The sequence below is a fragment of the Geotrypetes seraphini genome, chromosome 8 (assembly GCF_902459505.1).
Source record: "Geotrypetes seraphini chromosome 8, aGeoSer1.1, whole genome shotgun sequence".
Lineage (NCBI taxonomy): Eukaryota > Metazoa > Chordata > Amphibia > Gymnophiona > Dermophiidae > Geotrypetes > Geotrypetes seraphini.
In genome coordinates this window covers 40911196-40983284 of record NC_047091.1, presented here as the reverse complement: position 1 = coordinate 40983284, position 72089 = coordinate 40911196, and the positions used below count along the sequence as shown (strand labels likewise).

Sequence of the window (72089 nt, the reverse complement as noted above, 5' to 3'; positions counted from 1 at the left end):
GTGACACACACATACGCAGAGCCAGCAGGGGAAGCCCGAACAGCTGAGAGGCAGGAGAAAGACTCTGTTCTGCTGTTTGGGGTAGGAAACCTTTTCTATTTTCTTAATGGGCACAGATGCTCTGTGGGTTACACAAGCACAATATCTGCCTCATTAAAAAAAAGCAGCACTTCCTCTCTCTCCCCCTCCCCCCCGTGGCAGTGAAAACAGGAGGAATGCCCACTTCCTCCTCCTATGCTGACCCCAACCCCCCCGAAAGAAAATTGGCAGGAGGGATTCCCACTCCCTCCTGCCAACGGAGGCCCTCCCCCCTCCCAAAAAAGGCAGGAGATACCTACTACCTCCTGCCATCAGATGCTCCCTCAAACTGCATCATCCTTACCTTTTTCCATTGGGAGAAGGAAGGATGCATGGTCCCTCCTTCAAGGCCCACCGATCCTAAATGGCGGGCCTTCCCCTCCTCAGTGCATCATGTGATGCATGGGGAGGGGCCTAAGGCCCGGATTGGCTCAGACACCAAAGGCCCTAAGGTCTGAGCCAATCTGGGCCTTGGGCTCGTCCCTCAGGATCTCATGTGATGTACAGGGAGGGGCTTTGGGCTCAGATGCTTAAGGCCCCTCCTGGCAAGTACTAGGGGTAGAAGAACCAGAGGACTCCATCCCCACCAGTACTGAGGCCAAACCAGATTTGAAGTTGCAGGAGAATTTTGAGAAAAAAAAATTTGCTAAAATCCAAGATGGCCACTGGCAGACTTTTTGACACCAAAAAAACACATCTATAAAAATAAAAAACTAAAAACCTGTGATTTCAGGATTTTAGGGGTGGAGGAATATACACAAATAAGCAGAAACATTCAAAATTGCAATTTACAGACTCCCCTCCCCCAAATTCACCTCACAGGTTGTAACAGCCTTACTGTGACCTGTACTGGCAGGGATCCAGACAATTTGTAGGAAAATCCTACCGTCTGCCTACAAATTGTCTTCCTATTAATTGCCGCCCTACCTATTACAGGTAGCGGTGGTTTCCAGAGGGGTTGCCACAAAGCTGCTGTTTCTTCTTGGGGGTTGGGGGCATGCTTCCCCATGTCACCAAGCTGCTGCTTCTTGGAGGGGGGGGAGAGGACAGGGGTCAGTTTCCTGTTTCCAACAATTGGTAGATGCAAGATAACAGTTGGTAGGGCGACAGTTGGTAGGATCTTCCTACCAATTCTATTCTATGAATTGTCTTCTTAACAATTGTTATAGACCCTCAGCAATGTGCTGCAGCCTGCCTCAACTCCCTAAAGTAGCTGGAAAAGACATCACTGCCTCCTCCGAATGAATCTCCAACGCTGAATCTTCGGGCTGCCGGACTTGACAGGTGCACAAAGCTAGAAGGGGAGAGGGGGCAAAAATGCAGCTGGCACCCTGCGAGACACTGCTAAGCCTTCTACAGATGCCTGACAGCCTGCACTCAAATCCCTGCCAAGCATTGATGAGCAACGCTAACTGGGGACAACCCCCTGCCCCAAAAATGCTTCTGCAGGCTGGGAAACCGGTACCACAAGGGATTGGCTTATTAACTAAACCACCACCTGTTTCTCCACATAGGTAGAGCGGAACCCACAAACAGGGAAGATCCAAGCACCGAAAACCCAAAGAAAAAAAATTAATCGAATAAATAAAAGCAGAACAGAAACACTCCCTCAGGCTCGTGTACAAAAGAAAAAACTGTAGGTGGCAGTAGAGCCCTCTATGAAGTAGGAAGATTACAGAAAAAATCCAGAGTGGATTCCCTCTGCAACGGCTTGTGGCCATGGGGAGATTACCCACTTGTCTAGAATGACAAACCCATTGCACTGGAAACTGATTTTGAGCAAAATCAAAGTGTTTTTGAGGCGGAGGCATTTATTAAAAAATTCGGAAATCCAAGATGGACACCACAGCAGCGATTTTGGTGCTAAAAACGGCCTGCAAGTAACATGGGGGGGGGGGGGGGTGTCAAAAATTAGCGATTTTAGGGGTAGGGGACCTTGGCTCTTGCACCAGAAAAAAAAAAGACAAAGGCACAGTGGAAGAATGCAAATGAAGAATGCAAATGAAGCTCTTTACATTACTATTGAACTGGGAAATAATATTTTAAATTTTTGTGAGGAATTGAAACAGTGCTACTCTCCATTCCCCCTCAGTTCAATCCCTGACCATAATCCCTGTCAATACCTGAGCTGCTAAAGAGATAGTAAGTTTTAAAAGGGAGATTTCCAGTTTATGGAATTCCATGCTTTCATAACCCTGTTTCATTTCTCCATCTTCTAATGAAATACCTTATATATCCCTGTGACTGCAATGTTTGAAGAATACAGTGGAACTTTGGTTTACGAGCACAAGTCATTCCAGAAGCATGCTCATAAACCAAATTACTCATATATCAGAACAAGTTTCCCCATAGGAAGTAAGGGACTCGCTTGATTCATTCCATCTCCCCTCCCCCCAGCGCTGCTCCACCACACCCCATCCCCGAGGCCACTGGTGCACTTCCACATCCCCCCCCCCCCCGTGAACCAACATCGCCTGCCCGCGCCACCCCCCACGAACCGGCATTTCCCACCTGCCCAAACTGAAGGCTTATCCCCAATCTGGCACTGGCATGCAGCATCAACCCACAGGTGCCGGTGCCCGAAGATCCTGCCTCTTCCCGGACTTGGGCTTGAGGATCTGCACATGTTCAAGGCCTTCTGGCTCCTGCCTCTCCAAGATTCTCAGAGAGAACGAGAGCCAGGCCTTGAGCATGCGCAGATGCTTTGGGCACCGGCACCTCCTGTGGGTTGGTGCTGCGTGCTGGTGCCAGATTGGGGTTAAGCCTTCAGCTTGGGTGGGGGGGGGGGGCATTTGCAAGAGGAGGGGCGATGCTGGTTCGTGGGCAGAGGGATTCACAAATCGAGTCAATGATCGATTTGCGAAACATGATTTGCGAAAATGTTTTGCTCATCTTGTAAAACACTCGCAAACCGAGGTTTGACTGTACCTCTCTTATCCATGTTGCAACTCTTCTCTGTTCTTTGATATTAGCTAATTTTGTTTAGGTATTTCTTAACCAGCCAATAAGCTGCAGAAGAGGCAGGACCAATAGTTTTGGAAATACCTGCTTTCCCCTGCAGCCTATTGATTGCTAAGGAAGTCTAATTGTTGGTTGTAATTATGGGTTTTAATTATTTTGTTCCCTTCCCCTTATTTTTGTTTTTACTTTTTTTAAGCAATATTTTTATTGTAAACTGCTTAGATTAACCTTGGTTTATATTTGCAGTATATTAAATAGATTTAACTTGACCAATGATGTCTCCTAAACTACTGGTCCTGCTTCCTTTTGCAGCTTATTGGCTAGTTAAAGAATGAGCTACAGAGGGAGGTAGAAGCAGTAGGTATAGAAGTACAGCCTTTCTTCCAGCTTTCCCCTGCAGCTCTACATCGGGAAGATTTCAGCTCTGATGTCTGAGCAATGCTGGAAAGAATATTAGGGGTGCACCAGCATCCACAGAGCTGGTGCCTATGATTAGATGATCCCTTAAGGTCTGGTCTTCACTCCCAAGACTGCCTGCAGGCCAGTTTTTCAGGATATGCTTAATGAATATGTATAACAGATCTGCATACAATTTTGACAGTGGATATACAAATCTCTTTTGTGTACAGTATATTCATCAGGGATATCCTGAAAATCTGAACCACTGCTGGTCCTCATGAGTTAGGAGCAAACAAATGCCTTCCATCCTAACCAAATAGGCTTTTGCACAGAACACTGGACGGAATTATCTCTAATCGGCCTCACCACCACTATCCTCTATTACTGTGACCACCATAAATCTGCCCTTCTAATATCCCTTGACCTTAAAGCAGCCTTTGACACAATTGATCATGTTCTTCTCCTTAACTGTCTTCAATGTAACAGAATCACTAGCTCTGTACTAGACTGGTTCTCCTACTTTTCTGATCGAAACTTCAAATTCAATTTCAACAATTCCACTTCCGTTCCCATCTCACAAACTTATGGAGTCATAAGAACATAAGATTTGCCGCTGCTGGGTAAGACCAGTGGTCCATCGTGCCCAGCAGTCCGCTCACGCGGTGGCCCTTACTTGCATATGTTCTGTTCCAGTAGGAACATATCCAACCTTGTCTTGAATCCCTGAAGGGTGCTTTCTCCTATAACAGCCTCCGGAAGAGCGTTCCAGGTTTCTACCACTTTCTGAGTAAAAAAGAACTTCCTTACGTTTGTACAGAATCTTTTCATTTCTAACTTTAGCAAGTGCCCTCTAATACTCTTCACTTTGGAGAGGGTGAACAATCTTTCTTTCTCTACTAAGTCAATTTCCTTCAATATCTTGAATGTTTCGATTATGTCCCCTCTCCGTCTTCTCTTTTCAAGGGAGAAGAGGCCCAGTTTCTCTAGCCTCTCATTGTACAGCAATTCCCACAGTCCCTTAACCATTTTTGTCGCTCTTTGGACCCTTTCAAATAGTACTTTGTCTTTTTTCATCTAAAGCGACCAGTGTTGGATGCAGTATTCCAGGTGGGGGTATACCATGGCCCGGTATAACGGCATGATAACCTTTTCAGATCAGTTTGTGATCCCCTTAATCATTCCTAGCATTCTGTTTGCCCTTTTTGCCGCCACCACACATTGCATGGACGGTTTCAGTGACTTGTCTATAAGTACTCCCAAGTCTCTTTCCTGGGGGCCCCTGTTATTCAACTTATTCTTAACTACTGTTAATTATTTCTATAACTCTACCAGACGCACGCAACGCTGCACAGAGTCACAAAGAGTAAGAAAACAGCCCCTGCTCGAAAGAGATTACAATCTAAATAGGCAAGACAGACAAACAGAATGTCATGGATACAGTTAAGGGGAATAGTTAATCAGCAGGCTGGGTTGGAGGGCAGAGTAGGGTTTAGGATTGAAAGCTATATCAAAAAGTGGGTTTTCAGTCTGCTTTTAAACAAGGGAAGGGGCTTGACAGACAAACTCGGGTAATTTATTCCAGGCATAGGGGGGCAGCTAGATGAAAAGAACGAAGTCTGGAATTGGCAGTAGAGAAGGGTAATGCTAAGAGTGACTTATCTGAGGAACTGAGTTCTCTGGGAGGTATATAAGGAGAGAGAAGCGAAGAGAGATATTGAGGGGCAGCAGAATGAACACACTTGTAGATCAGCAATAAGATCTTGAACTGTATGCGATGGCAGATAGGGAGCCAGTGAAGTAACTTAAGGAGGGGGTGACATGAGTGTAGTGAGGTTGGTAGATGAGTCGCGCAGTTTTGCACACTTTGCAAGGGAAAGAGGTGACACTGAGGGATATCAGTTAGGAGTAATTACAGTAAACTAAGCGTGATGTTACTCCCCCACTAATCCTGGCACAATCAATTGGATTCACCGTCTATGCATATGCTGACGACATCCAATTACTTCACCCCATCAACTCAACAATTGCAGATGATATCCAGGAAATAAACATAAAACTTGACAAAATTAGCTCTTGGCTGATCCACAATAAACTTTCTCTAAACGTAGCAAAATCAAGGGCTATCTTATTCTCAGCCTCTGACAAATAAAATCTGAGCAGACCTATATGCATAGATGGGCATAATCAAAAGGTACATCTAAGTCCATTTTCGGCCTAAGTTGCTAGTCGCCCAAAGTCAGCAGTGTCTAAAGTCCATTCCCCAAAAATACGTCCAAAATATTTCTTTTTTTCGAAAATCATCTAATTATACGTCCAGCCCGCTATGTCGTCTATCTTTATACCCCATTCTTGTCCAAAAATTCGTCCAAGTCAAAAATGCTTAGAACAAGACTTTTTGGACGTGGGAGGGGCCAGCAAAGTGATGGACTGGACACCCAGACATGGCAACACAGTAGTGGGGCACCTTACAGGGCACTGCTGCGAACTGCACAAAAAAGTGTGCCATATAAACATATCACCAGTACTCCCTTATAGATCATGGTGAGCCCCCCAAAACCTACTAAACCTAACTGTCTACAACCCCAATAGCCCCAGAATACTTAAGCCACCTCTGTGCTGCTCTACTAGGCTTTCCTATGCCAGGTGCTGATGTTCTGGAGGGCGGCATACATTTTTATTCCAATTTTTATGGTGTTGTGGGGGGAGGGGGGTCAGTGATAACTGGGTGAGTGTGTGGGGGTCTGTACTTTGTGTCTGCAGTGGTTATCTGGTCACTTTGGATATCTTCTGGGCACTTAGACCTGCTTTTACATCGCCTAAGTCACAACGTACAAGTTCCATCCAGGCAGCCTCATTACACTTTTGGTTATACTTTGCCGCTCGCCTTCGCAGCACGCTGAACGGCTGTGCGCCGTTGGCTCCTCCCCTTTTAAGGGGGAGTCTGGGCACTGACTCGGCTGGTGATGCGGTGCGGGTGGGCGGAGCTAACTCTCACCACTGCCCGCTCCTCACTGCTGACCTGGTTCCTTCCCTCTTTCCTCTCCTGGCTACCTCTCTGCTTTAGCTCACCTCTTCCTGCTCCAAACCGCTGCCGCTGCCTTCTCCTTCTGCCATACGGCTGCTTCCTTCCTATTTAGAAATGCTTACCAGATATGAAAAAAGGAATGTTCCATCAACCCCCATGGCCAGAGTCATAACTAAGAACTGCTGTTATGAAGTGCTATCCCCACCCTATTATCTCCACCCCCTTTTTATTTAATCTTGATGTACTTTACTCCTCCTTTCCCACGGACCCCTTTGTTACCATAAGTCTTTGTCTGATCTGTCCTTAATATTTTAACTATGAATGCTTCCCTTTTTTAAAAAAAATTTAGTATTGTAAACCGTCTAGGAAATAAACTTGGAAGTCTTTTTCTCTGAATTGTACTTTAGGCCATAGAAGCCAGTGATAGGGAACATTAACAGAATAACTTATTTGAAAGATGCTATTCGTGTGTGTAACAAGGTGTGACTCAGACTCACATCTGAGTATACAAGCTTAAGTTACAATTTCATTCCTATCACATTCAGCGTCAACATATCACGCCATCATGCTACTGCTTATCCCTAACTTTTTTAGAGCCAAAGACTTATTTAATATTTTTCCACTCAAAGTGCTGTGTGCATAGAATTATGGACATCACTAGAACCATGTTAATTTTACAGCGAGGACTTCTGTAGATTCAGTAAATGGTGCTCAAAAAATAGCATTAAAAAAGTCTGCACGAAGCACTATACTATAATTAGCACTCGAGTTGGGTACCATTTATAGAATAGCGCTTAGGGCCAATATCCATGCCAAAACTTTGGATGCAAAGGCTTATACCAACTGAAACCTGGTGTAAATCCTGGCATACCATTTAAGTACAAATCCCTGATATTCGCTAATAATGAGTGCATCTATAGTGAACGCCCCTGACCCTCCTATGGCCACACCCTCTTTTGAGTTGCATACTATAACATTTGCGTGAGGATCTTTATAGAATAGTGCTTAACATGTGCATGCAGATGCAAATTGTTGCCAATTGATGCCAATAATTAACACCCAATGATTGGTTTGCTAGACGTGTTCATCCTTAGCGAGTCTAATTTTTTTCAAAACCAAAACATCCATGTGAAAAACAAGCCATTTGGACATAGGAAGGGCAAGCATTTTTTAGTACACTGGCCACACAAGACATTGCAGCAGAGAAGTAGGGCACCCAAGTGAACTTTGCATAAAGTGTTCCAGGTACACATCCCACCATAACCCCCTTATATTGTATGGCTTGTAGCCCTCCAAAACTCACCCAAAACCAACTACCCAACTGTCTAACACACTATAGCCCTTATGCCTGAAGGTTATCACCTATGTCATTACAGTAGAGTTTTCGTGGGCATACACGTTCATCCCTAGTGGAGTGGTTAGGATAGGATATGGTTCTGGGTCTCCATCTCTTTAGTCCACTGCACTGACCACCAGGCTACTCCAAACACCTGCTTGCTGCTCTAATAGGACTGGCTATTAAGTCTGCTGCTGCATTAGATAGTTACTGTTTCATTCACATCTTTGGAGGGCCTCAGTGACCCCTGGGGGAGTGTGTGGGGAGAGGGTTTTGCCTTCATGTCAGTTTGGGTACCTTTTTGCCACTTATTAGAAATATTTTTGAAACAGGTCTAGCCCCAAGAATCTAAATGGTGCTCTGGACGTTTTGTGAAATATTTATCACTGCAAAACGTCCCAAGTCCTAAGCCTGCCCTAAACACGCCCCCTTGAGATTTAAAGGGTAAGGATAAAGGGGATGGGACTTGATATACTGCTTTTTCTGTGTGGTTACATATTTTAGACAAGTACTTATTATTTTGTACCTGTGGCAACGAAGTGTTAAGTGACTTGCCTAGAGTCACAAGAAGATGCAGTGGGAATCAAATTCACAATCTCAGGGTGCTGAGGTAGCTGCTCTAACCACCAGACCACTCCACATACTGGGTTCAAATATGGCAATTTAGATGTTTTGGCGATCCAAATGTCCAAATGCCACTTTTTGGATGTCTCTGTGTTTTGAAAATGAGCCCCATAGTGCAACAGAAATACAACGGTGCCTACAATAACATTTCAGCTATAGAAACATGATGGCAGATAAAGGCTGAATGGCACATCCAGACTGCCCATCCACAACATCTGCTATCTCCTCCTCTCCTCCTCTTTCCAATGCTATCTTGAATTCAGATACAGTCTTCATCTCCACCCCCTCCATTGGGAGACTATTCTTCGCATCTTCCACCCTTTCTATAAATAAGTATTTTCTTATATTACTCCAGAGCCTATCATCTTTTAATTTCATCTGATGCCCTTTCCTTCCGGAATTTTCCTTCATTTGAAAAGGACTCGCCTCCTGTATATTAATCTCCAGATATATTTAAACCTATCATATTCCCTTTCTCCCATCTTTCCTCTAGAGCAGTGGTCTCAAACTCAAACCCGTTGCGGGGCCACATTTTGGATTTGTAGGTACTTGGAGGGCCGCAGAAAAAATAGTTAATGCCTTATTAAAGAAAAGCAATGTTACTTACCGTAACAGTTGTTATCCAGGGACAGCAGGCAGCTATTCTCACTAGTGGGGTGATGTCATCAGACAGAGCCCCGGTACGGACGTCTCACAAGCACGTGTTGCTTGTAGAAACTTAAAGTTTCTAGATACCCGCACCGCGCATGCGCCGGTGCCTTCCTGCCCGGAGATCCGGGCGTGTCTCCTCAGTTCAGGTAGCTAGCCTGAGAAGCCAACCCAGGGGAGGTGGGTGGGACGTGAGAATAGCTGCCTGCTGTCCCTGGATAACAACTGTTACGGTAAGTAACATTGCTTTATCCCAGGACAAGCAGGCAGGTATTCTCACTAGTGGGTGACCTCCAAGCTAACCTCAGTGGGATGGAGGGGGAGTTGGCGACTTAAGAGAGTAAATTTTTCAATACTGTTTGGCCAAACTGTCCATCCCGTCTGGAGAGAGTATCCAGACAATAATGTGAGGTGAATGTGTGAACCGAGGACCAGGTGGCAGCCTTACAAATTTCCTCGATTGGTGTTGATCTGAGGAATGCTACTGAGGCTGCCATTGCTCTGACCTTATGGGCTGTGACCTTACAAGGAAGTGATAATCCAGCCTGGGCATAGCAGAAAGAGATACAAGCCGCCATCCAATTAGAGATGGTGCGCTTTGATACGGGTCTTCCCAACTTGTTAGGATCGAAGGAGACAAAAAGTTGAGGAGTGGTTCTGTGTGGCTTGGTGCGATCCAGGTAGAAAGCCAAGGCACGTTTACAGTCTAGAGTGTGAAGGGCCGATTCTCCGTGGTGAGAATGGGGCTTAGGGAAGAATACTGGAAGTACAATGGATTGGTTGAGATGAAATTCGGAGACCACCTTAGGCAGGAATTTCGGGTGAGTGCGTAGGACCACCTTGTCATGATGGAATACTGTGAATGGTGGATCCGCCATCAATGCCTGGAGTTCGCTGACTCTGCGAGCGGACGTAAGGGCTACAAGAAAAAGCACTTTCCAGGTGAGGTACTTAAGAGGGGCCCTGTTGAGTGGTTCAAACGGGGGCTTCATGAGACGGGAAAGGACTACATTGAGGTCCCAAACTACTGGGGGTGGTTTGAGAGGAGGGTTAACATGGAAGAGTCCTTTCATAAATCTGGCGACCACTGGATGGGCCGAGAGGGGTTTCCCTTGTAGGGGCTGGTGGAACGCCGCAATAGCGCTCAGGTGGACTCGTATGGATGTGGACTTGAGCCCAGATTGAGATAGGTGTAGGAGATAGTCCAGCACGGAGGATAAGGAAGCTCGCTGAGGTTCCTTTGACTTAGAAACACACCATGAGGAGAATCTGGTCCATTTCTGGGAGTAGCATTGTCGAGTGGCGGGCTTCCTGGAAGCTTCCAAGACCTCCCTCACTTCTTGTGAGAATTGGTGAGGGGTTACGTTGAGAGGAACCAAGCTGTCAGGTGGAGAGACTGCAGGTTGGGATGAAGTAGTGATCCTTGATGTTGAGTAAGCAGTGAAGGAAACACTGGAAGTGGTACTGGTTCCCTGCTGCTGAGTTGAAGTAGGAGGGAGAACCAAGGTTGTCTGGGCCACCGAGGAGCTATTAGAATCATGGTGGCCCGTTCGAGTTTCAGCTTGACCAGAGTCTTCTGGATCAGCGGGAATGGTGGGAACGCATATAGAAATCGTTTCCCCCAGTTCAGTAGAAAAGCATCTGCCTCGAGGCGATGAGGAGTGTAGATCCTGGAGCAAAACTGAGGCAGTTTGGAGTTGTGGGGAGCTGCAAAGAGGTCTATCTGAGGCGTCCCCCATTGCGTGAAGATTTGGTGAAGGGGGCTGGAATGGAGAGTCCATTCGTGCGGTTGTAGCAGACGGCTTAGTTTGTCTGCTAAGACGTTGTTCTCCCCCTGGATGTATACTGCTCTGAGTAGGGCGTTGTGGCGCACCGCCCAGTCCCAGGCTCGTAGAGCTTCCTGGCAAAGGAGGGCCGAGCCCGTGCCTCCTTGCTTGTTGATATAATACATGGCGGCCTGATTGTGCGAATGAGGATTACCATGTCGTGGAGTAGATGTTGGAAAGCTTGGAGCGCATTGAAGATGGCTCTGAGTTCCAGTAGATTGATTTGGTGTAGTCTTTCCGCACTGGTCCAGAATCCTTGGGTGCGGAGACCATCCAGGTGGGCCCCCCATGCATAATTCGACGAATCGGTTGTGAGAACTTTCTGATGGGGGGGAGAGTGCATCAGCAAACCTCTGGATAGATTCGAAGAGGTCATCCACCAAAGTAGAGACTGCCGAAGAGCAGGTGTGACTGAGATGTGTTTGGATAGTGGATCGGACGTCTGATTCCACTGTGATGCCAGGGTCCACTGGGGGATCCTGAGGTGGAGTCTGGCAAAGGGTGTCACGTGTACTGTGGAGGCCATATGGCCCAGGAGCACCATCAGTTGTCTCGCCGGTAGAGTTTGGCGAGTAGACACCGCCTGGCAGGGATGAAGAAGGGACTCCATGCGTTGCAGGGGCAGGAATGCTCGGAGTCGGGTGGTGTCCAGGACCGCTCCGATGAAGGGGAGGGACTGGGTGGGTTGTAGATGAGACTTGGAAAAGTTGATCTCGAAGCCCAAATTTTGGAGGAAGTAGGTTGTAGCCAAGGCCGCCGAAGTGACCTCTGGGGCTGACGGGGCCTTGATGAGCCAGTCGTCGAGGTATGGGAACACCTGTAGACTCCTGTCCCGGAGTGCTGCGGCCACTACCACCAGGCACTTTGTGAAGACTCTGGGGGACGAAGATAGGCCGAATGGTAGCACTCGATACTGTAGGTGCAGATTTCCCACCCGAAATCTGAGGAACTTTCGGGAGGCCGGGTGAATGGGGATGTGAGTGTAGGCCTCCTTGAGATCCAGGGAGCATAACCAGTCGTTCTGCTCGAGGAGGGGGTATAGAGAAGCCAAGGTCAGCATGCGAAACTTCTCTTTGACCAGAAACTTGTTGAGGGCCCGAAGGTCTAAAATGGGTCGCAGGTCGCCCGTTTTCTTCGGGACGAGGAAGTACCGGGAGTAAAACCCTCGGTTCAATTGGTCTGACGGGACCGGCTCGACAGCCCGAAGCTGAAGTAAGGTTTGGACTTCCTGAAGAAGAAGGGCGGTCTGCGTCGAGCTTGAAGGATACTCTCTTGGAGGATGGTCCGGGGGGACCCGGTGGAATTGAAGAGAGTATCCTTCTCTTATGATGGTGAGGACCCATAGGTCCGTGGTTATGGCCTCCCATCGATGGTAAAAAAGATGGAGGCGGCCCCCTATGGGAGAGGCCGAGGTTATGCTCCCGGGAGGGGCGTCAAAAGGGCTGGGGAGCCTTAGGTGCAGCCGGTGGCTGAGGTTTTTGCTGAGACTTCTGGGGAGGTTGTCTCTTCGCAGGCTGTCTCGCAGCAGGCGTTTGTCTGGGCATGTAACGCCGCTGGTAAATCAGGGGTGGCCTGGAAGGTCGAGACTGTTGAGGTTTGGGTTTGGGCCGCAGGATGGATTGAAAAGATTTTTCATGATCCGACAGCTTCTTGGTAACAGTTTCGATAGACTCATCGAACAGGTCAGCTCCAGCACATGGTACGTTGGCGAGTCTGTCCTGGAGGTTGGGATCCATATCGATTGTACGGAGCCATGCCAGGCGACGCATAGCTACCGCGCTTGCGGCGGCGCGTGCCGAGAGTTCGAATGCATCGAAGGAGGATTGCATCAGCTGGAGGCGTAATTGGGAGAGGGAGGCTACCACTTCCTCGAACTCGAATCGAGCTTGGTTGTCTATGAACGGAGTGAACTTGCGGAGCACCGGCAAGAAGAACTCCAGATAGGAAGAGAAAAAGAAATTGTAGTTTAGCACCCGTGACGCCATCATGGAGTTTTGGTAGAATTTTCTACCAAATTTGTCCATCGTTCTCCCCTCTCGGCCCGGCGGTACAGAGGCGTAGACCTGGGAGGGATGAGAGCGTTTAAGGGAGGACTCGACCAGTAGGGATTGGTGGGAGAGTTGAGGGCCCTCAAACCCTTTATGGTGCACGATGCGGTATCGAGCATCGAGTTTGCTGGGGATCGCCGGTATGGAATACGGTGTTTCGAAGCACTGCATGAAGGTCTGGTCCAGTAATTTGTGCAAGGGGAGCCGAAGCGACTCCGTTGGAGGGTTAGGTAAATGCATGGTGTCCAGATACTCTTTGGAGTATCGGGAGCCCGTGTCAAGGGTCACATCCAGATCATCCGCCATTTGTCGGAGGAATGATGAGAAGGACAATTGTTCCGCCAGCGTCGGTCTGTGGGACGGGCTGGAGGAGGAGGAGGCCTCCAGGTCCATGGACATCGGGGAGTGGCAAGGAGAATCGGGCACCGATGTCTCCTCGTACTCCGGGCCCCCCGGAGGGGACACCTCTGATGAGGAGTATCCCCTACGTTGCAGTTTTTTCTGCGGTGACACCTCCGAATGGCGTGAGGAGTGCCAGGATGAGTGTCTCGATCGGTGCCCGTCTCGGTGGCGGGACGGGGATCGGGATCGTCTGTGCATCGCATGGTCTCCCGAGGCCCCCAAGTGGATAGGGCTGGAAGCGGTGGATCGCAACTGGGTTTGCGATGCGGGTTCTTGCGATGCTACCCAAGTCTGGTAAGGAGTACGGAAGAACTCTTCCTGACTATGCCCAGGGCTTCGAGTATCGATCGGAGGTCTGGTCCCATGTTGGCGCGGAGGCGTAATGGGTTCTAATGGCGGCATATCGGTAAGCGAGGCTTGCCGCGTGGGCATCGCCGCCCTCCCCCGTTCGTCCTCGTCGGTTGTCGAGGTCGAACGGTGTGGGGGAGGGGGAGGGGGCGGACCGCCCCTTTGGACCGGTACCGGGAGGTCACCCTGTATGGCAGCGATGAGCCCGGGTCCGATGGTCTGCATGAGCTCAACGAATTGAGCTTCCAGCACGGACCGTAGCGAAGCCGATAAGGAGGGATCCGCACCGAAAGGGGGTCCTCCTGCACGGACATCGCGCTCCTTCGAGGCCGAGTGCTTCTGCTTAGTAGCTTTCGGCACTTTGATGACCACTGGTGGCACTGTGGAAGGAAGAGGTACCTGAACCGAGGAGACCGGGGCAGGCACCGACGTCGAGCTCGTGGATGGTGTCGGGGTGAGCGATGCCGGTTTCACCACACTCGATGCAGGAGGGGTCGATACCGGTTTCGCCCGAACCGGGGAGGTATCAGATGAAGTGGAGGCTGAGGGATCCTTAGCTGCGTCCATCTTGAACATCGATTCCCACAATAGGCAACGCCGCTTGAATGAGCGTGCCGTAAGGGTAGAGCAAGGCCTGCACGATTTCGGGATGTGGTCAGGGCCCAAACACTGCAAACAGCGCCAGTGAGGGTCCGTGAGTGAAATCGCGCGTTGGCACTTGCTGCACTTTTTAAACCCGGTGATTGGCCGGGACATAGGCCGGAAAATCTCCGCCGCGAGGTCGAAGCCAGTGGGCCTGAGCCACGTGGCCGGCCCGTTCGACCCGCCGGAGGAAATAATCTTCTTTTTTTTTTTTTTAACTGAAAAAGAAAAGTACTGTTAACTGTAATTAAAAGAAAGCGAAAACGCGGACAAGGAAGGCAAATTTAACTGAATTCAGCTAGCGCATGATGAAGTTGAACTTCTCAGCTCCGCGGAAAAGAAAGAACTGAGGAGACACGCCCGGATCTCCGGGCAGGAAGGCACCGGCGCATGCGCGGTGCGGGCATCTAGAACTTTAAGTTTCTACAAGCAACACGTGCTTGTGAGACGTCCGTACCGGGGCTCTGTCTGATGACATCACCCCACTAGTGAGAATACCTGCCTGCTTGTCCTGGGATAATGACAATTTTGCATGAGGTAAAACTCTTTATAGTTTATAAAACTTTCCTTTAACAGTTAAAAGGAAAGATATATAAACTATAAAGAGTTTACCTCATGCAAAATTGTCATTTCTTTAATAAGACATTAACTATTTTTTCTGCGGCCCTCCAAGCACTCTATTTTTTTCTGCAGCACTCACATTTAAAGTTCAATATCTTTTCTTTCTCAAAACTGGCACATTTCAATCACTAAATTGAAAATAAAATCATTTTCCTGCCTTTGTTTGGTAATTTCATCAGTCTCTGGTTGCACTTTATTCTTCTGATTGTGCATCCAATACTTCTTCCCTTCTTTCAGCCTCCTGTATGCTTCCTCTCCTTCAGACCTCATTCCCTCCCCCAACTTTTTCTTTCTTTCTCTGTCTGTCTTTCTCTGATTCCGTGCCCCATTTTTTGCTTTGTTTCTGGTTCCCTGTCCCCCCTCCTTCTTTCTTTCTTCCTTTCTCCGTGCCCCATTTTTTGTTTTTTTTTATGGCTCCCTGTCCCCACCCCACCTTCTTTCTTTCTTCCTTCCTTCCTTCCTGCCCTCCCCCATGCCACCGCTGCCGCGGAATAGGCTGCTGCTGCTGCCACTATCGGGAACAGGCCACCTCCCTGCTTCTCTTCTGCACGGGGCCGACCAACTCTCGCTGCCCAATGTCAAGTTTAACGTCGGAAAGGACGTTCCGGGTAGCCAGGCAGCGATTGGATAGCCAAAAGTCCTCTCGACGTCAGAATTGACGTCGGGCCGCCAGAGTTGGTCGGCCCTGCAGGGAAGAGAACAGTGGACCGCCCCCCCCTTGGTACGCCACTGGAGCAGCAGCGTGTCTGGCAGCTCGTTCGTTCAAAGCCACGGGTGGCGGCTCCTTGCGAGATCCGCGCCTGCGTCTGAAGCCTCTCTGATGTTGCGACATCAGAGAGGCTTCCGATGCAGGAGTGGATAGCGCAAGGAGCCGCCAACCCGCGGCTTTGAGCGAACGAGTCGGCTGCTGCTCCAAAAGGAAGCGAATGATGCCTCCAGACCGCGGGCCGCAAATAAAACCTGGAGAGCCACATGCAGCCCGCATGTTTGAGACCGCTGCTCTAGAGTATACATATTAAGGTCTCTAAGGGGAAGATTCTCAAAGCTAAAATGTGCCTTTAACGTGCTCGTTAAACAGGTTCCATCCAGTTTAGCATGCATGCATTTTAGTGGCAGATTATCAAAACGGTTTACCATGGTCTTTTCCGAGTTTCCTAGCAGTCTCTGATACTGCCATGCAAATATAGTACAAGGTCAATAATATTAAAATGAACACTATGAGCGATTCTCTATCATTGCTGAGTGATTCTCTAACCTCATTGTGCCACATTTGCAGCCAAAATTTGCTGACAGATCTGAGCTGTCGTAGCATTACTTTCTGATCAGTGCCTGAGCGTTGATTGGTTCAGGCACTTACAGGAAAGTAAAGTTTGACTTTACAGGAAAGTAAAGTCTGACCCCCCCCCAGCAAATAAAACAAACAAACCTCAAATCAAAGTTTGGCAGGAGAGATGCCCACTCTCTTCTGAGTCACACAATCCCCCGATACTACTACCCACTCACCCCAATCCTGCAGTGGGAGAGATGCACTCTCTCCCGCCATGTTACACAATCCCCTGAAACTACTACTCACCCCCCTACCCCACAGTGGGAGGGATACTACTCCCTCCCACCATCGCCCAACCCTCCTCAACAACTCCCCCCCCACCCCTCCCTACCTTATTCATAAACTCCGGTCAGAAGGATGTCTACTTGCTCCGGCTGGCAGGCCTGCCTCTTACAAAATGGCAGACCTTCCCCTTCCCGGTGCATCCTAGGGGAGGGACGTAAGGCTCCGGTTGGCCCAGATGCTTAAGACCCTTCCTAGGAAGGGCCTTAACAGCCTGGACCAATCAAAGCCCTGTGGGGATGGGAGGTGCAAGTAGTATTGTCGGCAGGATTGTGCACTAGGAGGGAGTGGGCATCTTTCCCGCTGCGGGATGGGGTGGGCAGTAGTGTCAGGGGATTGTGCAATGTAGCAGGAAAGAATGGGCATCTCTCCCGCTGCGGGATGGGGGTGGGTATTAGTGTTGGGGGATTGTGCAACACAGCAGGAGAGAGTGAGCATCCCTCCTGTTGCCAGGAGTGGGTGTTCGAAGGTTGTGCAAGTGTGGCGGGAGAGAGTAGGCATCTCTCCAGCTGATTTTTGGTTTGGTGGGTTTGGTTTAAAAAAAATAAATATATATATATATATGTGGGTGGATTCTACTGATCGCTACCACCAACTCTTCTCAAGTAAATTTAGCAAGCCTACGTCATCATCATCAAACCTTATTTGCATATGAGGTCTTTTGAGAATGACTAGCCTTTTTGAAATCATTACAGTAGCAACCTCTGTAGAAATCATTGAATTTTATCATCAAGTTTTGAGAATCTCCCTCTAAGTCTGTCCCCATACGATTTATGACAAAGTCTACTAACCAGTTTTGTAGCAGCCCTCTGGACCGACTCCGTCCTATTTATATCTTTTTGAAGGTGCAGTCTCCAAAAACAGCACACAATATTCAAAATGGGGTCTCACCAGAGACTTAAGAACATAAGAATTTGCCACTGCTGGGTCAGACCAGTGGTCCATCGTGCCAAGCAGTCCGCTCCTGCAGTGGCCCCAAGGTCAAAGACCAGTGCTCTGAGATAAGCCCTACCTGCTTACGTACTGGTTCAATAGGAACCCATCCAACTTTGTCTTAAATCCCTGGAGGGTGTTTTCCCCTATAACCGCCTCTGGAAAAGCGTCCCAGTTTTCCACCACTCTCTGGGTGAAGAACTTCCTTACGTTTGTACGGAATCTATCCCCTTATACAATAGCATTATCACCTCCCTTTTTCTACTGGCCATTCTTCTCCTTATTCACCCAAACATCTTCCTGGCTTTGACGGTCACCTTTTGCCAACCTGAGCTCAGCAGACACACTCACCCCCAAGTCCCACTCGTCTTCTGCACACAGAAGTACTATGAGAGAGAAGGAAGCAGGTACCTTTTGGGGTTTTTTTCCTGAGATTTCTGCATGTGGTGCTTCCTCCTTAAAAAAACAGAGCTGCCTTTGCTGTGTCACTTAGGTTTAACACTCAACAACTTCTCTTATGGGGGAAGGAGAGCAGGCTGTTCTTTAACCCCTCCCCCCAATTATTTTGAATTTGACAGTTTTTGGAAACTACAGGAGGTGAGTAAGACAAGAGCAAATGTTGTTGTGTCTTTCATGTTGGAAGTAGACCTTAACCTAGTTCTCTAGTCCTCCTTTAAGAAAAAAGATGCATTTTTTTTAGGAAGTTTATTAGGATTGATCCAGATTTGTCTAAGAATACTTAAAAGGTTTAAGAAAAAAAAAAAAGATGTTAGACTACAGCTTTGCCAGTGTGTCTTTGATAGAGCAGCTACTTAATTTCTTAAAATTTCCTTGTAAGTGTACTATGGGTTACCTGGGAAACAGGTGTAGTTTTGCAGCTGCTATCTTAGGGCCTTTAAATCCTCTGAAGTTCTTTTTGTGGATTTGAACAATATGGTGCAACACTGTCTGAGAGAAACTGATGGCACTTTGTGTCTAAATGTGACTCACCTTGAGTTACTACTGAAAAGGTGCAAGTTAAATCCACACAGCTGGGTAACATTCCTACCTTGAAGAATCATGTAGGACTGATGCACAGAGGAAGAGTCAAGCCACAAAACAATAGGGGTCTTCGTTTTTAATTTTAACTCAACAAACCTTGGCGATATCACACATGCACATAACGATAGATATGTAAACATCAGAGGACAAGGGGGGCAGAGCAACTGAAGAAACGCTTTCCAATAATGTCATACCAAAAAGGATAAATTAATCCACTCCCGATTTTATTCTACTGGATGCATGGATATTATGTTCTGCTTTCCTTAAGAAAACAGAGACCTGTACTTCCATGCAGGAATTGGGGGGGGGGGGGAAGGGAAATCTGATTATTAGTCCTTTAGAATTATTGGTAATTTTACCTGAAGGGCAGAGAGGCCTTCAGTGGGGAGCATGGTTTTGAGAAAGGAGGGGCTCTTCAGTTATGGCTCAAATACTCCCAACTCTGTGGACGCAGGGAAGATTATGCTGGGATCTAGGCATTGCTGATGATCAGTGACAGTTTACAATGACTTTAGGAGAAGGAACCAGAATCAAACCTCCGAGGACAAAATTCAGCCACTATATTAACCCACATCCCCAAATACTACCAGCTCACATTATTTCCTGAATGTAGCATTGGAGTGGGGAATTATAACTGCTTCCTATATCCTAGGGCAACAGTGGCATTGGGTGCTATGGCCCAGTAAGTATAATCCCTGTCATTACCTCAAAAGGTCTATATTGCCAGAAAAAAGTTGCTTCTGTCATTAAAGGGAGAGTTGACACAAGGAAAATTTTGGAAAAATAAAAATAAATCACAATATGAGACCCAAAACTTTAATTCATTCATCCCCCATTAAACATCATTTTTTGTTAACTATAGAAATTCTCCTTAAAGTTAAATACAGCCCTGCTGCTCATTAGATGAAAGGAGCAGTGTAGCACTGTTAATAGTGGGCAATTTTAAAATGGCTCATGGCGTTTACAGGTCTGCAGGTATAATGTACTTTGCCAATGAAGGTTCCCTTTAAAATTTCAGGAAAGCAAGGGGAAGCCTACAAAAATCATGCAAGGTACCTGTGTAAAACAAGGAGGTATTCTTTTAAATCAAACTGCCACCTCCCCCTTCCCCCCAAGTAAAAGGTGCACATCATATATAATTTTACCTGCAATGACAGAGTGGGGTAGAGGATATGGGGAAACATTTTTCAAGGCCTTTATTTTCCACATTACACACATAGCTGCTACACTATGACCAGACTATTAGCAACATGTATACACAGCTAATCAGCCTGTAGCTCGATGAACCAGCTTTGCCTGCCCCATTCCTTCTACAGTAGCTGTGATGAGCAAAGGTACTTAGAGCTCTCCCCAATAGATACAGAAAGGAGAAGCCTCTAGTACATGTGGAACCAAAGTTCCTACACAATTTTTTGGTTTGTTGATCCCTTCATTCACTGCTTGATGCAGCAGGGTCTTCTTTTAGATTACCTCCTCAAAAGGTCAAAGGTGAATTCCAGTATCCTCTCCCCCAATCTACCAAAATTCAATCAGAAAATGGATTTTACTTATTTCCAAAGCTTACATTTTATACCTGCTCACATTTACACTTTTATTAAAGTTTGGTAATTCAGATTTTTTCTTACAGTTGGGATTCATTCCTCCAACCCCCCTCTGTATAAACAGCAACACACAACTCAGAAGGCAACCTCCACTCATCCTCTAGGAGAGGAATATAGAAGCCTTTGCACCACACACAAGCACACCCACACCAGAAGTTCAAATCTCATGCCAGAGTTTCTCTCTGCAGTTCACCTGCCATCCTCTCTCCGGGCCCTGTCCCTCAACATATCACACGGCTGCACCCAGATATTGTCATGTAGCCCCACTCGGCATCCTGGTGTGTCCTTATCGGTTGTCCGGCAGCACATCCAATAGGAGCGTCCATAAGGCAGGTCATGGTGGTAAGGTTTGGGATGCCACCGACACAGTGAGACGTCTCCTTTCCTGTAGCGCTTCTTACACTGCTTGCAAGGGTCATCCCGATAAAGAGGGTCCCGGCTCCATTTAGAATCTATGGCCTGTACATCATAGGCCTCAATGATACTTTTGAAATAGTGACAAGAGCACTTTAAGGCCACCAGGGATTGGGTAGGCAGATAACTGAAGATTTTCACCATGATGTGATCAGGGAGAAGCAGCATGTATTGACGGGGCTCTAGGAGCCGCTGGATCTTGAAGCGGATCTCCAGAAAGTCATGTGAGACATGACGGTAGAGCCGGCAGAGTGAGGCATCAGAGGCATCTGGATCCAAGCCACAGCTGGTGGAAGCAACATCTGAAGGGTCCACACCATCACCATGATTGTTATTAGTTGTGTCCAGGAAGGCCTTCTCTGCCTCTTCTGGTGTTCTCGATGGCAGTTGAGCATGGAGGAAGAAGAGCTGACCGGGTGGAGGGTCATCACAGCTATTGTCCTGCTGCTGCTGTGCAGGTGAGCCCACTGTCAAGTGCACAGTCTCTTCTTTTACTGCCTTACTGCTGTCCTTGCCGTAAAAGACACATTGATCTACCACGCCTGTCACCACCACATCCACATGGAAGCCAGCTGTACAGTCCCGGGGCATCATGCTTAGCTTCTCTGAAGCCTGGCACTCTGCCCCAGCCTCCAGCTTTACCTGCAGTGCCTGAGGCACCTCCCCAGGCATTTCCAAGTCTGATGGCTCACGGGCTGCATTGCTACAGCTCTCTACTTTAGGTGTGGCATTGGCCAACAAAAATTCCACGTTGCTTGGCAGGGCATCCCGGGAAGGACTGACCAGCTGGTACAGATCACAGGTGATTTTGTCCTTGGCTCGGGTGCCACTGCCCCCAGTCCCAGAACTGGCGAACAAGCCACTAGGGCCTGGCTCTGAAGCAGCACGAGCATCCCTGTTAGAAATGCGAAATGCAATCCTCACCTCACCGGGACTATGTGGTGAGGTAGTCACACATTCTGTTGTACTCAGGATAGGTTCCCCACGTATGCAGTTCTGGCTCCGATGCTGTGATTCAAAGTGTGCTATGGTCTCTGCCACACGGTTGCAGTCTGAAACTTTCTTCTCGCCATCTTCCTGCTCCTGATCCGTGGAAACAAAAACCACTGGAGTTAGCCCTCCTACAGGCACAGATCCTACTGGGTGTGAATTTCCTGGACAGGGCCTAGAGCAACCTTGCAGAGCCAGAGCAGTCCGCTGCTCTACTAATGCCACCATCTCAGCCACTGAAAGCAAGTCCGTGTCACTAGCAGCTTCGCAAGAGGTAATGCCTAGGGAGGCTGGACACAAGCAAACCTCTTCAGGCTCTTTGATGTCATCCCGTATTTTCCCTTGAGATGTTTCTCCCTTGCTGGGATCACGGGACCGCCGACGGCGCTTGGCTTTTGAGCCATCATTTTCCCAGTTCCCTTTGACTTTCATAGCGCTGGCTCGACCGCTGCCACCACCACTGCACTGGTGGGCAACAAAAAATGCTATCTTCTCTTTTGTATTCCCTGGTTTAATAACATACCAAGTGTCCAATAGCACTCGGCCATCCTCCACCTGGCTTGGGTTAGGAGAAATAGGAGGTGCCACTGTTGGTGGCTGAGGCAGAGGAGGAGGAGGAGGAGTGTTCTCCGATGAAACCTCCACACAACCGACACCATCCTCCTTGGGCTTGCATATGAATGGTTTCTTGATCTGGACTCCAGTGCATTGTTTGTTCTGAGAGTAGGTGCCAAAGGGCCTAGGACACCACAGCTGAATATGAGGAGAGCTGTTCTGCTCCATCACTGACTCATGGTCATGTAGGGAAGGTTGTCTGTTATCTTAGATGTCCTCAGGCTCTCTGGGGATCATACATCCAGCGATTCCTGAAACGGAAAGAAAGACAAGTTGATCAGTATTAGCCAGACTGTCTAACACAGCTTTAAGGATCAGAAGTGGAATAAGGGAAATGAGAGTGATACCAAAAACAACTTATTTAGCACCTTTCCTGAGTCTACCAGTGAGAATCAGAGAGAAAAAGTGACTTACTATTTTCAAGTTCACCTGACAGCAACCTTGTTCTATACACTGATATGGCTCTCTGCATTCCTCCCCTTAGGGACTTTTGTCAAATGCCATCTAAAATCAAATTTATTAACTGAGTTTTATTAATTGCCTTTATGAAGAAAATCACCAAAATGTTCTATAAATTGTTCATTTCATCCTTTTCCAGATACTTATTTAGACCCCCAAATAAATATTAGCTTAGCATGTTCTTTTTGCTAAATCTACTGGCAAGTCTTCAACTTGCCAGTATTAAGGAGGAGCTCTGCAAACTTAAACAGGAATTGAATACAATTAAAGCAGCTTCCATCACTCCACAAAATCATACCAACTTACCACCTCTACCTCAAAGAATAAAACAGCCCAGGAATAAATGGGTCACAGTAGGCTCAGGAAGACTGCGACATGTAACTCAGAAACATCCACCTTCACTATATTACCTCTACAGAATTCCTTCGCTCCACTAATGCACTGCGATACTCAAGAAAACAGAAGGGAGGTGGGACTGGAACCAATGAAAGTAACTCAAGAGAACAAGCGCACCCTAAGTACAAATAAAAAAGCCAAAAACAGAAAACTATTACTGTTGGGGGATTCCATCCTCAGAGGCATTAACCTTGGAACACAGGGCGAGGAGACCAAAATAGTGAAATGTCTTCCAGGATCCTCAGCTACCAGGAGTTCCAGGCAAATACTGACTATAATTAAGGAAGAAACTAAGGATTTTAACACTGATGTTGTTATCCATCTGGGAACAAATGACCTGGCCAACAACTCCACACTTGCAGCACAGAAAGCTTTTCGGGAGCTTGGTGAGGGCGTGAAACCTTTTGTAAAGACTTTAGCTTTTTCTGAAATACTGCCTGCATATGGAATGGGAGAGCAAAGAGTGAAAACACAGAGGACTTTAATAGATGGCTCAGAGTCTGGTGTCATCAAGAAGGCTTCAGGTACATAGGAGGATGGGGAAATACATGGAAGGACAAGAAGCTATATTGCACTGATGGGCTACATATTACTACAGCAGGAAAAAGAAACCTTGCAGAGAAATTTAGACAATATTTTTCTAGGCATTTAAACTAGAAGGTGGGGGTGGTGTATGTACGAAGGACAATTATAGAGACCACTTCCAGCAAAAGAAAAGATGTGATAGTAGTAAAGGCTGCAACATAAGCAATATCAGCAACTCATTTCTTAGTATTGCAACGGAAAGTGAAACGACTCAAAAATCCATACGAAAAAGGAGATTATCGCTGAAAAATAGCTGGAAAGCGATGACCACAAATGCTCGCAGTCTAAGCAACAAAGTTCATGATCTGCAAGCCCTGATATTAGAGGCAGATCTAGATATTGTTGCTATCACAGAGACATGGTTCAGTGAATCACATGGATGGGATGCAAACATACCGGGATATAATCTTTTTAGGAAGGACAGAGATGGTCATAAAGGTGGAGGAGTAGCTCTCTATGTAAAGATCAATATCCAAGCGACTGAAATGCAAGGGACCTGGGGAGAGGAAGAAGCGATATGGATTGCTCTGAAAAGAGAAGATGGAACTTCTATCTACGTGGGTGTAGTCTACAGACCTCCGACTCAATCGCAGCAAATTGATAAGGATCTGATTGTGGATATCCAAAAGTTTGGAAGGAAAGAGGAGGTTCTGCTGTTGGGAGATTTCAACCTGCCGGATGCGGACTGGAATGTTCCGTCTGCGGAATCGGAAAGAAGTAGGGAGATTGTGGATGCCTTTCAAGAGGCTCTGCTCAGACAAATGGTGACGGAACCCACAAGGGAAAAAGCGATATTGGATCTGGTCCTCACAAATGGAGAGAGTATCTCTAATGTTCGAGTGGGTGCTCACCTGGGTAGTAGCGATCATCAAACGGTTTGGTTTGATATAACGGCTAAAGTGGAGAGCGGCCGCACGATACTTAAAGTCCTAGATTTCAAACGTACGGACTTTAATGCAATGGGAAAGTACCTGAAGAAAGAGCTGTTAGGATGGGAGGACATAAGAGAAGTGGAAAGACAGTGGTCTAAGCTGAAAGGAGCGATAAAAATGGCTACGGACCTTTATGTGAAGAAAATCAATAAAAACAAGAGAAAAAGGAAGCCGATATGGTTCTCCAACCTAGTGGCTGAGAAAATAAAGGCGAAAGAGTTGGCGTTCATGAAATATAAAAAAACCCAAGAAGAGGAGAGCAGAAAGGACTACAGGGTGAAATTGAAAGAAGCCAAGAGAAATACGTTTGGCGAAGGCACAGGCGGAAGAACAAATGGCTAAAAATGTAAAAAAGGGAGATAAAATTTTTTTCAGATATATTAGTGAAAGGAGGAAGATAAAAAATGGAATTGCTAGGCTAAAAGATGCTGGGAACAAATATGTGGAGAGTGATGAGGAGAAAGCAAATGTGCTAAACAAATACTTCTGTTCTGTGTTCACAGAAGAAAATCCTGGAGAAGGACCGAGATTGTCCGGCAAAGTTACACGAGAAAATGGAGTAGATTCTGCGCCGTTCACGGAGGAGGGTGTTTATGAGCAACTTGAAAAACTGAAGGTGGACAAAGCGATGGGACCAGACGGGACAGGATACTAAGGGAACTCAGAGAGGTTCTGGCGAGTCCTATTAAAGACTTGTTCAACAAATCTCTGGAGACGGGAGTGATTCCTGGGGATTGGAGGAGAGCGGATGTGGTCCCTATTCATAAAAGTGGTCACAAGGATGAAGCAGGAAACTACAGGCCGGTGAGCCTCACTTCAGTTGTTGGAAAAATAATGGAAGTGTTGCTGAAAGAAAGGATAGTATATTTTCTTGAATCTAATGGGTTACAGGATCCGAGGCAACATGGCTTTACAAAAGGTAAATCGTGCCAAACGAACCTGATTGAATTTTTTGATTGGGTAACCAGAGAGCTGGATCGAGGACATATGCTAGATGTAATTTACTTGGATTTCAGCAAAGCCTTTGATACAGTTCCTCATAGGAGGCTGTTGAACAAACTTGAAGGGCTGAAGTTAGGACCCAAAGTGGTGAACTGGGTCAGAAACTGGCTGTCGGACAGACGCCAGAGGGTGGTGGTTAATGGAAGTCGCTCGAAGGAAGGAAAGGTGACTAGTGGAGTCCCTCAGGGTTCGGTGCTGGGGCCAATCCTGTTCAATATGTATGTAAGTGACATTGCTGAAGGGTTAGAAGGAAAAGTGTGCCTTTTTGCAGATGATACCAAGATTTGTAACAGAGTAGACACCGTAGAGGGAGTGGAAAATATGAAAAAGGATCTGCAAAAGTTAGAGGAATGGTCTAATGCCTGGCAACTAAAATTCAATGCAAAGAAATGCAGAGTAATGCATTTGGGGATTAATAATAGGAAGGAACCATATATGCTGGGAGGAGAGAAGCTGATATGCACGGACAGGGAGAGGGACCTTGGGGTGATAGTGTCCGAAGATCAAAAGGCGAAAAAACAGTGTGACAAGGCAGTGGCTGCTGCCAGAAGGATTCTGGGCTGTATAAAGAGAGGCGTAGTCAGTAGAAGGAAGAAGGTGTTGATGCCCCTGTACAGGTCATTGGTGAGGCCCCACTTGGAGTATTGTGTTCAGTTTTGGAGACCGTATCTGGCGAAAGACGTAAGAAGACTTGAGGCGGTCCAGAGGAGGGCAACGAAAATGATAGGAGGCTTGTGCCAGAAGACGTATGAGGAGAGACTGGAAGCCCTGAATATATATACCCTAGAGGAAAGGAGAGACAGGGGAGATATGATTCAGACGTTCAAATACTTAAAGGGTATTAACGTAGAACAAAATCTTTTCCAGAGAAAGGAAAATGGTAAAACCAGAGGACATAATTTGAGGTTGAGGGGTGGTAGATTCAGGGGCAATGTTAGGAAATTCTACTTTACGGAGAGGGTGGTGGATGCCTGGAATGCGCTCCCGAGAGAGGTGGTGGAGAGTAAAACTGTGACTGAGTTCAAAGAAGCGTGGGATGAACACAGAAGATTTAGAATCAGAAAATAATATTAAAGATTGAACTAGGCCAGTTACTGGGCAGACTTGTACAGTCTGTGTCTGTGCATGGCCGTTTGGAGGAGGATGGGCAGGGGAGGGCTTCAATGGCTGGGAGGGTGTAGATGGGCTGGAGTAAGTCTTAACAGAGATTTCGGCAGTTGGAACCCAAGCACAGTACCGGGAAAAGCTTTGGATTCTCGCCCAGAAATAGCTAAGAAGAAAAAAAAAAAAATTTAAATTGAATCAGGTTGGGCAGACTGGATGGACCATTCGGGTCTTTATCTGCCGTCATCTACTATGTTACTATGTTAACTTTTGTTCATTAAGGGCTAGATGTACAAAGATAGCGGCTCGATCACTGTTGGCCGATTCTCCCAAAAGCAATCGATGCACTATTAAGTTTTCATGCAAATCATTTGCATGTAAACGCGACTGATTCAATGCACACAACCCTAAGAGCAGCGACACTGTCACTGTTGTTAGGGCTTCTGGTTTGTTTTTTTTAAAGGCACAGATGTGCATGTGTTAAACATGCACAACCTGTCCAATTAAGAAAAAAAAGACCCCCCATGCCATGCCCCCCACTGTGCTGGTAACCCCGAGCCACCCCCCCCCCCCCAATTAAAAAGACAGGAGGAATGCCCACTCCCTCCTGCCACCGGACACTCCCTCCCCCCCTACCAAACTGAAATATGGCAGGATGGATACCCACTCCCTCCTTCCACTGGAGGCCACCTTCCATCGCCCCCCCTCTCCAGCCACCCTCTTCCCTGGTATCTTTAAGTTGGGATCAGGAGGCGTGCTCAGTCAGTCCCTCCCGCCCCTCTGCCAGCCGCCATCTGCAATGCAGGCCTTAGGCCCTGATTGGCTCATATGCCTGAGGCCCCTCCCATTGGGAGGGATCTTAGGCGTTTGAGCCAATCAGGGACTTCCTTAGGCTTCTTCTGTATGCCGGATAGAAGGGAGTGTAGACTTAAGGATATAGAGGGAGCCTAAGGGAGTCCCTGATTGGCTCAGATGCCTAAGATCCCTCCAAGGGGAAGGGCTTGAGGCATCTGAGCCAATCAGGGCCTTAGACTCCTCCCCATCTAGAGCAATCGGATTTTGCAATCGGTAAAACCCGATGTTAAATAGCCAAGTGATGTTAGTTCATCAGTCGCTTGGCTATTTTGCATGAATTGGATTAGATAATGAACGGAAAGCAGTTTTGTGCATTGGGGAATCCAATCCGATTGATTGCTAAACTTGTCAAACCAGTTTAGTGACAATCGTTACACAACTGGTAAGTTTTGTGCATTCCCCAGTAAGACAGCTTAAACTATATTTGACCATCTCTGAGAAAAAAAGTGACTAGAGCAAATTTTGAAAATGGCCAATGTTTCATGTTATAGGCTCACAAGCAGTCTGCAAATTTACGTTTGAACTTCTGTAACTTTAAGATTTTTCACATGAAAGGATAGGGTATGGATTGTATAACAAATGGTTTGCTCTAACAGAAAACCACACAAAAACAGAAGGTCAAAACAGTTTTCAATATAGACTTCTTCAGCTAAAGCATTAGCTCTTAACTCATGGACCTCAGTAGTGCCATTCCATGCTATTAAACTTTAAGCATGCAAGACCCCTGATCGTCATTGGTCCCATGTAATTGTAATCATTTTTTAATAGTTTTTACTTTTAGTTTATAATATATTTAGAAAACATATAACTTATCTTTTTAGCTACGCGGGTGGGGGTACGCACTCCGACGTAGACTACGTTTCGCCCTTTCGGGCTGTATCAAGGAATCCCCCTGCAGAATATTAGAAATAGTAATATCATTATAATGTCATTTTACTATAATATATTGCACTTTAGTAATACTAACATAGCTCTAAGTTACCTCAAATATTCCAGCTCATGCTCCCCGCGTCAGATTTACAAACAGGAAACATGGCCGCGGCGTTCACATCTTTAAATCTCCTAACTACTCCCAGAACGTGATGACATCGAACTTAACGTAAAAACGCCCCCCTGTTCTTATTTAGCCTCATATTAAGGTCGCCCATTCTATTTCGGCATTCAAACCAGCGGGAATCACTGAATTTAAAGAAAAAATCCATTTTTGTTCCCTGTAGTTTAATTTACTTTTAGAGTCGCCACCCTCCCATCCCACATGAACCTGATCTATAACCCTCCATCTTAGATCCATAATATTGTGATTATTATCCCTCCAGTGTTGTACAAGGGGTGCCTCAAGATTACCAGTGTTTATGCGAGATTTGTGCTCGGTCAGGCGAACACTAATCTTCCGACTAGTCCTTCCAATATACAAAAGTTGACATGGACATTGTATCATATACACGACCATTGAACTTTGACAGGAGGTGTTAGAAAAAGCATGATATACTTTATTCGTCCCAGGATGTCTCCAGGAAGAACCAGTAATGGCGTATTCACACCATTGGCAGTCATTACATGTTGAATGCTCAAAAGTAGAAGATTCATCTCTTATTTTAATTTCAAACTTATGTTGAGATAAAATCTCTCCTACAGTTCTCCCTCTCCTATAGGAAGCAATAGGGAGGTTTTGAAACTGAGGATTAAGTTGTAATATTGACCAGTGACGTTTCACGATCTCAAAAAAAGGAATACTCAAGGTAGTATAAGGAAGCACCATAATAACACGGTCTTCCTGAGTTTCAATCTGTTGATCATTATCCCTAAGTAAAAGAGCCCGTTGGGCAAATTTAGCTCTTAGATAAGCTTTACGAATGGCTTTTTTGGGATAACCCCTTTTAAAAAAACGTTCACCTAGAATCTTAGACTGCTTTTCAAACTCCTCCTGAAATGAACAGAGCTTTCGAATTCGCAAAAATTGACTGGTAGGGATATTAAATTTTAGGAAATATAGATGAAAACTAGTAAAGTGGAGAAAATGATTTTTGTCCACTTCCTTCCTATATAGGGTAGTATACAGTTGATGATTTATATCTCTCTTTATTAGTATATCCAAAAATGGAATATTATCACAATGATGGGTCATAGTAAAAGATAAATGAGGGTTAAGGGAGTTTAGCCAACCCAAAAATACTTGCAGCTCGGATTCGGATCCGTCCCAAAAAATCAGAATATCGTCTAGATATCTTTTCCACAGAAGGACATGTTTAAAATTTTGAGCAGGATACACTTGCTGTTGTTCAAATTTTTCAACATAGAGACTTGCCACAGAGGGTGCCAAAGTCGCTCCCATCGCGACACCCTGTGTTTGATTGTAGAATTCTCCCTTATACCAGAAATAATTCTGGTTTATCACCAGGCGAGCAAGTTTCATCAGCCAGTCCTTATTAAAACGGCTAAATAAGGCTAAATAAGAACAGGGGGGCGTTTTTACGTTAAGTTCGATGTCATCACGTTCTGGGAGTAGTTAGGAGATTTAAAGATGTGAACGCCGCGGCCATGTTTCCTGTTTGTAAATCTGACGCGGGGAGCATGAGCTGGAATATTTGAGGTAACTTAGAGCTATGTTAGTATTACTAAAGTGCAATATATTATAGTAAAATGACATTATAATGATATTACTATTTCTAATATTCTGCAGGGGGATTCCTTGATACAGCCCGAAAGGGCGAAACGTAGTCTACGTCGGAGTGCGTACCCCCACCCGCGTAGCTAAAAAGATAAGTTATATGTTTTCTAAATATATTATAAACTAAAAGTAAAAACTATTAAAAAATGATTACAATTACATGGGACCAATGACGATCAGGGGTCTTGCATGCTTAAAGTTTAATAGCATGGAATGGCACTACTGAGGTCCATGAGTTAAGAGCTAATGCTTTAGCTGAAGAAGTCTATATTGAAAACTGTTTTGACCTTCTGTTTTTGTGTGGTTTGCTGTATTTGATTTCGGAAGGTTCTAAGAACACTATAGCCACAGCGAATTTGTTTGACAAAAGAATATGGCTCATAAAACTAGTTTTGAAGGTTACTCTGAAGAACAGTTCCAACAGATTTTACTTAGACCATGTCTGTTGGAAGATGGTGGAGGAGAAATAGTGATGACTAGCTCCTGGGCTGATTTGGAGAATGTTTGGAAAAGGCTAATTCGTGCTGAATTGCACGAAAGTACACTTGTACAATATCTTCGTAAAAGTATGATCCCGAGAGGTCTTCGTGTCTTAAAAGAACCTAAAACCTTTACTATGGACAAATTGTTCATGGACAAGTGGACTGGAATTCTTAATCGATGCAGTCGAGATCTGATGATCCTACTTATCGAAACCACCTCAAATGTGGAAAACGAGCTTCGTGAGCAGATTAAACACATAGAGAATATGATTTCACAAGAACAACAAGCTGATGAAGAGTTAACATTAAAACGTAAAAATCTGGATGAGATGATCTCTAATTTTAAGGAGTCATTGCGAATTAATAAAATCAAAAAGTTCCAGAGAGATGAGCGTGATTATAAATACGATAGGGTTTACTCTTGGATGAAGAAACCTGCGGGAAATAAGAATAGAGGCATTTCGCGCTCATCTGCTAATGATGTTAATACTAGGAAGGTGGCTTTTGATGGATCCTCAGCCAGCTCAGAAGGCAGTAGTGGAGAAACAACTGGAGGATCTAGTATCCAGTCAAGTACTGATGACTACTCGACTTCGTCTATAAAAACAAACGAGATATCCAAAGGGAGGGGGAAACCACCCCAGAAACCTCGGGACCAGACAGGTCCAAACCTACGATCGAAACAATATCAGAGGCATTGATTATTAATCTTTCGTCTGTTTCTCTTTCGGACATTCAAACGCAGGTGCTACAATTCGGATTGGGATTTGTTCCTACAGTTGATTATAATCCTTTCAAAATGAGAATTGCCTTCTTTAGGTTCTTTAGAAAGCTTCAATTGAAGGTATTTTTTGATGAACATTCTTGTAATATCGATATGTCGATTCTGAAGAGACCGTCTAAATGGTGCCCGAGTGAAGCTCCTAAACCTTTTCTCCTTACGTTTAGGGATCTTGTATTGCAGGATCTCGAAATTTTGGAACGACAACACTACTCTCAAAAAAAGAAATATAATCTTACTAAGAATTTGGGGATAGCGTTGAAAGAGCTCCAAGATAATACTAATATTATGATCATGAGAGCCGATAAGGGTGGAGCAATCACCATACAGGACAGAGAATCTTATGATGTTGAGGTCTGCCGACAACTAGCAGATGAGAAAGCCTATCAGAAGCTATCTGGTGATCCGACGGAAGTTTTGAAATCTGATATTGAACAACTTGTTAAAGAAGGTCTTCAGAATAAATTTATTACCCAGAAGGAATCTGCTTTTCTCATTGAGACTTGCCCAGTAACTCCCAAAATCTATATGCTTCCTAAAGTTCACAAAAGGCTCCAGTCCCCTCCAGGCCGCCCAATTGTTTCCACTAAATTTTCAGTGTTGGAGCCCCTGTCAAAATTTATTGACTACTTCTTGAGATCGGAAGTTTTGAACATCGCTTCATATATAAGAGATTCAGCCCATTTGTTACGGATCCTGGAAGAAATGAGGGATACTAGGAAGGTCACATTTTTTGTGACTCTAGATGTTTCTTCCCTTTATACCTGTATCCCCCAGGATGCCGCTTTGGAAGTTATACAGGAGGTTCTTACAAGGAAAGACTTGGGCCGTTTTAATAAGGACTGGCTGATGAAACTTGCTCGCCTGGTGATAAACCAGAATTATTTCTGGTATAAGGGAGAATTCTACAATCAAACACAGGGTGTCGCGATGGGAGCGACTTTGGCACCCTCTGTGGCAAGTCTCTATGTTGAAAAATTTGAACAACAGCAAGTGTATCCTGCTCAAAATTTTAAACATGTCCTTCTGTGGAAAAGATATCTAGACGATATTCTGATTTTTTGGGACGGATCCGAATCCGAGCTGCAAGTATTTTTGGGTTGGCTAAACTCCCTTAACCCTCATTTATCTTTTACTATGACCCATCATTGTGATAATATTCCATTTTTGGATATACTAATAAAGAGAGATATAAATCATCAACTGTATACTACCCTATATAGGAAGGAAGTGGACAAAAATCATTTTCTCCACTTTACTAGTTTTCATCTATATTTCCTAAAATTTAATATCCCTACCAGTCAATTTTTGCGAATTCGAAAGCTCTGTTCATTTCAGGAGGAGTTTGAAAAGCAGTCTAAGATTCTAGGTGAACGTTTTTTTAAAAGGGGTTATCCCAAAAAAGCCATTCGTAAAGCTTATCTAAGAGCTAAATTTGCCCAACGGGCTCTTTTACTTAGGGATAATGATCAACAGATTGAAACTCAGGAAGACCGTGTTATTATGGTGCTTCCTTATACTACCTTGAGTATTCCTTTTTTTGAGATCGTGAAATGTCACTGGTCAATATTACAACTTAATCCTCAGTTTCAAAACCTCCCTATTGCTTCCTATAGGAGAGGGAGAACTGTAGGAGAGATTTTATCTCAACATAAGTTTGAAATTAAAATAAGAGATGAATCTTCTACTTTTGAGCATTCAACATGTAATGACTGCCAATGGTGTGAATACGCCATTACTGGTTCTTCCTGGAGACATCCTGGGACGAATAAAGTATATCATGCTTTTTCTAACACCTCCTGTCAAAGTTCAATGGTCGTGTATATGATACAATGTCCATGTCAACTTTTGTATATTGGAAGGACTAGTCGGAAGATTAGTGTTCGCCTGACCGAGCACAAATCTCGCATAAACACTGGTAATCTTGAGGCACCCCTTGTACAACACTGGAGGGATAATAATCACAATATTATGGATCTAAGATGGAGGGTTATAGATCAGGTTCATGTGGGATGGGAGGGTGGCGACTCTAAAAGTAAATTAAACTACAGGGAACAAAAATGGATTTTTTCTTTAAATTCAGTGATTCCCGCTGGTTTGAATGCCGAAATAGAATGGGCGACCTTAATATGAGGCTAAATAAGAACAGGGGGGCGTTTTTACGTTAAGTTCGATGTCATCACGTTCTGGGAGTAGTTAGGAGATTTAAAGATGTGAACGCCGCGGCCATGTTTCCTGTTTGTAAATCTGACGCGGGGAGCATGAGCTGGAATATTTGAGGTAACTTAGAGCTATGTTAGTATTACTAAAGTGCAATATATTATAGTAAAATGACATTATAATGATATTACTATTTCTAATATTCTGCAGGGGGATTCCTTGATACAGCCCGAAAGGGCGAAACGTAGTCTACGTCGGAGTGCGTACCCCCACCCGCGTAGCTAAAAAGATAAGTTATATGTTTTCTAAATATATTATAAACTAAAAGTAAAAACTATTAAAAAATGATTACAATTACATGGGACCAATGACGATCAGGGGTCTTGCATGCTTAAAGTTTAATAGCATGGAATGGCACTACTGAGGTCCATGAGTTAAGAGCTAATGCTTTAGCTGAAGAAGTCTATATTGAAAACTGTTTTGACCTTCTGTTTTTGTGTGGTTTGCTGTATTTGATTTCGGAAGGTTCTAAGAACACTATAGCCACAGCGAATTTGCTCTAACAGAAATCATTAAACCTCATTTTTTCTTTCTGGCAACTTTAGTAACTTTGTTCCAGAGATGGTTACATATGTCCAATAGTTCTGTTCTTATAGCTTTTACTATTTTAGCCAGTCCCAATGTCACACTCACTGGTCCACAGTTTCTTGGATCCCCCTAAAGAACTTTTTAAAAACTGGCATTAGATTGTCATCCGATCTTCCTGAAGTCTAAGTGCAATTCTTGGGCAGGATATCTTTCCTTCTGTCAAAGGGCTTGAAAGAAGTTTCAAGAGTAACCTATGGCTTGATCATGATTAAAACTAAATTTTAAAGAGCATGCAACATGTTTTGGACAATGATTTTGTTAGTTTTGGTAAGTGAAAACTTGATTCAGTGGCATGCCGATAATCTGGACTTACCTCGGCAGAGGGAAGTACAGATAAAGGGAAATCTGGATGATTGGACATATCTTTTTGAACAGAGCACACATTCTGAGCGTTGCATGTTGAACATTATTTTTCATTTTCAACAATACCAAACTACAGAACAGTGTTTTATTTGTAGTACATATACTACTGCTTGAATATACAGTATCTTTTTAAACAGAGCACATATGTGTATTCTGAGTGTTACATGTTGAACATTTTTTTTCATTTTCAACAAGGGAAAGAAAATACCAAACTGCAATACTGTATTTGTAAGAAAGGAAGTAATTCTTAATTGCTTTAGTGCTAATGTTTTTGTGCTGCAAGATCACATAGGCTTTTCAGACAAAGGAGCTGGGTCACACTGCTCTCTTCCTGCTTTTCTAGCCAAGTTACTGCTGTATTGAAACATTCAAAGACTTCTGCATGTGTTGGTCCCACATCAGCAGTAACCTGCTGGTCGTCATCAGTTTTTGATTCCTCTTGTTCCTTGTATTGTACTGATTCCACAATATACCTGACTGGGCCTCCGCGTGTGCGGATCGCCGGACTTGATGGACCATGGGTCTGATCCGGAGATGGCAGTTCTTATGTTCATCATCTGTTACGATCTGATACCCTGGATCATTAGCATCACTGCATATCCATTGGCTGACATTCTCTGCAATGTTTTTAAGGACATCATCATCTTCTCCATCACCATGTCTTTCTGATTTGTTAATGTTCCATGCATTTTTTTAGGGTTTGATTTTTAATTGGATTTCTAAGCACCAGCAAAATAGTGGAAACAATTATAAAAAATAAAACTGGAACACGTAGACAAACATGATTTAATGAGAGAATCAGTATGGGTTCAGTCGAGGGAGATCTTGCTTCACCAATTTGCTTGAGTTCTTTGAAAGTGTGAATAAACATGTGGATAAAGGTGAGCCGGTTGATGTAGTGTATCTAGATTTTCAGAAAGCTTTTGACAAAGTTCCTCATGAGAGGCTCCTGAGAAAATCAGAGTCATGGGATAGGTGGCAAAGTTCAGTTGTGGATTAGGAATTGGTTATTGGATAGAAAACAGAGAGTAGGGTTAAATGGTAATTTTTCTCAATGGAGGAGAGTAAACAGTGGAGTGCCACAGAGATCTGTACTGGGACCGGTGCTATTTAACTTATTTATAAATGATCTGGAAATTGGAACGAGTGAGGTGATTAAATTTGTAGATGACACTAAACTGTTCAAAGTTGTTAAAACGCATGCAGATTGTGAAAAATTGCAGGCAGACCTTAGGAAATTGGAAGACTGGGCGTCCAAGCGGCAGATGAAATTTAATGTGGACAAATGCAAAGTAATGCACATTGGGAAGAATAACCCGAATCACAGTTACCGGATGCTAAGGTCCACCTTGGGGGTTAGTGCCCAAGAAAAGGATCTGTCATTGTAGATAATATGATGAAACCTTCCGTTCAATGTGCGGCTGTTGCCAAAAAAGCAAACAAGATGCTAGGATTAAAAAAGGAATGGTTAACAAGACTAAGAATGTTATAATGTCTCTGTATCGCTCCATGGTGCAATCTCACCTGGAGTATTGTGTTCAATTCTGGTCTCCTGTCTCAAGAAAGATATAGCAGCACTAGAAAAGGTTCAAAGAAGAGCGACCAAGATGATAAAGGCGATGGAACTCCTCTCGTATGAGGAAAGATTAAAAGGTTAGGGCTTTTCAGCTTGGAAAATAGACGGCTGAGGGGAGATACGATTGAAGTGTAGAAAATCCTGAGTGGAATAGAATGGGTACAAGTGGATCGATTTTTCACTCTGTCAAAAATTACAAGGACTAGGGGACACTTGAAGTTACAGGTTATGGTGAAAGTGGATAGTGTAGCTGGTTTTAAGAAAAGTTTGGACAAGTTCCTGGAGGAAAAGTTTATAGTTGTTATTGAGAAAGACATGGGGAAGTCACTGCTTGCCCTGGAATGCTTGCATGGAATGTTGCTACTCAGGGCTGCCATCAGGGCAGTACTACCAGTCCTGCATTCAGGGGCCCGGAGCCGACAGGGGGCCCGGGCTCCCCCAGGGTCGCAAGCATAGTCTCCTCTCCTTCTCCTTACCTGCCCTGCCGCAGCACACAGCCGACCGGAAGTCTTCCCGATGTCTGCGCTGACGTCGGAGGGAGGGCTTAAGCAAAGCCCTCCCTTCCTCCGACATCAGCGCTGACATTGGGAAGACTTCCGGTCGGCTGCTTGCGGCAGGGCAGTTAGGGAAAAGGCAGTCGTGTACCGAAGGGGGGGGGGGGGGCGGTCCGCCCTGGGTGCAGCCATGGGGCCCAGGGGGGGGAGTGTGCACAGCCGGTCAGGTCCCCTTAGCCTTGTGGCGCATCTCCCGACCGACTGACAACAGGCCCGGCCGACAAACCTCCCTGCCCTGCAGCCGCGAATCTAAATTACCTTCTTACAGCAGCTTCAATACTCCAGCTGCTGTAAGAAGGTAATTTAGATTTGTGGCTACAGGGCAGGGAGGTTTGTCCGACTGGGCCTGTTCTGTTGTCGGTTGGGTGGGGAAGCGCCACAAAGGTAAGGGGCAGGGAGGGAGAAAGGGAGGAAAGGTGGAGTGGAGAAGAAAAGACGCTTAAGGGAAATGGGTAAAACTGAGGGGGGAGAAGGCCGCTGAAAGCACTGGGGAAGATAAAGGGGTAGAGAAGGACGCTGAAAGGACATAGGGAAGACAAAGGGGTGGAGAAGGACGCTGAAAGGACATAGGGAAGACAAAGGGGTGGAGAAGGACGCTGAAAGGACATAGGGAAGACAAAGGGGTGGAGAAGGACGCTGAAAGGACATGGGGAAGACAGGGTGGAGAAGGACGCTGAAAGCACATGGGGAAGACAGAGGAGGGAGAAGGACCCTGAAAGGACATGGGGAAGACAAAGGGGTGGAGAAGGATGCTGAAAGGACATGGGAAGATGGGGGGAGGACGCTGAAAGCGCATGGGGAAGACAGAGGGGGGAGAAGGACCCTGAAAGGACATGGGGAAGACAAAGGGGTGGAGGACGCTGAAAGGACATGGGAAGATGGGGGAGAAGGACGCTGAAAGGACATAGGGAAGACAAAGGGGTGGAGAAGGACGCTGAAAGGACATGGGAAGATGAGGGGAGGACGCTGAAAGGGAATGGGGAAGACAGGGGGGGAGAAGGACGCTGAAAGCACATGGGGAAGACAGAGGGGGGAGAAGGACCCTGAAAGGACATGGGAAGATGGGGGGAGAAGGACGCTGAAAGGACATGGGGAAGACAGAGGGGGGAGAAGGACGCTGAAAGGACATGGGGAAGACAGAGGGGGGAGAAGGACGCTGAAAGGACATGGGGAAGACAGAGGGGGGAGAAGGACGCTGAAAGGACATGGGGAAGACAGAGGGGGGAGAAGGACGCTGAAAGGACATGGGGAAGACAGAGGGGGGAGAAGGACGCTGAAAGGACATGGGGAAGACAGAGGGGGGAGAAGGACGCTGAAAGGACATGGGGAAGACAGAGGGGGGAGAAGGACGCTGAAAGGACATGGGGAAGACAGAGGGGGGAGAAGGACGCTGAAAGGACATGGGGAAGACAGAGGGGGGAGAAGGACGCTGAAAGGACATGGGGAAGACAGAGGGGGGAGAAGGACGCTGAAAGGACATGGGGAAGACAGAGGGGGGAGAAGGACGCTGAAAGGACATGGGGAAGACAGAGGGGGGAGAAGGACGCTGAAAGGACATGGGGAAGACAGAGGGGGGAGAAGGACGCTGAAAGGACATGGGGAAGACAGAGGGGGGAGAAGGACGCTGAAAGGACATGGGGAAGACAGAGGGGGGAGAAGGACGCTGAAAGGACATGGGGAAGACAGAGGGGGGAGAAGGACGCTGAAAGGACATGGGGAAGACAGAGGGGGGAGAAGGACGCTGAAAGGACATGGGGAAGACAGAGGGGGGAGAAGGACGCTGAAAGGACATGGGGAAGACAGAGGGGGAGAAGGAAGCTGAAAGGACATGGGGAAGACAGAGGGGGGAGAAGGACGCTGAAAGGACATGGGGAAGACAGAGGGGGAGAAGGAAGCTGAAAGGACATGGGAAGATGGGGGGAGAAGGACACTGAAAGGGCATGGGGAAGACAGGGGGGGAGAAGGACGCTGAAAGCACATGGGGAAGACAGAGGGGGGAGAAGGACCCTGAAAGGACATGGGGAAGATGGGAAGGGTGGGAGAAGGATGCTGAAAGGACATGGGGAAGACAGAGGGGGGGAGGACGCTGAAAGGACATGGGGAAGACAGAGGGGGGAGAAGGACGCTGAAAGGGCATGGGGAAGACAGGGGTGGAGAAGGACGCTGAAAGCGCATGGGGAACAGAGGGGGGAGAAGGACCCTGAAAGGACATGGGGAAGACAAAGGGGTGGAGAAGGACGCTGAAAGGACATGGGGACGACAGTGGGGGAGAAGGACGCTGAAAGCACATGGGGAAGACAGGGGGGGAGAAGGACGCTGAAAGCACATGGGGAAGACAAAGTTGGAGAAGGACGCTGAAAGGACATGGGGAAGACAGAGGGGGGAGAAGGACGCTGAAAGGACATGGGGAAGACAGAGGGGGAGATGGACGCTGAAAGGACATGGGGAAGACAGAGGGGGGAGAAGGACGCTGAAAGGACATGGGGAAGACAGAGGGGGGAGAAGTACGCTGAAAGGACATGGGGAAGACAGAGGGGGGAGAAGGACGCTGAAAGGACATGGGGAAGACAGAGGGGGGAGAAGGACGCTGAAAGGACATGGGGAAGACAGAGGGGGAGAAGGACGCTGAAAGGACATGGGGAAGACAGAGGGGGAGAAGGAAGCTGAAAGGACATGGGGAAGACAGAGGGGGAGAAGGACGCTGAAAGGACATGGGGAAGACAGAGGGGGGAGAAGGACGCTGAAAGAACATGGGGAAGACAGAGGGGGAGAAGGAAGCTGAAAGGACATGGGAAGATGGGGGGAGGACGCTGAAAGGGCATGGGGAAGACAGGGGGGGAGAAGGACGCTGAAAGCACATGGGGAAGACAGAGGGGGGAGAAGGACCCTGAAAGGACATGGGGAAGACGGGAAGGGGGGGGAGAAGGATGCTGAAAGGACATGGGGAAGACAGAGGGGGGGAGGACGCTGAAAGGACATGGGGAAGACAGAGGGGGGAGAAGGACCCTGAAAGGGCATGGGTAAGACAGGGGTGGAGAAGGACGCTGAAAGCGCATGGGGAAGACAGAGGGGGAGAAGGACGCTGAAAGCACATGGGGAAGACAGGGGGGGAGAAGGACGCTGAAAGCACATGGGGAAGACAGGGGGGGGGAGAAGGACGCTGAAAGGACATGGGGAAGACAGAGGGGGGGAGGACGCTGAAAGGACATGGGGAAGACAGGGGGGGAGAAGGACGCTGAAAGGACATGGGGAAGACAGAGGGGGGAGAAGGACGCTGAAAGGACATGGGGAAAACAGAGGGGGGAGAAGGACGCGGAAAGGACATGGGGAAGGCAGAGGGGGGAGAAGGACGCTGAAAGGACATGGGAAAGACAGAGGGGGAGAAGGAAGCTGAAAGGACATGAGAAGATGGGGGGAGAAGGATGCTGAAAGGGCATGGGGAAGACAGGGGGGGAGAAGGACGCTGAAAGCACATGGGGAAGACAGAGGGGGAGAAGGACCCTGAAAGGACATGGGGAAGACGGGAAGGGGGGGAGAAGGACGCTGAAAGGACATGGGGAAGACAAAGGGTTGGAGAAGGACGCTGAAAGGACATGGGGACGACAGGGGGGAGAAGGATGCTGAAAGGACATGGGGAAGACAGGGGGGAGAAGGACGCTGAAAGGACATGGGGAAGACAGAGGGGGGAGAAGGACGCTGAAAGGACATGGGGAAGACAGAGGGGGGAGAAGGACGCTGAAAGAACATGGGGAAGACAGAGGGGGGAGAAGGACGCTGAAAGGACATGGGGAAGACAGAGGGGGAGAAGGACGCTGAAAGGACATGGGGAAGACAGAGGGGGGAGAAGGACGCTGAAAGGACATGGGGAAGACAGAGGGGGGAGAAGGACGCTGAAAAGACATGGGGAAGACAGAGGGGGAGAAGGACGCTGAAAAGACATGGGGAAGACAGAGGGGGGAGAAGGACGCTGAAAGGGCATGGGGAAGACAGAGGGGGGAGAAGGACGCTGAAAGGGCATGGGGAAAACAGGGGGGAGGACGCTGAAAGGATATGGGGAAGACAGAGGGGGGAGAAGGACCCTGAAAGGATATGGGGAACACAGGGGGGAAGACGCTGAAAGGACATGGGGAAGACAGAGGGGGGAGAAGGACGCTGAAAGGACATGGGGAAGACAGAGGGGGGAGAAGGACGCTGAAAGGACATGGGGAAGACAGAGGGGGGAGAAGGATGCTGAAAGGACATGGGGAAGACAGAGGGGGAGAAGGACGCTGAAAGGACATGGGGAAGACAGAGGGGGAGAAGGACGCTGAAAGGACATGGGGAAGATAGAGGGGGGAGAAGGATGCTGAAAGGACATGGGGAAGACAGAGGGGGGAGAAGGACGCTGAAAGGACATGGGGAAGACAGAGGGGGGAGAAGGACGCGGAAAGGACATGGGGAAGACAGAGGGGGAGAAGGACGCTGAAAGGACATGGGGAAGACAGAGGGGGAGAAGGAAGCTGAAAGGACATGGGAAGATGGGGGGAGAAGGACGCTGAAAGGGCATGGGGAAGACAGGGGGGGAGAAGGACGCTGAAAGCACATGGGGAAGACAGAGGGGGGAGAAGGACCCTGAAAGGACATGGGGAAGCCGGGAAGGGGGGGAGGACGCTGAAAGGACATGGGGAAGACAAAGGGTTGGAGAAGGACGCTGAAAGGACATGGGGACGACAGGGGGGGAGAAGGACGCTGAAAGGACATGGGGAAGACAGGGGGGAGAAGGACGCTGAAAGCACATGGGGAAGACAAATGGGGAGAAGGACACTGAAAGGACATGGGGAAGACAGAGGGGGGAGAAGGACGCCGAAAGGACATGGGGAAGACAGAGGGGGGAGAAGGACGCTTAAAGGACATGGGGAAGACAGAGGGGGGAGAAGGACGCTGAAAGGACATGGGGAAAACAGAGGGGGGAGAAGGATGCTGAAAGGACATGGGGAAGACAGAGGGGGAGAAGGAAGCTGAAAGGACATGGGAAGATGGGGGAGAAGGACGCTGAAAGGGCATGGGGAAGACAGGGGGGGAGAAGGACGCTGAAAGGACATGGGGAAGACAGGGGGGAGAAGGACCCTGAAAGCACATGGGGAAGACAGAGGGGGGAGAAGGATGCTGAAAGGACATTGGGAAGACAGAGGGGGGGAGAAGGATGCTGAAAGGACATGGGGAAGACCGAGGGGGGAGAAGGACGCTGAAAGGACATGGGGAAGACAGGGAGAGGCAAAGTAACAGAGCAAATGGAAGACGCAGAAAGAAGAGAGACAGTGCATGGAAGGAATTAAATGAGAACATGAGGAAAGCAGAAACCAGGCAACAAAGGTAGGAAAAAAATTATTATTATTTTTTTTTTGCTTCAGGATAAAGTAGTATATTAGTTGTGTTGATAAAAATTTATAAACATTAGAGGCTCTGGTAGAAACCCGTTTACAAAGTATGTATTCTTCCCAATTAATATTTCCAAATTAATAAAGTCTTGTTGCTTATTTTTAAATGGGTTTCTACCAGAGCTTTTAATTCAGTAGCATAATTAAATGAAATAACTATTTCTGTAGTTTATAGGGACAGGCGGGGACGGAGGGGATTCCTCGCGGGGACAGAGGGGATTCCTCGCGGGGACGGAGGGATTCCTCGCGGGGACGGGTGGGATTTCTGTCCCCGCGCAATTTAAACATGCACCTTTCTTCCTCCATTCCATAACACACACAGCCTGGTGGTGATGATTATCAGATTGATTCATGAATATATAATGATGTTATGAGTGTGCACCTCTTCCTTCCTATCCTCCTTAGCATGTCACATACAGCATGTTACATTACACAAAGTCTGTGTAATGTAACATGCTGTATGTGACATGCTGAGGAGGATAGGAAGGAAGAGGTGCACACTCATAACATCATTATATATTCATCCATAGCTGCATGTTAATGATGTGCTCATATGCACTTATTTATCATCATAACATATACATCATCATTAACATGCAGCTGTGGATGTGTAAAGACAGGCTGAGGAGGATGGATGGGAAGGAAGGAAGGTGCACATATCAACATATCGTACATTTTTAACATGCATGATGCAGCTATAGGCAAGCTGAGGAGGATGGGATCATACAGATGTGTATGTTCAGATATGCGTTCAGATGTGTATGTTTAGATATGCGCTCACATATACAGTCAGATGTGTATGTTCAGATATGCGCTCAGATGTGTATATTTAGATATGCGCTCAGATGTGTAGTTTTTTCTGATATATTTATTAAGCTTACAGTATTTATAAAAACACATTTAATACTTGTTACAAAAAATATTGTGCAATTGTGATCTACTTCTTGCCTACAATGGTCAAAAGAAATCCTTAACTGAGATTTTACATTCAAAAGTGAATTATAGCTACTAGCACTATTATTTATTAGTTATTTATTATGCAGATGTTTGTTAGTTTGTTATTAGTTCAGTATTAGACATATGTTAGTTTAGAATAGATAGGTATAGATTAGTTTAGGTTAGGTTAGGGCCCTGCTGAAAGAGTCTACCTTGACGTGGTTGCAGGCTTACAAATCTTTTGGTCAAAGAGTGCGGCGACAGAGAAAAGTATGTGTGTATTCGGCCCATGGAAGAAGGGGGGGTCGGGGGGGGAAGGGGTGCGTGGGGGGCCCAATAGGATTGCTCAGTAAGGGGCCCAGAAATTTCTGATGGCGGCCCTGTTGCTACTCTTTGGGTTTTAGCCAGGTACTAGTGACCTGGATTGGCCACCATGAGGATAGGCTATTCTTATATTCTTGTGGATCATACCACATTCATCATCCATATCAGCCAATAGACATTTCTGTAACAACTGTTTTCTGTAAAGTCATTTCAAAGAAAAGATAACTCCTTGATCCATTGGCTGCATTACAGATGTCACATTTGGAGGAAGCAAAAGCTCTTTGAATTTACTTTCCTCTCACTCTAAGTTTTCAGCTGAAGGATGTCATGGTCCATTATCCAACGATAAAATTACGTTTCCTTCTTTTCACTTTCGGTATGAAGTAGTTGTCATACCAGTGAAGGAAAATGTCACAATTCATCCAGGCTTTCTTTTGGCTTCTGTATAAAACAGTGGGAGTTTATGTACATTTTTTAAAGTACGAGGGTTTTTAGATTTACCAATTAGCAATAATTCCAACTTATGACTTCCAGTTAAATTTCTCCCCACCAACAGTGCGACACATTCTTTGGATGACTTGAACCCAGGAGCTGACTGTTCCTTATGACTAACCAGAGATTTACTGGGAAGTGATTTTCAATTCAGACCCATTTCATCTGCATTATAGACACAATCAGGATCATAGTTTTTGATAATGTCATTAAATTGGACAAGAAAGTCATTAGCTGCTGGCAAATTTGCGGAAAGTTTTTCACCATGAATTTCAATCTGCCTGATTCTGTGGCAATGTTTAAAATTTCAAAGCCACCCAGTGCTGACTTTGAATTCTGAATCTCCATGAAGTTGCTGATTGAAAAACATTTCCCTTTCATCTAAAATTGTCCAGAAATTGGATGGCCTAATGATCTTTTTTGCAAAAACCATAGATATAGAGCTTTATTTACCTGTTCATTAGTTGACCTTTTCATGGTTTTTCTGGAACTCCCTTCCTCTTTTTCAACATAGTTGACAATAGCATCACTTTGTCTTTTTATGTCGGATATTGTTGATATTCCTAAACCATATTCTTCTGCAAATTTTTTTCCCGAAACTCCATTTTTTAATTTCTCCAAAATGTCCATTTTATCTTTTAATGACAAAACAGCCCTTTTTTGAATTTGCTGGCATTTTAATTTTCTTGTTTTGAGAGAGAACAGCAGCACTGTACCGTAGAAACCTTTCCTCATGGGAGTTGGGAGGAAAAGGAAAGGTTTTCCTTCACTCTCACTCACATCCCTGCTCTCGCTGACGTCATTTCCCGGGGGAATATACAGAGGCTAACACAGGTTGTGAGGATGAATCGCTTCAGCTGCCAGAAACCTCCAAGGTACACTGGGGAGAATGCTGTGTCACTGGTGGAGGGAAGGGAGACAGTGAATAGTTGTTGCTGAGTGGGCCTGTGCCAATCTTTGTATTGTGCTGTATTTTTCTTTAATAACCTGTCTCTAGCATGTACTTTTGAATTTAAATGATGCCATCACCGGTCCGGATAATTGGAGTTCAGATAACGTTCCACTGTAATAAAATGCAGGAGACCTGGACACTGGATTTCATAGTGGTCTTCTTGTAAGATTCAGAGGGGAAGACAAGTCCTGAAATGGCCTACCAACAAGGGTGATGGAAGTGAGCATGCTTTGGATTGATAGGTAGAAAAGCAGTTGTGTTGTATATAGTTATTTATGATATTTTATCTAATCTAAGTGGAAAAATAACTGGGTAGAATGGATGGTCCAATTTGATCTTTTTTATTCTTTCCAGTACAACAGAATGTTGGAAAAATGATATTTGACAACAACTGTGTGGACAAAATAGCTCTCATAATTTAACTGGGACCAAATTTGGCATGGGGAGGTAAGGGAATAAATTATTAAAAAGTTTGAAATTGAGTCAGATAAGATTTGGAGTCAATCCAGGGAAATTCACCCCCCCCCCCCCGCTCCCGAATCCATTAAATTGGCTGAATGCATTTCTAAATAAAACTGATTCTTCCTTAAACCCTCACATTGAATATTTACAATTTTCCATTCAAACTAGGCCAAAAACAGATATACTTTTATTATATATACCACCACCTATCAACACTGAAACTCTTAATCATTTACAGTCTCTTTTCTTTGACTTTGGTTCCTCTACGCTAAACCCATTAATTTTGGGAGATTTCAACATTCACTTCGACGATCTTACTAACAACTACACCAAAACTGTATTATCCCAAATTAACTATTTAGATCTATATCCTCTATTAATACAGCCAACTCATCAAGCAGGTCATATATTAGATATGGCCATAGTACCTACCGTATTTTCACATAGATAACGCGCACCCGTGTAAAATGTGCACACGGGTATAGCGCGCAAAAAACACAAATTTATGTACAGAAATTTTTATATACCGCGCACACCCGTATACCGCGCATGCTGCCCGACTCTCCCGTCGCCTCCTGACTCTCCTTTCGCCCTCCCCGACTCTCTTCTGGCCACCCCGACTCTCCTTTCGCCCGCCCGACTCTCCTCTCCCCCTTGAAGTCCTGTCCCCACCCTGAAAGCCTGATGCCCCCCCCCGACGTCCGATTCACACCCCCCCAGGACCGCTCGCACCCCCACCCCGAAGGACCGCTCGCACGCACGCACCCGCAACCCCACCCCGAAGGACCGCTCGCACGCACTCCCACCCGCACCCACACCCCCACCCTGAAGGACCGCTCGAACCCCCACAGCCTCCCGACCCCCCCATCATGTAGAAGCTCCTACCGGTGTCGTGCTGCTTCCTCTTAGCGGTCCAGACTCCCCGACACGATCGGGGCAAGAGGGAGCTCAAGCCCTCTTGCCCCAGCCAACCGCAGCACACCTGACACAATCGGGGCAAGAGGGAGCTCAAGCCCTCTTGCCCCAGCCAACCGCGGCACCCCCGACACGATCGGGGCAAGAGGGAGCTCAAGCCCTCTTGCCCCCCCGACTCCCCGACACGATCGGGGCAAAAGGGAGCCCAAGCCCTCTTTCCCCGCCGACTCCCCAACTCCCCGACAATATCGGGCCAGGAGGGAGCCCAAGTCCTCCTGGCTCTTGCGACCCCCCCCCGCTAGTTGTTCGGGCCAGGAGGGAGCCCAAACCCTCCTGGCCACGGCGACCCCCTCCCCCCACCCCGCACTACATTACGGGCAGGAGGGATCCCAGGCCCTCCTGCCCTCGACGCAAACCCCCCTCCCCCCAACGACCGCCCCCCCCAAGAACCTCCGACCGCCCCCCCAGCCGACCCGCGACCCCCCTGGCCGACCCCCACGACACCCCCACCCCCCTTCCCCGTACCTTTGTATAATTGGCCGGACAGACGGGAGCCAAACCCGCCTGTCCGGCAGGCAGCCAACGACGGAATGAGGCCGGATTGGCCCATCCGTCCCAAAGCTCCGCCTACTGGTGGGGCCTAAGGCGCCTGGGCCAATCAGAATAGGCCCGGTCCCTCCTGGGGGCGGGGCCTTGGGCACATGGTCGGGTTGAGCCCATGTGCCTCAGGCCCCGCCCCCAGGTGGGACCTAAGGCTCCCGGGCCTATTCTGATTGGCCCAGGCGCCTTAGGCCCCACCAGTAGGTGGAGCTTTGGGACGGATGAGCCAATCCGCCCTCATTCCGTCGTTGGCTGCCTGCCGGACAGGCGGGTTTGGCTCCCGTCTGTCCGGCCAACTATACAAAGGTACGGGGAAGGGGGGTGGGGGTGTCGTGGGGGTCGGCCAGGGGGGTCGCGGGTCGGCTGGGGGGGCGGTCGGAGGTTCTTGGGGGGGGCGGTCGTTGGGGGGAGGGGGGTTTGCGTCGAGGGCAGGAGGGCCTGGGATCCCTCCTGCCCGTAATGTAGTGCGGGGTGGGTTTAGGGGGGTCACCGTGGCCAGGAGGGTTTGGGCTCCCTCCTGGCCCGATATTGTCGGGGAGTTGGGGAGTCGGCGGGGAAAGAGGGCTTGGGCTTCCTTTTGCCCTGATCGTGTCGGGGAGTCAGGGGGGCAAGAGGGCTTGAGCTCCCTCTTGTCCCGATCGTGTCGGGGGTGCCGCGGTTGGCTGGGGCAAGAGGGCTTGAGCTCCCTCTTGCCCCGATCGTGTCGGGACCGCCAAGAGGAAGCAGCAGGACACCGGTAGGAGCTTCTACATGATGGGGGGGGGGTCGGGAGGCTGTGGGGGTGCGAGCGGTCCTTCAGGGTGGGGGTGAGGGTGGGAGTGCGTGCGAGCGGTCCTTCGGGGTGGGGGTGCGGGTGCGTGCGAGCGGTCCTTCGGGGTGGGGGTGCGAGCGGTCCTGCGGGGGGGGTGTGTGTGTGAATCAGACGTGGGGGGAACTATGTAAAAAAAATTTTGTACAACGCGCTCACGCGTATAACGCGCAAGGGTGTGCGCGGTACGTAAAAACCAAGTATAACGCGCGCATTATATGCGAGAAAATACGGTAGTTCTTCAATTTCAAACTATGCTGTAAATTCATCTTTGCCAGTTCAATGGTCTGACCATTTTCTAATTTCTATAACATACTCCACTTTCCGCAATACGCCTCGCTCTGAACATCGGACGCTATGTATCAGAGATTTTAATAACCTCACTTTTGAGTTAATTAGTTTATCATTCAAGCTTGATTTCTCCGATTCAAAAAACATTGATGTGGAAGACCTACTAACCCAATGGGTTTCTTCCATAAATACATTATTAGATGAGCATGCTCCATTTCAAACTAAAATAATCTCTGCACAAAGACTTCAAAACTCATGATATACAGCTGACCTCGCCCTTATGAAAAAACAGCTTAGATCTATAGAACGCAAATGGAGGAAAAATAAAACACATGTAAACACTCAATTATTTAAAGAACACTCAAAATCTTATAAATTAAAAATCAACCAAACAAAAGCAAAATTCTATTCGGGAAAAATACTAAAAGCCAAAAATCCATCAGTACTTTACACGTTACTAAATTCATTAACACCTACAAAAAAGCAGCAAACACAAGCTCACAATTCATTACCGACTGCTCAGGATCTTGCAGATCATTTTACTGAAAAAATTAAGAATATTAGAAAATCTTTCATAAAACAGCAGCCTATAATTGAACATGATCATCCTATCACAAATTTATCATACTCTACATGTACCCATTTTAATTTGCCTAGTCTCAAAGAATTAGAATCCATACTTAAGTCCATCAATATTAAGGGTTCCAAAGCAGATCTAATTCCTCCATTTATCCTAAATGTGCCTGAGACACATGGGCCCAACCCGACCATGTGTCCAAGGCCCCGCCCCCAGGAGGGACCTAAGGCTCCCGGGCCTATTCTGATTGGCCCAGGCGCCTTAGGCCCCACTAGTAGGCGGAGCTTTGGGACAGATGGGCCAATCCGGCCTCATTCCGTCGTTGGCTGCCTGCCGGACAGGCGGGTTTGGCTCCCGTCTGTCCGGCCAACTACACAAAGGTACGGGGAAGGGGGGTGGGGGTTGGCCAGGGGGGTCGCGGGTCGGCTGGGGGGGGCGGTTCTTGGGGGGGGGCAGTCGTTGGGGTGAGGGGGGTTTGCGTCGAGGGCAGGAGGGCCTGGGATCCCTCCTGCCTATAATGTAGTGCGGGGTGGGGGTAGGGGGTCGCCGTGGCTAGGAGGGTTTGGGCTCCCTCCTGGCCTGAACAACTAGCGGGGGGGGGGGTCGCCAGGGCCAGGAGGACTTGGGCTCCCTCCTGGCCTGAACAACTAGCGGGGGGGGGGGTCACCAGAGCCAGGAGGACTTGGGCTCCCTCCTGGCCCGATATTGTCGGGGAGTTGGGGAGTCGGCGGGGCAAGAGGGCTTGGGCTCCCTTTTGCCCCGATCGTGTCGGGGAGTCGGGGGGGCAAGAGGGCTTGAGCTCCCTCTTGCCCCGATCGTGTCGGGGGTGCCGCGGTTGGCTGGGGCAAAAGGGCTTAAGCTCCCTCTTGCCCCGATCGTGTCGGGACCGCCAAGAGGAAGCAGCAGGACACCGGTAGGAGCTTCTACATGATGGGGGGGTCCGGAGGCTGTGGGGGTGCGAGCGGTCCTTCAGGCTGGGGGTGCGGGTGGGAGTGCGTGCGAGCGGTCCTTCGGGGTGCGGATGCATGCGAGCGGTCCTTCGGGGTGGGGGTGCGAGCGGTCCTGTGGGGGGGGGGGGTGAATCGGACGTCGGGGGAGAACTATGTAAAAAAAGTTTTGTACAACGCGCTCACGCGTATAACGCGCAAGGGTATGCGCGGTTTGTAAAAACCACGTATAACGCACGCGTTATATGCGAAAAAATACGGTACTATAAAAAATATTCCTCTGCAATTGGTTAATACCATTAAAATCCTAGGAGTTATATTTGACAGTAAATTAACTTTTCACGAACATATAGGTAGTATCGTCAAATCATCTTTCTATAAACTTCGTCAAATCCGTTCCCTTTCACAATATCTTTGCTCTAAATCACTTAATATTCTTATCCACTCCTTAGTAATTTCTAAAATCGATTACTGTAACGCCCTTTTTAAAGGAATTGCACAAAGTGAAATTAGACGCCTACAAATCATACAAAATACTTCCATCAAACTTATAACAAAAACAAAAAAATTCAATCACGTAACACCACTTCTTAAGAACGCTCATTGGCTTCCGGTATCTCATAGAATAACTTATAAAATATGCCTACTCACTTTTAAATCAATACTTTTTAAAACACCTGCATTTATTTTTAAATCATTGATTCCTTACTCCTCAAATAGAACATTACGGTCAAATGAACATTTACTGACAATTCCTTCTCTCAAGATCATCAACACTAGACGACAATTTATCTTTTCCGTTACTGCCCCACAAATCTGGAATTCTCTTCCAATTTATTTAAGAGAAGAAAATAATATTGATAAATTTAAAACTAATTTAAAAACATTCCTTTTCAAAGATGCTTTTGAGTAATAATTCTTAATCTTGGATTTATTAATAATGTTGTATTTGACCATGCACTTTAAATTCCCGACCTTATGTTTTTCCCTGACTACTCTTTCTATAATAATATGTAGTTCAAATCCCCTTCGCCTTTTTTTTCTTGTTTGTTAAGTTTGTATATAATCTAGTTTATTTTAATGTTTATGTTTAAATATAGTAATACTTTTAATATTGTAATTTTAAATGTTTTTTTATGTATGTTCATCGCTTTGAAGTATGATTAAGCGATTAATCAAAAACTCTAATAAACTTGAAACTTAAACTTGAAACTATTCAGCATCTGAATCTTTTCAAGCACTTATCCTACCTGGGCAGAACTCTTGTTTTTCAACTATCTGTACTCTGTAAGTTATATTTTATTTGCAATAAGCTTTTGATAATTAAGAAAAGCAAGTCTTACTTTGTTTATGTTAGGTTACTCTAGTTAGCATATTTGGTGTGGGCTTGTTCTGGGGCAGAATCACAATATATGCACACATTTTATGAGCAATTATGTATGTTGCACATGCATAAATTTACGAGGGAGTGCTGAAAGGTTCTTAGCCCAACCAACCAAATTCCTAAATTCTGCCTGAAGGACCGCTCGCACCCCCACAGCCTCCGGACCCCCCCATCATGTAGAAGCTCCTACCGGTGTCCTGCTGCTTCCTCTTGGCGGTCCCGACACGATCGGGGCAAGAGGGAGCTTAAGCCCTTTTGCCCCAGCCAACCGCGGCACCCCCGACACGATCGGGGCAAGAGGGAGCTCAAGCCCTCTTGCCCCCCCGACTCCCCGACACGATCGGGGCAAAAGGGAGCCCAAGCCCTCTTGCCCCGCCGACTCCCCAACTCCCCGACAATATCGGGCCAGTCAAAAGCACCCGCCCAGACAATCGCGCGCAGGATGTCAGCGCGCTGGATTTCAACACTATTTTAAAGCGCTCCGAGGGGAACTCCCCACTTTACTTAGAAATGTTGTCGCTCCCGTTGAGGGGGGAACCCCCCCATTACAGAGAAACTAATTTTTCCCTAAAAAACAAGGAAAAAGGCTGTTTCCTCTGTAATGGGGGGTTCCCCCCATCTCAACGGGAGCGGCAACATTTCTAAATAAAGTAGGAAGGTTCCCTATCCCATGCCCCCCCTCGGAGCACCTTAAAATAGTGTTGAAATCCAGTGCGATGACGTCCTGTGCGCGATTGGTACATAGATGAAACCGCACGAGACAAATTCTGAGTGTTATTTTGCCACTGTAGTTAAAAAGAGTTATCTTATTTCATTAAGTGCCAATTTGTAGAAACGAAATTCTCTGTTTTGACATTGTTTCAGATTATTGACTGAACCATATTCACATCATTCTCTTCTTAGCTAAGCTGAGAACTTTTCAGAACCCCTTTGTATACCTCCTCTCAAACTTGTATAAATCTATGCAGGTACATTATGTACTAAAGGTTAGATTCACTAAACTCACCTAAGTGACCCAATCCATGGCCGAGTCTTCCCGGGCGACCGATTCACAAAGCGTCTTCATGCAAATTGCAGCGATTGGAGGCACGCCCCACAGATTGCTGCAGAGAAATCCAGACGCATGTGCAGACCATCTTCTTAGCCTGTAGATGCAGTCCATGCATGTGCTGGCTCTCCACACAACAACCGAGGTCAAAACAAGGGGTGGGGGTTGGGCTTGAACAGAACACGCTTTGCTAACAGAACACGCTGCAGGGTAATAAACAAAAACGCACCAACAAAGGTTAAAGGTTACTCGCGAGCCCATGATTTTAGCCCACGGGTTTAAAGCGGGGCTGCACTACGGCGTGTTCTGTTCTGATGTCGGAAAGGAAGTTCTGGGCCAGCCAATCGCTGCCTGGCTGGCCTGGAACTTCCTCTCTGAAGTCAGAACTGACATCGGAGGTGAAGTCTTGTGAGTCCGGTGCTTGTACGTGCCTGGCCTGGCTCGGGGAAGCAGCAGGGAGAAATCATCATGGTGGCTTGGGGGGTAGGGAAAGAATCGTGGAAGTGGAGAAATCGGCGCGATGGCTTGGGGGGCAGGGGGAGAGAGAGAAAGAAAGGCAGAAATAAAGAGGAGGGCAGGGGGAGAGAGAAAGAAAGACAGGCAGGGGGGAGAGAGACAGAAAGAAAAGGGGAGGAGCAGAAAGAAATATTGGATTTACAGTCAGAGAAGGAAGTGCAACCAGAGACTCATGAAATCACCAGACAAAAAGGAAGGAAAAATGATTTTATTTTCAATTTAGTGATCAAAATGTGTACATTTTGAGAATTTATATCTGCTGTCTATGTTTTGCACTATGGCCCCCTTTTACTAAACTGCGATAGTAGTTTTTAGGGCAGGGAGCTTATGAGTGTCGAGAGCAGCGCGGGGGCATTCAGCGCAGCTCCCTGTGCTCTCGCGGTTTAGTAAAAGGGGAGAGAGTATATTTGTCTATTTTTGTATAGCTGTTACTGAGGTGACATTGCATATTTTAAAGTCATCTGCCTTGACCTCTGAAAAAAAAAAACCCCAAATCCAAATGATAATTAACATTTTCTCTGCGTACAGTGTGCTTTGTGTTTTTTTAAATTTTATTGTTGGTAGATCATTATGACTTGGTCATTTTAAAAAGTAGCTCGCAAGCTAAAAAAGTGTGGGCACCCCTGCTGTACTGTCTTGAGGAAATTTTTGGCCTCTGAAAGCTAATTGAAAAATGGATTAGTCCAAAAAAAATGGTATTTTCTTATTTCTCATTATTTGTTTTATTTCCGTTTGTTAATTTGTAAAGTAGTGATTGTTATATAGCAGATTTTTTCAAATTTACATCTACTGTCTTTATATTTTGCACAGTATTAGAGGATGTGTCACTGTTTCTGTGGTGTTGCATTGTATGCAGAGTCTGATTTCTTTGTTCAGTTTAACTTTTGTCTACATAGTTCTATTTTTAGTTTGTGATTATTCCATATTGGGCGAGGGTGTATGAAAAGGACATGGCTTTCTGTTAGCAATGACTGTACAGGATCAATTGACTGTGCAGGATCTGGCTTGTTTAGTTTTACAATGCGTGTGTTGGTGTTCTAGTGCTCACTGCAGTGTTTAAGATGCTGTCTTTTCCTAGGTGCACCCTTGTTGTGTGACTCATGGATTATTACTATAAAGCACAGTTACTTACCATAACAGTTGTTATCCAGGGACAGCAGGCAGATATTCTCGACATGTGGGTGACGTCCAATGTTTCCTCTAAGCTGAGCGCATGAGCGATCGCTCACTATTTTCATTGGCGTCGCTCATAATTTTTCTCGTGTCGCTAACTAAAATACTGCAGTGGGAAACTGAGGACTGCATAGTAAGATCCCCTACGCACTTCCGACGCAGGTGGGGATCGTGAGAGGAGCCGCTGCCACGTCTTCAGTGGCGTACCAAGGGGGGGTGGTCCGCCCCGGGTGCAGCCTTAGGGGGGGTGTACAGCCGGCCAGGTCCAGATCTGGCCGGCTGTGCACCCCCCCTAAGGCTGCCGTCGGAGAGGAAGTTCGGGCCAGCCAATCGCTGCCTGGCTGGGCGGAACTTCCTCTCCGACGGCAGAATTGACGTCGGGGAAAAGCTGGTCGGCCCGACGGTGGGAAGCAGAGAGAGCTTGGGGCAGCCACGGCGGTGGCTTTGGGGCTCGATGGTGGCAGCAGTGGCTTTGTGGAGGGTAGGGAGAAAGAAAGAAAGGGGGCAGGCAGGGAGACAGAAGGGAAACAGAAAAAAAGAAAGAAAGGGCAGGGAGAGAGGAAGAAAAAGTTAGGGGAGGGAATGAGGTTTGGAGGAGAGGAAGCATACAGGCTGAAAGAACGGAAGAAAGATTGGATGCACAGTCAGAAAATGAAAGTGCAACCAGAGACTCATGAAATCACCAGACAAGGTAGGAAAAATGATTTTATTTTAAATTTAGTGATCAAAATGTGTCTGAATTTATATATGCTGTCTATATTTTGCACTATGGCCCCCTTTTACTAAACCGCAATAGTGTTTTTTAGCGCAGGGAGCCTATGAGCGTCGAGAGCAGCGCTGGGCATTTAGCGCAGTTCCCTGCGCTATAAACTGCTATTGTGGTTTAATAAAAAGGAAGGGGGTATATTTGTCTATTTCTGTATGGTTGTTACTGAGGTGACAATGCATAGAGTCATCTGCCTTGACCTCTTTGAAAAAACCCCAGAATAAGAATGATAATTAACATTTTCTCAGCGCATAGTGTGCTTTGTGTTTTTTAATTTTATTGTTGGTAGATCATTTTGACTTGGTCATTTTAAAGTAGCTCGCAAGCCCAAAATGTTTGGACACCCCTGAGCTAGAGCGTTGAAGCTGTGTATTTCTATTTTATCCCCCCTTTTACAAAACTGTGAAGCGTTTTTTAGCGCCAACCGTGGTGGTAGCAGCTCTGATGCTCAGAATTCTATGAGCGTCAGAGCTGTTACCACCGTAGCTAAAATCCACACTACAGTTTTGTAAAAGGGGGAGGGGTTAGTTTGTGATGACATATTCCATACTAGGCGAAGGTGTTTTCTGTGTTCTGTGTTTGAAAAACATAGTTTTCTGTTAGGATTGACGGTGTAGGATTGATCTGTGCTGGTCTGGCTTGTTTAGTTTTACAATGGGTGTATTGATGTACTGCTCACTGCAATATGCAAGATGCTGCCTTTTCCTAGGTACTCATTTGTGACGTGTGGCTTGTTACTAAAAATCATGTTTTTCGTACAGATGGGTGGGGAGGGGTGCCAAAAAATGATGGGCTCCGGGTGTTACATATGCTTGGTACGCCACTGTATGTAAAGATACCAGAAAGCTGGCGAACAAAAACTTTAAGTAAATTGTTATTCTTCTAAGTTTTGAGTATTTAACCCTCCCACAATCTCACGGGCACTCGTCCTCTGTGCTTGCTCATAAATTTGTGGAGTATGTAACTTGTTGCTCATGCATATTTTTTTTGCACACACCTCATCAATCCTTAGAGGGAATATTGGTGACATCATCCACGGAGCCCCTTCGCAGACAGCTTTTCAAGCAAACTTGATTGAAGATCTCAAAGTTTGCTAGTGCTGCCCATGCATGCATGTGCCTTCCTGCTCCACTAGAGGGCGCCTCCCCTCCTCGTGGTCTTCAGTTCAAATAGCTAGCCAAGAAGCCAACCTCGGGGAGGTGGGAGGGTTGCGAGAATATCTGCCTGCTGTCCCTGGATAATACCTGTTACGGTAAGTAACTGTGCTTTATCCCAGGACAAGCAGGCAGCATATTCTCGACATGTGGGTGACCTCCAAGCTAACCAAAAAAGGGATAGCGGGAAAGTTGGCAATTTATGAAAACAGATTATGCAAAACCGACTGGCAAAATTGGCCGTCGTGCCTGGAAAAGGCATCCAGACAGTAGTGAGAGGTGAAGGTATGAACCGAAGACCAAGTGGCGGCCTTGCAGATCTTCTCAATAGACGTGGACCTGAGGAAAGCGACAGACGCCGCCATCGCTCGGACTCTATGCCCTGTGACTCGACCTTGCAGCAAGAGACCAGCCTGAGCGTAGAAAAAGGAAATACAAGCAGCTAACCAATTGGATAAGGTGCGCTTGGAAACAGGACGGCCCAACCGATTAGGATCAAAAGAGATGAAAAGTTGAGGAGCCGTCCGATGAGACTCAGTGCGTCGCAGATAAAAGGCCAACGCCCTTTTACAATCAAGAGTGTGAAACGTCACCTCCCCAGGATGAGAGTGGGGCTTCGGAAAAAACACCGGAAGAACAATGGACTGGTTGAGGTGGAAATCCGAAACCACCTTAGGCAAGAACTTAGGATGAGTACGAAGGACCACCTTATCATGATGAAATACAGTAAAAGGCGGATCCGCAACCAGAGCTTGAAGCTCACTGACTCTGCGAGCAGATGTGAGAGCAACCAGGAACACCACCTTCCAAGTGAGGTACTTCAGATGAGCCTTATCAATGGGTTCAAACGGAGGTTTCATCAATTGAGCCAGGACCACATTAAGATCCCAAACCACCAGGGGGGAGGCTTGAGTGGAGGATGAACATTGAAGAGACCCTTCATAAAGCGGGAGACCACTGGATGGACAGAGAGCGGTTTCCCCTCAAGCGGCTGATGAAAGGCAGCAATCGCACTGAGGTGGACTCAAATAGATGTCGATTTGAGGCCAGACCTAGACAAGTGGAACAGATAATCCAGCACGGAAGACAAGGAGGCAGAGAGCAGCTCCAGACTGCGTGCAGCACACCACGCAGCAAATCTGGTCCATTTCTGGGAATATCATTGCCGAGTGGAGCTCTTCCGAGAGGCCTTGAGAACATCCCTCACCGACTGAGAAAAACCTAAGGAGGGAGGCACGTGGATAGGAACCAAGCTGTTAAATGTAGAGACTGCAGATTGGGATGCAACAGCGAACCCTGATTCTGAGACAGCAGAGAAGGAAACACAGGTAGAAGCAGAGGGTTCCTGACACTGAGCTGGAGGAGCAGGGAGAACCACGGCTGTCGGGGCCACCGAGGCGCTATCAAGATCATGGTGGCGCGGACCGACTTGAGGTGCACCAGCGTCCTGAGAATCAGAGGAAAGGGAGAGAATGCATAGAGCAGGGGTGCCCAATACGTCGATCGCGATCGACCAATAGCTCAGGAAGGCAACATGAGTCGATCGCTAGACTCGTGTTGTGTCCTGATCTACCAGGCCGATCAGCCTTCTTCTGTATTCTCCCTAGTGCCCAGCTGTCATCTGCTGCTGCCGTTGCTGCTGAAAATTAAAAAAAAACCCGGCTTGGAGATTTCATCCCGTAGCGAACTTATGCTCCGGGCTCTAACGTGTGCGTGCCGGCTTCTCTTCTCTTCCCTCCGAAACCGGAAGTTATGTCCGGGGGGGGGGGGTGGGGGGGGAAGGGAAGCCGGCACGCACATGTTGAGAGCCCTGAAGCAAGCATTCGCTACGGGCTAAGGCGGGAGACAGGTTAATGAAGCATTTCCTCTTCTTGCTGCCGGGTCCTGCCTACTTTCTGTTTCCGCGAAGGCAGGACCCGGCAGCATTTCCCCCAATAGGTCGATCGCGATGCTGGTTGGCTGAAGCAGGGAGAGCTTGGGGCGGCGTCGGCTTTCGGGCCTGATATTAGTGGTGGTTTGAGTCTTGGTCCCCGATGGAGTGGCAGTGGCTTGGGGGAGGGCAGGGAGAAAGAAAGAAAAAGGGCAGGCAAGGAAACAGAAGGAAAGAAGAGAAACAGAAAAAAAAGAAAGGGAGGCAGAGAGAAAGAAAGGGCAGGGAGAGAGGAAGGAAAAGTTGGGGGAGGGAACGAGGTCTGGAGGAGAGGAAGCATACAGGCTAAAAGAAGGGAAGAAAGATTGGATGCACAGTCAGAAGAAGAAAGTGCAACCAGAGACTCATGAAATCACCAGACAAGGTAGGAAAAATGATTTTATTTTAAATTTAGTGATCAAAATGTGTCTGAATTTATATCTGCTGTCTATATTTTACACTAAGGTCCCCTTTTACTAAACCGCAATAGAGTTTTTTAGCGTAGGGAGCCTATGAGAGTCGAGAGCAGCGCTGGGCATTCAGCGCAGCTCCCTGTGCTAAAAACTGCTATCGTGGTTTAGTAAAAAGGGAGGGGGGTATATTTGTCTATTTTTGTATGGTTGTTACTGAGGTGATAGTGCATAGAGTCATCTGCTTTGACCTCTTTGAAAAACCCTGGAATAGGAATGATAATTAACATTTTCTATGCATACAATGTGCTTTGTGTTTTTTAAAAAATTTTATTGTTGGTAGATCATTTTGACTTGGTCATTTTAAAAGTAGCTCGCAAGCCCAAAAAGTGTGGGCACCCCTGGCATAGAGGAACCTGCCCGTCCAATCGAGAAGGAAAGCATTTGCCTCGAGACGATCCGGGGAGTACATCCTGGAGTAGAATCGAGGCAACTTGTGATTGAGGGGCGAAGCAAACAGATCTATCTGTGGAGTGCCCCACCGGACAAACACCTGCCGTAGAGTGTGAGAGTGGAGTGACCACTCGTGGGGCTGAAGAAGGTGACTCAACTTGTCTGCCAGACAATTCTGCTCGCCCTGGATATACACCGCCCGAAGGAAGATGTTGTGGCGCAACGCCCACTGCCAAAGCCGAAGGGCTTCCCTGCAAAGAGATAGGGAACCGGTACCCCCTGCTTGTTCACATAATACATCGCCACCTGGTTGTCCGTGCGCACCAGGACCATGCGATCCTGCAACAAATGACGAAAAGCCACCACGGGATTGTAAATGGCCCGGAGCTCCAAGAAGTTGATGTGGCAGCGACGGTCTGCACTCGACCAAAGACCCTGAGTCCGAAGGCCATCGAGGTGCTCTCCCCAAGCATACGTCAAGGAGTCCGTAGTCAGAACCTTCTGATGCGGGGGCACGAGAAAGAGAAAACCACTGGACAGATTGGAAGAGTTGGCCCACCAATGGAGCGAGCATCTCAAGGAGGGAGTCACCGCAATGTGCTGCAACGCGGGATCCCGATCCTGCCGCCACCTAGACGTTGAGGGACACGAAGATGCAACCTGGGGAACGGTGGGACATACACGGTGGAGGCCATGTGTCCCAAGAGGATCATCATCTGTTTGGCCGAGACCGAAGACCTCTGAGAGACCAGCTGACTCAGGCGCAGGAGGGCGACCTGCCGAGGCAGAGGTAGAAACGACCGGAGGCGGACCGTGTCCAGCAGAGCCCTGATAAACTGCAGGGACTGGGAGGGGCACAGCTGAGTTTTGGGGAAATTTATCTCGAACCCCAGACGCTGAAGGAAGATAATAGTCTGATGGGTCGCTGAAATAACCCCCTTCCTCGACGGAGCTTTGATAAGCCAATCGTTGAGGTATGGGAAAACCTGAAGGCCCTGCGACCGTAAGGCCATGCGACCACCACGAGGCACTTGGTGAAGACCCGTGGGGATGACGCGAGCCCGAACGGAAGGACCCGATATTGTAAATGAAGGTCCCCCCACCCGAAAGCGAAGAAACCGACGAGAAGCCGGATGGATCGGAATGTGAGTGTAGGCTTCCTTCAGGTCCAGGGAACACAACTAGTCCCCCTTGGCCATCAAGGGATACAAAATGAGAAGCAAAAGCATGCGGAACTTTTCCCGAACTAGGAACTTGTTCAGCTTCCGCAGATCCAGGATAGGGCGAAGGTCCCTGGTCTTTTTGGGAACCAGGAAGTACCGGGAATAAACCCCGAAGCCCCATTGACAAGGGGGAACCTCTTCCACAGATCGCAGGCAAAGAAGGGCCTGCGCTTCCAGAAGCATAAGGGGAAGCTCTCCTGGAGGAATGTCCAGCGGCAAAGCCCGGAAATTGAGGGATTACCCCGCCCGAACGATGGAGAGGACCCAATCTCCGCCCAACGCTGATAAAAGGCATGGAGACGACCCCCGATAGGCAGAGGGGGAACACCCGAGGCGGAGGAGGCCAGCCCCCTCCCGCTGGGCCAGTCAAAAAGACGGCGGCTGCTTAGTTGGAGCAGGGGTCTGGGGCTTAGGAGGAGCCCTCTGCTGCTGAGGACGCCGAGGAGGAGGGCGGGAAAACGCCAGCGTGGACTTCTGCGGATACCGCCGGGGAGGCAGTGTGTAGGACTTCGGCGAGGCGGGCTTCGCCTTAGCCCGAACCAAGGAAGCAAAGGAGCATTCGTTTTCGGAGAGGCGTTTCGTGGCAGCCTCGATGGAATCATCGAACAGCTCATTCCCCAAGCACGGAAGATTGGCCAACCAGTCTTGCAGGTTGGGGTCCATGTCGACAATGCGGAGCCACGCCAGGCGACGCATGGCCACCACGAAGGCCGAGACCCTAGATGACAATTCAAACGCATCATAGGAGGCCTGAAACATGTACAGCCGAAGCTGCGAGAGCGTATCCACAAGCTTGCAAAACTCCGCATGGCGCTTGGTAGGCAAATCGTCCTCGAAAGATGGAAGGGACTTGATACACCACTTGAGATAGGACATAAAGGTAAAATTGTAATTCAGAACTCTGTTTGCCATCATGGAGTTCTGATACAGGCGCCTCCCAAACTTATCCATAGTCCTGCCCTCCCAGCCCGGTGGGACAGCAGCATACACCTTGGACGGGTGAGACTTCTTAAGGGTAGACTCCACCACCTAGGACTGGTGAGAAAGCTGCGCCTTTTCAAACCCTCTACAGGGCACCGTTCAGTACCGAGATTCCATTTTAGATGGAATGGCCGTGATAGCGTAGGGGGTCTCCAGATTGCGAAAGAAAGTCTGTTGCAACACCGGATTCAAGGGTAGGCGCAAGGACTCTTGAAGAGCTCCATCTCCTCCAAAAACTCCTTAGTATACTTGGAATCCGACTGGAGATCCAAGTTTAAAGCCTTGCCCATATCCTGAACGAACCTAGTAAAGGAAGAGGGTCTGGTCTCAGAATGTCCCTCGAGGGGAGTGGTGGAACGAGACTGCAAGGCAGACGAAAAGGAGGGGGAAGCCTCCCTGGAATACTGTGCCGGCACATCCATATCCACGAGCATGGACGCCGAGGACGCCCCGCTAAAAAAACTGGGGGGGGGGGGGAGGGGGAGTCGAGAGCCTGCGTTTAGAAGTCCATGGAGGCCAGGATCCCGGGGTCCGGGCAGCGGAGGCCCGATGACGCCGCCCCGGAGAACCCCAGCCCGAGGACAAGCCGCGAGAAAAAGAGGCCGGACTCCCCGAGGCTGGCTCCTCATGAAGCGGAGTACCCAGCCGGATAGGCGAGCACAGCAGACTCGGATTAGACAAGGTAAGATCTGAGGTTTTGATGGAGCAAGTAGTGCGAGGACCTACCCCGCATCGGGGGAGAGTCCTGGGGCCGCTTCGCCAGACGCCTCAATTGATGACTCGATCGAGGCCGGCCCGAGGGCGAGGTATGCCTTGATGGAAGAGGTGAGGAATCAGAGGAGGATAGACGTCGAGACCGACACACCTTACCCCTGGAATCCTCAAAGCGACGCTCAGGCTGGTCCGCCACGTGCGAGGTTGAGGCCGGAGCAAGCTGAGCCAAAGCAGAGGAGAGCTCTGAGGAGATAATCGCCTTCAGCACCTCCTCGAACATCGGCACCGTGACCATGGGAGGCTGGGCCGGCTCAGCAGTGCGTTCCACCGAGGGCGACCTCGAGGAAGAGTATTTCCGTATGATGGAAGCACGCTTGGAAGATTTGGAGGGAGGTCTCATCGAGGCCTGCGGTACTACACTCACCGCCTGGACGACCAGAGACTCCGAAGAAGGCTTCTTCGGTAGCTGACTCGAACCTGAAGGAGGAAGAGGAGACTTACCCGGAGCCGAGGTCTTCGAGGTTGAGGTCCCTGAGGCCTTCGAGGTCGAGGGAGACTTCCCCGGGGCTGAGGTATTTGAGGCCGACGCCGAGGTCGAGACCGGGGTAGAAGCAGGAGCAGCCTCCATGGCAAAGAGCTCCTCAATTCTGGCCCTGCGCCGCCGAAGAGCCCTAGGTTGAAGTGTGGCACAACGGGGACAGGAGTCCATCGGGTGATCAGCACCCAGACACAAAATACAACAGCGGTGCGGGTCTGTAATGGAGATAACCTGACCACACTGAGAGAACTTTTTAAACCCGATAAGGGGCCGGGACATAAGGCAGTCAAACAGCTGCAGCCACGCGAGGACAGGTGGCCACGGCGAACCAGGAGCCCCCGGTCACCGAGACAAGTTATTATTATTATTTTTTTTTTTGAAGAAAAAGAATCAAACGCGCACAGAGACTCCCTAACAAAATAAAGAAGCCGCGGTGCTAGAAAGGCACTTAGAGAAACGCAGAGAAGAGAGACAGGGCTTTCTGGCTCCGCAGAAAACTAAGAACTGAAGACCACGAGGAGGGGATGCGCCCTCTAGTGGAGCAGGAAGGCACTGTGGGCAGCACTAGCAAACTTTGAGATCTTCAATCAAGTTTGCTTGAAAAGCTGTCCGTGACGGGATTCCTTGGATGATGTCACCCACATGTCGAGAATATGCTGCCTGCTTGTCCTGGGATAAATATCTTTTTTATAGAAGAGGGGGTTGTTAAAAAATGATCAGCACTGGCTGTCATATATACTAGGTACACCACTGGATTTAATGACCCTGTTCTAACTTTACTGTTGATGTAGGTGTTGTCCCACCTCCACCCATACACACTATAAAAAATTAAATTAAAGTTGTATTAACATCAAGCAGCTTTCAAATGACATTATAAACAAAATAAAAATAAAATATTTTTAATACATTGCTAATTATTACCTGCTTCTTTACCTAAACTGTTTTGCCCTAGCTCTCACTTTGCACTAAACTTCCCCCTCCATATTTGCGAATTCCATATCTACGGATTCGCTTATTTGCGGTTTTAAACCAAACAATTCATTTTAATTTTCAGGCTATTTTAAGCCCTATAAGCCCCCCCTTAAGCCTTACCTGGTGGTCTAGCGGGTTTTCGGGGCAGGAGCAATCTTCCCACGCTCCTGCTCCGTGCAGATTGCTCACAGGAAATGGCTTGAGAGACTATGGGAGCTCAAGGCAGCCATTTCCTGTGAGCGATCTGCACGGGGAAGGAGCGTGGGAAGATTGATCCTGCCTGAAAACCCGTTAGACCACCAGGTAAGGCTTAAGGGGGGGGGGGCAGAACTGGTCTGAATATTATTCAGTTTTTTTAATATTCGCAGGCCGGCTTCTGCCCCTAACCCCTGCGAATACGGAGGAGGAAGTGTACAGCAAAAAAAGTAGCAGATAAAGATCAATCACACAGGTCTCTTTCAAGACTCAGTAACACCTCTCCATAAATTATGTGGAAGAGGTCTGAAAGTGAGGATCACATCTATTTCATATCCTCAGTGAGACCTCAGGAAGGAACCTAGTGATCAAAACATTATTAGAGGTGCTGTAGAGCCATTTCTTGTATGACTAGATGAACTATATTTATCTTTTTTTTTAGTTGTTTAAATTCATGCAGAAATAAATGGCTAGATTGAACCTAATAACTTCATTAACATATTTCCCTTTTTTAAACCTCTATACCATTTGAAAGAGGGCAAATATCTAATTATTCCCTTCTAGAATTGGATACTTCTTAAATTTAGTAAAAATATTCTGGCACAAGTGTCAAACCTTAAAAAAGGAAGTCATATTGAGCATTGAAAAATAATAATTAATAACAATAGTACACATGTAGGGCTCCTTTACTAAGCTGCGATAGCAGTTTTAGCGTGCGCTTAGCGCGTGCAGAATTACCATGTGCGCTAGACGCTAACGCCAGCATTGAGCTGGTGTTAGTTTTCCTGCATAGTGCGGGGATTTGCGTGCCCTAAAACGCTAGCGCACCTTAAGTTTCAAGTTTATTATCAAATTTGATTAATTGCCTATTCCAGTGCGAGGCCTCCGGATCGCCACGTGTGCTTAAGCAGGCGGTCGTTTAGCCAGTATCGGCAGCTACCTGGAGAGTTGGTGGCAACAGCAAGCAGGGCCTAGAGGAAGATGCTGGTGAGTGCTCGGTGCGCTGGCGTAGATCTCCTGTCTACTTGCTGCCTAGGACGGCTCGCGATGCTGTGACGTTCCGGGGAAGGGTGTGGGGGATAGTAAATGCGGTGCAATAAATACAGAGGACCCGTGATTGCATTTAACCGGAATGAATGTAATGTGAAAGAATAGAGGTGGGACCTCTGCACATAAGCAGATTGTGTGCTTATCAGAAGTGCAAATATCCGGAGTTTATGTCCATTGACTTTAATGTAAAAAAACCCGGGACCGTGGTGGTAGGGTACGCATAACCGGAACATGCACTTATCCAACGTGGAGTCGACTGTATATGGAAGCTAAAAGACACACATAAAATAAGAAGTCAAATAGATCCTGGAGGGGCTGGAGGAGTTGCCGTACAGTGAGAGATTGGAGAAACTGGGCCTCTTCTCCCTCGAAAAGAGATTGAGAGGGGACATGATCAAAACATTCAAGATACTGAAGGAAATAGATTTAGTAGGCAATGACAGGTTGTTCACCTTCTCCATGGAAGGGAGAACGAGAGGGCACTCTTTAAAGTTGAAAGGGGATAGATTCAGTACAAACATAAGGAAGTTCTTCTTCACCCAGAGAGTGGTAGAAAACTGGAATGCTCTTCCCCTCTGTCTTAGGGGAAAACATCCTCCAGGGATTCAAGACAAAGTTGGACAAGTTCCTGCTCAAAAGGAAAGTACGCAGATGAGGCTGGGCTCATTTAGAGCACTGGTCTTTGACCTAGGGGCCGCGCATGAGCAGACTGCTGGGCACGATGGACCACTGGTCTGACCCAGCAGCAGCAATTCTTATGTTTTTATGATCCAGTAAGAAATGTAAAATTTACAGTACTTAAGATGTCCATTACATAGCCGGTAAGGCATGATCCTTTGAACTAGTCACCAAGTACAATGTTTCAACCTATATTGGTACCTGGAAAAAATATGTTTATGGACTGGCAAGGCTATGAAATACAAAAATAGACAAGCATACAATGCAGTTCCTCTTTTTTTTCTTTTTTATTACCAGTAGGTATTTATATACTGCCTATCAAGGTTATCTAAGTGGTTTACAATCAGGTACTCAAGCACTTTCCCCTATCTGTCCCAGTGGGCTCACAATCCATCTAATGTACCTGGGGCAATGAAGGATTGAGTGACTTGCCCAGGGTCACAGGGAGTAGTGAGGGGTTTGAATCCACAACCTCAGGTCACTTCTTCCTTTACATCAGACATGTCAAACTCAAATCTGGCCCGTAGTGTGTTAAAAATTGGCCCGCCAGACATTTTCAACTTTATATTAAATCTGGCTCACCAGCACAAACCACTGCCGCTACTGCTGCTGTTTCTCTTCACTCGTGTCTGCCTTCGCCTGGTCTCCTCTTCAAAGCAGCCTGCTGAGGATCGCTGGCCGGCTGCAGTGAACCTCACAGACCACTGTTGACCTCGGTAGCACGTTCTCTCTGACGCGATCCCATTTGTCAGAGGCGGGGTGGGACCAGGCGAAGGCAAACTTGAGTGAAGAGCAGCAGCAGCAGCGGTTCGGGCCAGCGGACCAGAGGAGATCAGGAAGCCGGGATGGAGCGAGGGTAGGAACGGCAGGCCAAATTTGAAGGTGAGAGCGGGAAGAAGAAGGGGGGAAAACATGCAGGCCTTCAGGATGGGGGCGGGCCGGGTGGTACCCGGAGGGAGAGAAGGAGGGGTCCAGATGTGCATATGCCGGACTGAGTGGAGGGTGGGGTGGGTAAGAAATAAAACAGAAGAGAGGGAGAGAGATGGTGGGCAATGGGATGGATGGAGGGAGGGAAGGAACAGAAAGGGAGAGAAGTTGGACACAAGGGATGGTGTGGAGGGGGATAGAGATACTGGATAGGAGGGTAGTTGGGAAGAGAAACGAAGAGATGATGGACCCTGGGGTGGTGGCGATGGCGGGAGAGATGCTAGATGAAAGGGGGGGGGGTTGGGTCCATTGCTGCAGCTGCGGATATGGACACAAAGAAAAGGAAAGATGCCAGACCTCCGAGGGATGGAAGGGAAATGGAAGGGGAGGACAGAAATGGAAAATGGATGGTTATCACGGAGAAAGAAGAAAACGACAAATGGGCAGGAGACACTGGCAAGCGAGTTATCAGAAGACAACCAGAGCCTGGGACCAACAAAAGATAGAAAAAATAATTTTATTTTCTATTTTGTGATTACAATATTTATTTTGTTTACACCACAGAGCCGGTGTGGGGTTGGAGAAGTTGCAACTCTATATTTCTGCTAAGACTAAGCCTTAGTCACTTAGGGGTCCTTTTATTAAGGTGCGCATTTAGCATACACTAAATCGATTAGCGTACCTTAATAAAAGGACCCCTAAGTATCTTAATTTAAAATTCGGCCCGCGACTTAGCCTTTTTTTAGATTTCAGCCCCTCATGTGATTGAGTTTGACACCCCTGCTCTACATTCTTGATTATACTTACAATAGCTACAGTTTTGACTTGCTATTCAATTTTAAATTCCTCTCTGTCCATCTCCTCTCAGTCCTCTACATTCCCTAGCAAGCACCAAATCACCTTTCTCCTATCCAGCTAAACAGCATTCTCCCAGCAAGTTAACCCTGCTCAACCCCCTTCCATCTTGCTTGTTGCATAGATGCTGTGGCCTCTAGCACAGCTGTTTTTCTCCTGGCTCATCATTGCACAGCTTTTAGTTTGAGAGACATACTGCCTGAGCTCCTATGCTGGTTTTTTTTTGAGACTGGAAACCACAAGATTTATGCAAGAGTTTGAGCACCACATAGCTGAAACACATTTACTGAGAGTCCTGCAGTGCTGATAAATAAGAAAAAGCTCAAAAAATCTCAAGTGTCATGGTAATATTTTCAATCACTATGCACTCAGGGTAGGATGATGCCCTGATATAAATGGGACAAAGAAGACAACCTGTTTCTTCGTCTAAATATTCTAATTATAACTGGTTAATACTCTGCAAGTGATATGCTGAGCTTCTGATTTAACATAACACTTTATTTTTAGTTTGCCAGAACCTTTTAGTTTCTATGCAGATAACAAGATAAAAGAAAAACTGTACAAACAAGCTACAAACTCAATCAATACAGCAGACATTAGTCTCCTACTGCTTGAGATATTGTACTTTTTCTGTTCCTTTATTTACATTTACCAACTTCCTCTGGTTATAGTTCCTGGATATTTCTTTAATATTGACTAATTAAGTGGTAAAGTTGGTGCCTTTTTCCCTCTTTATTATTTTATTTCAATTCTGATTTTTAATTTTTTTCTTTAGTTTGCTCACTGCTTTTTCCTTTAAAGGTTGTCTTTGATTGTACTGTGTTTGAAAATTGATGAATGCGAGAGAAAGGAGTTGACATTGGTTTAGGCCGTAGAAATGTGTGTGCACATTTACAGTACTCAAAAGACAGAAAACCAGAAGGAAAGTCTCAATCTGGGCAGACTGGATAGACAACTTGAGTCTTTATTTGCTGTCATTAGTTCTCAGCCATGTTTTCCCAAGTCCTTAGTATACTTATAGGTACAGTTAGGGCCACACAGCCCATCTCTCCTGGCTAGTTTTTTTTTTTCTTTTTTAATGCCTTACAATATCATCCTACACACTTTGTGCTGTCTCAGCATGACAAAGATGAAACATTAATGAGGCCAGCTTTATATTTAAACTTGCAAGAACTATACATACCCTGTTTGAATGCACATTCACACTGTTTGAATGCACATTCACAAACAGGGCTCATCTCTATCCCATATCCAAATACTTATGGGAGTTGCTAGCCAAATGGTTTCATATCTACTTGTTAGGCCTAGCCACTCCTGTTTTACTACCTCCACTGTATTTCCTGCTTTTACAGAAACAGAAATGATGACAGTTAAGGACCATATGGCTCACCCAATCTTAGAAAAATCAGATTTAGGGTTATTGTTTTGGGGTTTTGTCATATCCATTCTAGAAATAGACTCCTAACCAGCTGGCAACCATGTACATGGAGGGGGATGGGACTTTATATACCACTTTTTCTGTGTGGTTTATATGGGGCAATGAAGTGACTTGTCCAGAGTCACAAGGAGCTGAAGTGGGAGTTGAACTCACAACCTCAGGGTGCTGAGGCAGCTGCTCTAACCACTGGGCTACTCCTCCTCCATGGATGGTGGTCATGATTAGAGAATGATATGGTGGCTGTTATCCGTGGCTAGCCGCGGGTAACCCGCCATAACAGTGAGGAAAAACCTGTGTTTACCATGGCTACAGGGACAAGGCCATTCACCGCCCCGTGGAGCGGTGAAAGGCCTTGTCCCTGCAGTTAAGGGAGGGAACGCGTGCGGTCACCTATCGCGCTCCCCCTCCCTACTGCCGCCGCTGAGTTGAAACAGCTCCCTTTCTCCCTCCCTGCCCCTTTCCTTCGTGGCCACGAGTCTAAATTGCCTTCTTACAGCAGCCGGAGCGTTGAAGCTGCGTGTGGCTGCCATAAAGGTCATCTCTGACGCAACCAGAAGTTGCATCAGAGACGACCTTTACAGCAGCCATATGCAAATATAATGCTCCGGCTGCTGTAAGAAGGCAATTCAGACATTGCCGGCCACAGGTAAAGGGCAGGGCAGTTTGTCGGACCGGGGTGGGGGGGGAAAGTGCCACAAAGGTAAGGGGCAGGGAGAAGGAAATGTGGGGTGGAGAGGAAAAGACGCTGAAGGGAATTGGGTAAAACAGAGTGGGAAGAAGGATGCTGAAAGCATATGGGGAAGACAGAGGGGGGAGAAGGACACTGAAAGGACATGGGGAAGACAGAGGGGAGAGGACGCTGAAAGGAAATTGGGAAGACAGAGGGGGGAGAAGGACGCTGAAAGGAAATTGGGAAGACAGAGGGGGGGAGAAGGACGCTGAAAGGAAATTGGGAAGACAAAGGGGGGGAGAAGGACGCTAAAAGGAAATTGGGAAGACAGAGGGGGGAGAAGGACCCTGAAAGGACATGGGGAAGACAGAGGGGGGGGAGAAGGATGCTGAAAGGACATGGGGAAGACAGAGTGGGGGAGAAGGACGCTGAAAGGACATGGGGAAGACAGAGGGGGGAGAAGGATGCTGAAAGGACATGGGGAAGACAGAGGGGGGAGAAGGACGCTGAAAGGACATGGGGAAGACAGAGGGGGGAGAAGGACACTGACAGGACATGGGGAAGACAGAGGGGGGAGAGGACGCTGAAAGCACATAGGGAAGACAGAGGGGGGAGAAGGACGCTAAAAGCACATGGGGAAGATGGGAGGGGCGGAAGGACGCTGAAAGCACATGGGGAAGACAGGGGGGAGAAGGACACTGAAATAAAAGCACATGGGGAAGACAGGGGGGGGTGCGGAAGGATGCTGAAAGGACATGGGGAAGACAGAGTGGGGAGAAGGATGCTGAAAGGACATGGGGAAGACAGAGTGGGAGAAGACGCTGAAGGGAAATGTGGAAGAGAGAGTGGGGAGAAGATGCTGGCAGGGAAGAAGACAGAGATGCCAGATTATGGGGGGAGCAGAGGGAATAAGATGGATGCCAGACCAATTTGGAAGGGGGGAAGAAAGGGAGAGGCACAGTAACAGAGCAAATGGAAGACGTAGAGAGAAGACAGACAGTGGATGGAAGGAATTGAATGAGAAATGAGGAAAGCAGAAACCAGACAACAAAGGTAGAAAAAAAAATTATATTTCTTTTTCTTTTTTTTCTTAAGGATAAAGTAGAATATTAGTTATTTTGATAAAAATTTATAAACAAAGCCCTGCCAGTTGAACATCTCTTTCTTCAGTTCAGCAGCCAGAACTTTGATTTATAAGGAAGGAATAAGCTAAATATTGCAGTACTGAGGCTTGTATGGATGTTGCGGGGATGGTGGTGCAATGAAGGGAATGGCGGTGAAGGGGCAGTGAAGGGGACGGTGGGCTGGGGACGGTGCAGTGACGGGGACAGATTTTTCCCCCGTGTCATTCTCTAGTCTTGATGGCTTTTGACTTAGGTAAAAAGACTAAAAGTACCACTCTAAAACTAAAATATATGGGGCTATGGTTAGAAGAACCACCTACACCAGCAATCAATCCTCAACTACCTTTCCAGGAGCTAGAAGACATCTGAAGAAGGATATCTGAACAGTGCTGCATCAACATCATGAAATCCATTAGGAAATAGCTACAGTCAAGCAGTGAAAGTGACAAGAACAAGCTTGGTATATATCAGGCATATTTCATTGACTGACAGCGGTAAAAACAAAACAACACACCAAACAGCCCATGCTTGGAATGCCAGTTTCTTTGTAAAGTAATAGTTCATTAAAAGTGAGCAACTAAAAGCAGAAAAAAAGGGGGAGACAGAGCAACCATATCAAGCAACCCAAAGGTGCTGACCCACATGATTCATCAACTTTCATCTATCTGTAGTCGCTCCTTATCATTTACTGCAGTTGTCTAACATCCATTAAACTTCATGCTCCGAGTCTCCAGCAAAACTCCAGTGCCCACAAGCCCCTTCCACCTGCCTAGGATCTTACCCGTGCCATTTTAATATCAAAATGCACAAAATAATCCAGGGACTAAACAGTCAAGCCAGGGCATCAGACCTCGGCTCCCTAAAAATACAACACCAGAATTGGGCACTAGCCTACTATTTTAGGAGCAGGATCGGCCACACGGTTCCTGTCTCTGCAGATTTGGGAGTTTCACCCTCAGCCCTTCTTTATCCCTTTGAACCCTGGCTCTTACCTGAGGAAATGCGAAAGCAACAAAGGATCCTCCTAGGTGGTCTAGGGCTTTAAATCGAGCTCCGTGCTTGGGCCTGACGGCTGGACAGCGGAACGATCCAGGCCCCACAGCCGCCGCTACGTGATCCTTCCCCCGCCCGAGTTCCCTCCTTCCCTCCCCACCCCCACCGTTATTGTTATGATGTTGCCTCTTTCTCTGCTACCTGTTCCCTTAAAGGAACAGACCCAAGCGATGGGGGGAGGGGAGATACTGCTCAGCTCACACACCACAGCCCTATGCTTTCATCCGGGTATTTCGCGCGCACAAGACACGGCTTGCAAAGCCATTTGTTGACAAGTGCTATGGCAGAGGCTGGAGACCAATCAGCAAGCTGAGATTGGGGTATGCCCATATTAGGATCACGGCAGTGCCTTTGCTCCGCCCACCTGAGACTGGCTGTTTTGGGGAGCGTCTGCAAAGTCTGCACTTTGGCAAGACGGTGTGGTATCATGGAAGAGGTTCTAAGAAGGGTGCAGTGTGATTTTTTTTCTTAGGGTGCTGAAATCCAGCCCCAGCCTTACTTTCAACTACAATGCATTGACTGGTGATTATGGTTTAGACTAGGGATTTGATTACATGCCTATCCGAGCTCAGAGTGAATTGCATAGAGAGATACAGTAGGGATCAATATGGCCATTTCAAACGAATGCCCACAATGACGGATTGTCTTGCATGATGACCCCCTAGTATGAGCACAAACATTTTGTAGCTTTATTTCGATTACATTTCTCGCAGAAGGTAAAGGAGGCATTGTGCGGGATCCTTTGGAATCTTATAAAGACGTTCAAATCTGACTTTTTCTTGTCTTTCGTCATAAATATGTGGACTGCCGATATTTTTCTACTTTATTTTTTATTCCTTCAGATGTCAATAAGGCCGTGGATGAGCCTCCTTGGTCCTCCTATGATTCCGCCTAAAGCCTTCCCTTCTTTCGGCTAGGCTCGCGCTGCCGTTTGATGTCAGTTTTATGTCGGTGGGGGCGTGACTCCGCGGCGGGGATTTTTATTTATTTTTTACGACACCATTGGTGCCGGCTACTGTAGGCAAATGTAGTGGTTGGGGGGGCCAAAGAGAAAAGGATGTTAGTGGGGATGGTCTTGCACCATGGGGGAATGACAAAATTTGAAAAACACATGGTGTGGGAATGTGGTAGAGAAAGACGAAGAGATGCAGTAGATCAGGGGTGTCCAACCTTTTGGTTTCCCTGGTCGGCATTGGCCGAAAATAAAAAATTTCTGGGGCCGCGCAAACGCTGCAGCAAGACAGAGGAGGGAGCCAGCAAGAAGGTAAACACCCGGGAGCAGCAGAGGAAAACACTGCATCGCCCTCGACCGGGGCCCCACAAAATACTTCAGGGGCGCAGGTTGGACACCCCTGCAATAGATAATGGGAGTAATGCCTCAATGCTCAACAGTTTGCTGTGCTAGGACTGG

The 72089-nt window shown here is 47.3% G+C and overlaps 1 protein-coding gene across 2 annotated transcripts; it reads right to left on the bottom strand.

Moving 5' to 3' along the window:
* Window positions 1-18592: 18592 nt before the first annotated feature.
* Window positions 18593-70896, bottom strand: FBXO46 (F-box protein 46). Of its 2 annotated transcripts, none has more exons than XM_033956716.1 (2): window positions 70618-70896; window positions 18593-22412 (listed from the first exon to the last, which is right to left on the bottom strand). In XM_033956716.1, exon 2 carries the CDS (start codon window positions 22327-22329, stop codon window positions 20332-20334), a length of 1998 nt encoding a protein of 665 aa, XP_033812607.1. In that variant the 5' UTR covers window positions 22330-22412; window positions 70618-70896; the 3' UTR covers window positions 18593-20331. The 2 variants fall into 2 exon arrangements, with proteins under 2 accessions (XP_033812607.1, XP_033812608.1); XM_033956717.1 differs by lacking the exon at window positions 70618-70896 and adding an exon at window positions 22576-22888.
* Window positions 70897-72089: the final 1193 nt, after the last annotated feature.

Coding starts and splice junctions, on each gene's coding strand:
- FBXO46 (XM_033956716.1), bottom strand. CDS start 22,329: ATGGAGCAGAACAGCTCTCCTCATATTCAGCTGTGGTGTCCTAGGCCC.